Source organism: Barbus barbus, assembly GCF_936440315.1.
Source record: "Barbus barbus genome assembly, chromosome: 12".
In the NCBI taxonomy this organism is placed as follows: domain Eukaryota; kingdom Metazoa; phylum Chordata; class Actinopteri; order Cypriniformes; family Cyprinidae; genus Barbus; species Barbus barbus.
In genome coordinates, this window is record NC_136740.1 from 7,574,712 (window position 1) to 7,646,800 (window position 72,089).

Here is a 72,089-nt window from a genome sequence, read left to right on the forward strand (position 1 = left end):
TTCCAGTAATACATTATCTTATCAATTAATCTTTATGAATTTGTGATCTATGATTAGGTCTCACATGTTCCACTTAAAACGGTCTAATCTATTTTCTGATATATCATAGATGCAAATTCAGTTCATGCACAGCTCTTTGTTAAGGTCATTTGACTTCTCAGTGGTAAATATCAGTGAAACTGAAAGCAATGACAGCCATAACACGTGAGTACCATGTGAGAATGAAGAAAAAAAGTCTAACTTTCATTAATTGGCTTATTAATTGACTTTTTAAAATAATGTCTTACACGTAAAGGAACAGAAGTAAACAGTTAACCTAAAATCTACAACAGACCACCAAACTTCAATCTAAATTTGGAATCAGTATAATGTTGCACAGGAAGGTAGAAGCCTGTTATGTAGTTGTTTTTAAGCAAAAAGGGAGGAATGACAAAGTGAAATGGAAATAAAGAACTAAGAATTGATATTGACAAGTTTTCACAAGCTGGGATGTTAAGTACATCTTGACAAACTTAGGTTTCTAAGGCAGGAGGCAGGATCTTGGGAGATGTTCAAACTTTAGTATTTTAATGGGAATTAATTGTGCTGTTAATACCATTTGTAAATATCTGATGAACATTCTCTCATTCATAACTCATCAGTCATCACTCATCTTTGATTTCCAAAGGATTTGGAAAGATGAAGTAAGATCTAAAGTAAATACTAAACCTGTAAAACAGAAACAAGCCCTTTTATTCTGTACACCATGCACCTTCTCTCATGTATCTTACTATTCTCAGTTGTTTTATTTAGTCATTTCCTCCTCTAATGGATTGGGTGTGTTTATACATAGATGCTTGTTGGATTCTTATTTTTCCAGTGGTCACACTAACTGCTTCCTACTATATTTGAATATTTTTCTGTATGATACCTTCATATTCTCAATGAATATAATACAACCAGAATAGTGAAGAGTCAAATAACGTACAAACGCAAAGAGTGATTGATACGAGAAATTCATTTTTAAAGAAAAAACAAGCAAATTTACACTGGCAGTAAAAAAAAAAAAGTATTAGTATGAGAAATGGACATCAAACAATAAGCACATCTAAGGGTGTCTGAGAGACCAAATTATACTTGCGATTACGTTATTAGCTCCCTTGATTATCCAGCGCAAACAGTTTTAAAGAGTTCACAAACTTGTCATGGTTACAGGGTCACAACATGGTCCTGCAAGGTCCCTACGCACTTGTCTGTCGAGGCCCCCACCATCGCTAGTGACAGATGCCTTATACTACATTAAGTGACAAGGGAAATGTACAAGTTTCGGTAGGCTTACAATAGATGACTAAATGGTAACTGGGGGCCTTAAACTATAGTGGTCCCTGTATGGACAAATTGTCTTCAGCATCCACAATAAAACACAACAAAGTGTATAAAAATGTTTTCTTACATCGTGGCAGACCTTATAAATTTGAGAATACTTTAATTATGAAAATACGTGGTGATAAACATCAATATCTATCAAAACAGTCACAACTACACTTATATCCTTAAATAAAAACAAAAACAAATGCATATACTGCATTTCTAGAGTCCAGTTTTCTGACAGATTGATAAATAATATTTTCCTTTTTAAAAAGTTATAAACAAAACAAAATATGACAACATATAATTACAGTTAAATATAACATAACTGCTCTCCATTGCATGATACATTCATGACCAAATTCCATTATTTACAACTTTATTAAAGCATATAGGTTTATTTTCATAGACTTGGCAGGTCAAGCAATATTCTAAATTAAAGTTGACTTTCCTGTAGAACTTGGCTTATATTTCCATTTTAGAATCAAATTCTTAGTTTCAGTCCAATATAAAAACAAAAATAACAGGCCACAAGAAAAGAAGGAAAAAAAAGTCTACATTTCCACACAAAAATCAGTTACTTAACCCTTTCCCCTTTTAGCCCACAATTGTCAAAAACTATAAATCGCTTCTCTTCATTTAAATAACTTGTTTCAATTGTCCTTCGATAAAGTATAATTAGTCATTGTACAGTTTGGTTTTGAAACATGTATTGTCCTGGATCATGTTAACAATCATCTTCTCATACATACGGTATAGGGTTGACGCACTAATAATCCGAATGATCCTCTTCAGACTTTTGAGAAGAGGTCGGCGAGCACCTTTCAAATTTAGTTTGTGGAGACTGTAAGATAAAGCTTTGGCCAGGTCCTGACCTCCATTCTGAATCTTCCACAGGTGTAGGAGCTGCAAGATGTAACGTTGTGAGGGACAGGAGCGGACCAGGGCTCGAACATCCTCCTCGTTCACTTTCTCCCCAGGTAAACTCTCCATCAAGGTCAACAGGTCTTCCAGAGTAAGGCTTTTAACACTGGCACAGCGAGATACCTTCCTCTCACAGTGGTTTACACCTAGGAGTACATTGGACATTGCATTTGAGTTCATATTTAATATCTATTAAAAATAATTCTGTAGACATATACTCTAAAAAATGCTGGGTTGTTTCAACCCAACTTTGGGTCAAATATGAACTAACCCAGCTGTTGGCTTAAATTTGTACATAAAATTTTTAACCCAAAATCTGGGTTAGTCCATATTTAGTCTCACGTAGCCAGACCTTCAGACTGACGGCTGAAGGTCTGGAATAGCTGGCAGGTTTCATTGGCCAAGGCCTACCCATGAGGCCATTTGACCATTGAAGACAAGATGGTGCCGCTGATGGCAGCCTCAGTACTGTTGTCCGCAGTTGTTTTTATGTCTTTGTTAGTTTGTCCTGTCTTTAGTTATATCCCTGCAATCACCAGAGACGAATTGCTGGACATTCGGCAGTACACACCACCCGATATTTCACCAGTTTTCAATTATTCAGATGTTTTGCTGGCATATGACATAGTAGTTGGCGGAGCAGCGGCGCTGATCAAACGCAGGATGCGCAGATGGGGGAAGCGAGCCAGCACGCTTGTGAAGCTCAGACAGCGCAGATTTCGAATGCTGTTGCCTAGCATCCATCTGGCAAATCTCCGCTCTCTACCCAACAAAACGGACAAACTCCTTCTGCTCTCCCGGACAAATAAGGATTTTTTAAACTCGGCTGCTCTGTGCTTCACGGAAACCTGGCTGAACGACGCCATTCCCGACACCGCGCTTCATCTGCCGAGCTTTCAGCTGTTTAGAGCAGATCACGACGCAGAATCAACGGGGAAATCGCGTGGCGGATGGACATGCTTTTACATCAATGAAAGTTGGTGTACAGATGTAACTGTAAAAAGAATATGTGCTGTTCTGATCTAGAAGTGCTATTCGTTAACTGTAGGCCTTTCTACTCGCCGTGGGAGTTTTGGTAATTCATTCTCGTGAGTGTTTAAATTCCTCAGCAAGCACACGTGAGCCTGGCTTTAGAGAAACTCGCTGATCTGATCACAGAGACTGAATAACAACACCCAGACTCTGTTTTAATCATTCCCGGGGACTTTAATAAAGCAAATCTCTCCCGTGAACTGCCAAAATACAGACAGCATGTTACATGTCCCACCAGAGACAGTAATATATTGGGTCACTGTTACACCACAATAAAGAATGCATATCACCCTGTTCCACGGGCAGCTTTGGGGCTCTCTGATCACCGCCTGGTTCATCTTATACCAACCTACAGGCAAAAACTTAAATCTGCTAAACCTGTAGTAAAGACTATAAAGAAATGGACCAACGAGAAAGAGTGGGGTTTACAAGCCTGTCTCGACCTTACTGATTGGAGTGTTTTTGAAGCTGCTGCCACCAATCTGGACGAGCTCACAGAGACTGTAATATCTTATATCAGTTTCTGTGAGGATATGTGCATTCCTACCACGACTCATTTAACCTACAACAATGACAAACCGTGGTCCACTGCAAAACTCAGACAGCTCCGTCAGGCCAAAGAAGATGCCTACAGGAAGGGGGACAAAGTCTTGTATAAACAGGCCAAATACACACTGGAAAAGGAGATCAGAGTGGCAAAGAGGAATTATTCTGAAGAACCAAGGATTCAGTTCACTTCCAGCGACTCAGCATCAGTGTGGAAAGGTCTGAAAGAGATCAAGACACTAGACTACAAGACCTACAAGAACTACAAGACACCATCCCCCAGCACTGTGGAGAATCAACAACTGGCCGACGATCTGAATTAATTCTACTGCAGGTTTGAAAAAACATCCCACACCCGCCCTCAACACCTCTCCACACAACCATTAACACCTCCAGCAACCACCCTCTCCCCCACACCTGCAATTCAGATCAGTGAAGACAATGTGCGCCAGGTCTTCCGGAAGCAGAAGAGAAAGAAAGCACCAGGCCCAGACGGTGTCACACCAGCCTGTCTGAAAACCTGTGCTGACCAGATGGCCCCATCTTCACACAGATCTTCAACAGATCACTGGACTTGGGCGAAGTCCCCTCATGCTTCAAATGCTCCACCACCATCCCCATCCCAAAGAAATCCAAAATTACAGGACTAAATGACTACAGACCTGTGGCTCTAACGTCTGTGGTCATGAAGTCATTTGAAAAACTGGTGCTGGCCCACCTGAAGGACATTACCGGACCCTTGCTGGATCCTAATCTGTGGATGACTGCATTATGTGGAAGGTATGGAAGGTACTTAAGCTTTTTGCACTGTAGATGGATGTGTACTAATGTGTACTTTTGTGTGTGTATTGCATTGTGTAATGCGTACTGCTGTGAATTAATGTTAGACCGTATACGCTATGGGATGCGAGACAATTTTTGGAAGAAATTCCAACAATAAAGTGAAAATTGAATTGCATTAATGACAGAATTTTCATTTTTTGGGTGAACTAACCCTTCAAGTTTTTGTTAAAACTATATAAGCCAAACAGAGATGATGACCTTGGATGATGCTGAGGAGTTTGTCTTGGTCCTTATTTTGTTCTCTCCAGAGACGAAGCAGATGTAATGCCTGCTGCTGAGGACTGCAGCTTTTCTTCAGTCTCTCAACACTCTTCCAGTCCACCTTGCGTCCTGGAAGGCTCTCAGAAAGACGCTCCACAGGAAAAGAAGCCAAAGGAGGTGATGCAAGATTTTGAAATATTACTTCCTCACATAATGTAATGCCTAGAAGACATTGAAAGAGATGTGTGGGGATGGTTATAGACATGGAAGCATGAAAAGCACACAAAACAAGTCATAAAGTTTTGCAGAAATAAAACAAAACAATGAAAGACAATGAAACATATTAGTATATCAACTTGTTTGTCCTATTTTAGCCCTTAGGTTTTCATGTCCTAATACAGAAAGTTCTCACATGCTGAAAGAAGCTTTGACCTTCCACATCTTTAAACTGTACTTCACCCTATCTGTGCAATGAACTGATCAAGTGTTTTCTGTCCCTGCTTTAATTCGAGTCATGTATATTGAGTATCTGGGATCTGCAATCCCGATTCAGTACTTGTATTCTCCTAGTGCTTGATTGACAATTTAAGTACATTTAACTACAAGTTCATCTCTCTCTCTCTCTCTCCCCACTTTATAAAAACATTGGTAGACGTAAACATCTGTTACACTCAAAGTCTGCACTCGAAGACCGATTGCATCACCACAGTGAATATTTGAAGGCTCCTTCAAATGTGGCCTCAAAATGCGTCCTTCATTTCCTGGGCAATAAACGATACAACAGATGGTTCCTTTGTGACCTATCCTACTCCAGTAATGACAGTATTTATTTATTTTTTGGTAACACTTTATAATAACGTTCAGTTAAAAAGTAATTTATAAGTGATTAGTTAATGATGAACTAATCATTTACAAAACATTCATAAGCGATTAATAAGTGATATGCTAAAAATTTGTGTTTTGTTAATTCATTTACAAGTCATTTGCAAGTAATTAGCTAATTAACTAATCATTTACAAAACATGACTATGCGTTCATAGATGATTAATTAGTGATATGTTAATATTTTTAACTATGTTTTGTAGATTAAGTTATAAATTATTTACAAGTGATTAGTTGATGATAAACTAATCATTTACAAAACATGACTATACATTCACAAATGATTAAGTAATATGCTAACGATTTATAAATCTGTCATAAATTATCTTTAAAATCTGAATCTGAAGTTATCTTTTAATCTGAACTCTGCCTTGCGAATTGCAATTATCTCAGTTGACCTAGAATTTTTAGTCGGGGTGAGGGGGTTGCTGTGATTTTTAAGAATGTGTTTTCATGCAGGCCTCTTCCTATAGATGTTTATTCCAGTTTTGAGGCTTTAGTTTGTGAAGTGGATTTATCAGAACCTTTGCTTTGTGCCTTGATTTACAGAGCGCCAAAATCCAATAAGGATTTTTTAACAGAGTTCTCAGATTTTTTATCTATCTTGGCCAAAAAAGCTGATAATTTTCTGCTTCTAGGTGATTTCAATGTACATGTGCGCTGTTCGCAAAAGCCACTTGTAAGAGAATTCACTTAACTTTTAGATTTTTTCAGTTTTACGCAATTTATTTCTGGTCCTACACAGAGGCAGGGCCACACACTTGACCTTGTTATGTCATCAGGTTTTCCTATAACAAACATTGAGGTCCGTGATGCTGGTTTGTCTGATCACCTGCCAATAATATAATATAAATATAAACTAATATAATAACTAATATAAACTCTTCTACTGCTGTACAGTTTACAAAGGTCTTTGCGGAACTCTCAGCAGGTGTCACAACACCGTTTTCTGATGTGGATGGGTTGGTCGATAGTTTTAATACATCATGTACTGGGATTTTAATAAAAATTTCCCCCATCAAGGTCAGGAAGCTAAAATCTAGGAAACAGCCTTGGATTAATAGAGAAGTTTGTGTTCTAAGGAAGGAGTGTAGAAGAGCAGAAAGAAAATGGAGAAAAGACAAATTACAAATCTCTTATCAATTATTTCAAAATTATCTGGTCAAATTTCAAGAGACAGCTGCCTTGCAAAGGTCAAAATATTTTTCTAATCTGATTTCTCAAAATTCTCATTGTCCAAAGCTTTTGTTTTCTACCATTAATTCCATATTAAATCCTCCTCCTGGGATCGGTATTGGTCATAGCCCAGAGCTGTGTGAGAAGTTTTGCAGCTTTTTCATAAACAAAATAGCTTGTATTAAATAACAGATTGTTATGAATCCATCTCAGAAGGTTTGGTATTTACCTACGAGTTCTGCTAAATTTTCACATTTTTATCCTCTCTCGCACTCTGAGTTGTTGAACATAGTGTCCAGTTTAAGATCAACCACTTGCTCTCTTGACGTTATACCAACTTCACTATTAAAGGAAGTGTTGGATACAGTTGCACCAAATATTATTTCCGTTATCAACAGTTCCTTACAGACAAGTTTAGTTCCATCTTATTTTAAACATGCAGTGGTTCATCCACTGCTTAAGAAAGCAAATCTGGATCCGCATGATTTGAACAATTATAGACCTATTTCGAAATTGCCATTCTTATCAAAAGTATTGGAGAAAGCTGTTTTAAATCAGTTATCACCTTACTTAATTGAGAATAATATATTGGATCCCTTTCAGTCAGGTAAGGTCAGGTTTCATCTAAGCATTGCACTGAATCGGCCTTGTTAAGAGTGGTAAACGACTTGTTATTATTTGTGGATTCTGGAAATTGTGCAATTTTGGTACTGTTGGATTTAAGTGCGGCATTCGAGATAGTAGATCACTGTATTCTTTTAAACATGTCTTGAAAACCTTTGACTCTTCTCTTTAAGTGTGGTACCACTATAACCAGTCACATTATTTAAAATGCTATTAGCAGTCTTTATTAGCAGGCTATATTTGCCATCGTTTTTTGTATGTGGACTTGCTTGAATGTAGACCTTTACTGCTTTGGACTTTGCCTACTTTCTCTTTATTTTTCTTGTTCCCCATTGTTGTTCCTCATGTTTTTGTTTAGCATTACACTCTGCTTTTGAGTTCTACTTCTGTCTCACCCTGAGAGTCTGTACAAAATGGCAGACCAAGTAATTTACTCAGCAGGGTTTTTCACACTCACCACCATCCTACAGATTGGCCGTAGATCTGGTTACCATAGATTAGCTCATTGAACAAGATCCTTTGAAACCAGTTATGGCAGAGTGGCTGATCAACCTGAACGACATCAAGTTCCCAGCCTTTTCCATGCCATGAAGCCTCTCAGTCCTGTCCGGAGTCCTTCCTCTCACACTTGCCCCATCCAGCTTCCAAGCTTCTTTGTCTCCACTGTTCCTGTCCAGCCACCAAGCTCCTTCAACTATGCTGGTTCCATCCAGACTCCAAGCTCCCTTGTCTCCACTGGCTCCATCCAGTTCCTACACTCTCTCATCTTCACCCAGAGAATCTGTTAGTCCCCAGTCATTTTTTTTGGTCCTGCCAGCACCCCGGCTCCTCTTTCCCACTGGCTTGGTCAAGCTCCTCCTCTGACACCCATCTGCCACAGACTGCCTGGTTCACAGCCCAACCAAGGTGCTCAGATCCCCCTGATCCACCTCAGGGCTCTAAGCCAAGGACTCCACCTCAACCTGCCCTCCACCTCCGCCTTGGTTAGGTGTCACATTGTTCTCATTACAGGCGCCTTAGTCCTCCACCATTTCAGCTCCACTGGGCTCTCCATTCCCTCCAGCTCCTCCTTTGTCCTTGCTCGGTCTGGCTACACCACTGTCCTCCAAGCTTGTGGCTCCGCCTTAGCCATCCAGACCAGCAGTGTCACCCTGGGTCTTTGGCTCTGCCTGGGTCTCTACCTCTCCTGGCTCTACCTCAGTCGGTTGGTTACATAACATTAAGGTTGAAAAATAGATTGGTCTTATTTGAAGCCGAAAAATAAGACTCAGTGTTCCTTGGCTAAATGTTAGTTGGTCTTATTAGTTCTTAAGGTATGTCTTAACATAGTGTTATAGTGTACAGAATCTCAGCCATCTTTGTCTGCCATTTTTTGTTGTATGTGGTCTTACTTGGAGTTAGATCTTTAGTGCTTTGGATTTTGTATGCTATTTCTCTTTTTTGTTCCTTGGTGTTGTTCATTGTGTTTTGGTGTTATTTATTTGAGAAGATCTTGTTTTGCATTAAACCCTGCTTTTTAGGTGTACTCCTGTCTCACTTTGAGAGCCTGTTATAGTTATACATTTGAAATAATGAACTAACAATGAAAATAACAGCATTTACAGCATTTATTAATTAGGTTAGTTTTGTAAATGTACTATTGTCCATAGTAAATACATATTCAATAATACATAAACTAATGTATGTCATGTGCCAACTGGATGGGCTCTCAGTCCACATTAAGAGGTGCTGAATGCAAGCAGATGCCTGCAGCGAGAGCCATTTAATTATTTCCTGAATGAATCAGTCATTGAACAAATAAGTGACTCAATAGCACATTAATCGAGATAAATATAATCGGTATAAACGGAGGTCGGAGCCCGCTCCGAATGGGCGGGTCAGCTCCAAATGGTTTGGGCCTTGTTAATATGCCCTACTCCAAACCCAACCCTAAACCTACCCTCCGTCTTGGAGATGTCCCAACCTACTTGCGGCATACGTCCCTCCCACTTGGAGGTCTCCGAGCTGCAGCAATATATACTTGCATTAATAAAGACATTTAGCGCCACCTACCGGCAGTTTTTCGTTTCTTATTTAGAGTATCATTTCATTAAACATATATTTAAAATTTCCATATTAATAAGAGAGAGCGAGAGAGAGGGAGAGAGAGAGAATTCTGTAATTTACTCACCCTCATGTCGTTTCTAGCCTGTATGACTTTCTCTCTTTTGTGGAACATAAAGAAGATATTTTGAAGAATACCAAACTGTTTTTTTCACCATTGACTTCCACTGTATGAACAAAAATAAATAAAATAAAATAAAAATAAATACTGAGACAATTCTCAAATTATCTTCTTTTATGTTCCACAGAAGAAAGTCAGTAATACAGTTTGAATATCGTTTAAACTGACACGAGAGTGAGTAAATGATGGCAGAATTTTCATTTTGGGTGAAATATCCCATTATTGGGATAGTTAAGGTGAACTATTAAATACCCATTTAAAAATCATTAATCTCATGTTATTATTTGTGTAATTGTAATTGCAGTGTAAATGCATACATGCCACATCTGAGCTGCAATAAATGCCTGTATCTAAATATTAATGCAGATGCATCTTCTAAGGGGGGAAATAAAATGGCCATTGTAGCCTAACATTTTATGTTTAATACATTCTATGTTGAATGAAATAATATATGTATTTTGTAATGTCTATTTGCTTTTTTCATTTAACAAAATTGAACACAATAATAACTGAAGTTTCCTTTTGGGGATAATTTCTTAGTCAAATTTATTGTGTGATTAGTTTAGGATTAATTAATCACTACATCATGTTATTATATTAACCCTTGTGCAACCTTATGAACATTTTTGTCCATTTAATATTTTTATTTATTTTACTTGTATAATTATGCCTGTGTTTGCATAAATTTTGGCTCAGGTGTGTATTTTTATTGGAATTTTAATATTCCACCATTTCCTTTATATCTATTTTACACTAGGTACAAAAAAGTGAAGCACTCAGTACCTTTTGGACAAAAATGTCCCCATTGAAACCCCTTAAAACTGCTATTTTTAATCGCAGTGCCGTTTAACTGTAAAATTATGCAATTTTTGTTAATAGGCTTTCATTCTGTTGGCAAGGCTTCACAATTTAGTTTGTTACAATTTTTTTTACCAGATGGTGCCATTTTTTTCAGGTTTGGTCTATAAAGGGTCTATAAAGCAAATACTCGCTTTATTCCTGTTCCTGCTTCCTCATATTTTGAGCCAATTGGATAAATAACGCAGCTATAATTGTGTGGGTGTGTTGGTATAGATGTCAGAGTGTGGTTTGTATGTGTGTCATAAAAAAATGTGTGTGTGTGCTTGTAATATTTGAGAAAGAAAAACTGTACCGTAAATCACAAATCCAAGCACTGTGTGCACCAGCAGAGTTTTGCAGATACAGTGCCCAAACAAAATCTTACTGAAAGCTAATTTTTTGAGATATCAACCTCAAATTTGGTATCAAACCTCAAAAAAACTTGTTTAGATTTATGGCTTTGATTTTCTATCAGGTTGAGAGTTCAACATGTAACATAAAATATATATTTTATATAAAATATTGTTCATAAAGCATTTTCATAAACTTAAAGTTCTATAACTAACTTTTTTTTAAATTTCATTTTTTTAACTTTTTTTTTTACTTCAATATTAATCTGCCATGGGTCTTCTTTAACATGAGACCAAATTTAACTCTGTGCTCCCAAGCTTAAAAGTTTTATGCATTACACACAATTGTTCCTCTCAGCGCCTTTTGGACAAATATGTCCCCACTGAAACTCATTAAAACCGCTATTTTTAATCGCAGTGCCGTTTAACTGTAAAATTATGCAATTTTTGTTAATAGGCTTTCATTGTGTTGGCAAGGCTTCAAATTAAAAAAATTTTTACCAGATGGTGACATTTTTTCAGGTTTGGTCTATAAAGGGTCTATAAAGCAAATACTTGCTTTATTCCTGTTTTCTGCTTCTGCATATTATAGAGCCAATTGGATAAATAATGCAGCTATAATTGTGTTGGTATAGATGTCAGAGTGTGGTTTGTATGTGTGTCATAAAAATAAAATTGTGTGTGTGTACGTGTGTGTTCTTGTAAAAATTGAGAGAGAGAAACTCTACTGCAAATCACAAATCCAACCACTGTGTGCACCAGCGGAGTTTTGCTGGCATCTAATGGGGAAAATTTGGTACTAATCCCAAACAAAATTTTACTGAAAGTTCATTTTTTTAAGATATCAACCTCAAATTTAGAACACAACTTGTTTAGATTTATGGCTTTGATTTTCTAGCAGGTTTACAGTTCAACATGTTTCATATATAAAATATTCATAAAATAAAATATAAAATATTGTTCATAAATCATTTTCATTAACTTAAACCTGTATAACTTTTTTTGGTTTCACTTTTTAAACGTTTTTTACTTCAACAATAATTTGCCATGGGTCTTCTTTAAAATGAGACCAAACTTAAGACTGTGCTCCCAAGCTTCCAATTTTTATGACCGTTTTCTGACACGGACATTTTTGTCCACTATGGATCTAAGTGTAAATTTTTTTATTGATGCACAAGGGTTAAAAAATGTAATCGCTTGACAGCGCTAGTAATTTCATGTCCTAGTTATACTTAATGCTGTCACATTTTCCAGGTAAAAAACAAAAAATACAAAGCAAGAAATACAGTTCTATTTTCTATTTGAATATTACATTTACAACTAAGTAAAAATCTCATCAAGTTATATTTTATTTGTGAACAGATGTTCAGCTGTTATTTTTAATAGGCAGCGAGGCAGAGAGAAACTGGAAGTTTGGCCGAGTAGTCTGTGATTGTAGTTTTATGTAGCTTTGTTTTTAGAATCTAAAAGAAATTTTAGAATCTAGAGTCTTACTCATTGTTAGCTCATTACTAGCTCCTTGTTGTTTAAATGGCTAAATAACTTTATCACCATATATCTGATATAACCCTGTACTGCCTATCAAATTAATTTGACCAATAGCTTTTTCATCTAAACCACTAGTGCAGCACATTTGCATTTCATTAGCCTGTTAATTTGTAATTTGTGCTTTGCCTTCTTTTTTCTCTGTCTTGCTCCATCTTTCACGAGTCCATTAAAACAACAATGAACACTAACAATAACTGTGATTCATGGCTTCTTTTCTGGTTGTTGTCACTTGCACTGCTTGCCACAAGTTTAGTGTAGCCTTCTCTGTCAATGGTGAGGGATTTACAAGTGATAAAAGCAGATTTCAAGACTAGAGACACGCATCTGAACTTTAATCGAGAATAGTAAGAATGCAAGGGCTTTAGATATGGCTTCAGCTGCAACTAGCTTAGCGAGTCCTACAGCAATAAAATGAATTTTATTTACAAATTTATTCTTATTATTGTGTAAAATGTATTTAAAAATACTTATGTAAAGTATTCTTATTATTCCAAGCATATTTTATAATATGTAATCCTATTTATTATTTGATTATTTAAATCTCCTGTTTAAAAATAGGAAAATAGACGCACTATAGTTGTATATAATTATACACGATATAGTAATATATATATCTGTTTATAATACACATTTTAAAATTGTATTGAATACCTGCTGCTGCCATAATAAAGACCCATTTCGAATGTTTACGTGCTTTTCTTTTCTTTCTGCTCCCAGTCTCTGTGGTGGAGCAGTTATGAAGTATTGTTCTTTTAAATACTTGACAGCATTTCAGAAATAAATATGTATGCAAATTACACCAAAATACAACAGTTATCGTACAGTGTTTGGGAGTGCTCAAAAAGGGTTTAAACTGAATTTTGAATTGATTTCTTCTGAGAATCTGACAAGGTTTTGGGAAAACCTGACCTGTTAAAAAGATCTTCATCCATCCTGGGGTGATACTACCCTTCACTCTAGAAATATAGCATATAGTCTTAGAACTTGGAACTTAGTGTTAGAACTTGACTTACTAGGGCCCAGGTCAGGAAACAGACAGACTGGCTTAACTAACCATCTGCTAGCCGCTTCATGTCACAGAAGTCAGATAAATCTCAGCATAGAGACCGAGGCCCGTAGCCAGCTATGAGGTCACCAAGGTCTGGACCTCAGTAAATTTTTCATGTTCAAAAATACAATTTGTTCTCTGAATGACTGATTTGTGAAGAAGAGTTTTATTAATCAAAATATAAATCAAGTTTAATCAATGTAAATAAGCCATTTATGTATCAAGTTATCCAACTATTATAATCTTGTATCTGCCTGTGTGTAGAGGCCTGCATGAATGGAACGTGCAGACATATGGTGATGCTGTGTGTCCTGTTTTGACATTACACAAAATATATAATGGGGCCCTTACTTTCACGGAGCATAAAATTAAGGTCTCCTGTCTGCATCTTGGTGGTAGACTAGAGACAGCCAAAAAAGGTCAACTATATGTATGAAATGTATTGTACACGCCTAGAGGAAAAACTGTATAAAAGAGGGTACAGAAAAAGATTCTGAAGTTTTCTCGGCTTCATTGTCTCTGATAATAAAGCTTATATAATTAGTTTGTGTTGTTTGCTGGTCTGCCCTTGGTGGTAAGGACACTTAAAATTTCTCTTCCAAATTTAAAGAAGAAAAATAAAAAAATAGCTAATTGCATGCAATGGTCTGTGTTTATTGTTTAGTGGGCCTTGAAGGATAACAATAAACGTTAAGCAGATTTTTTTACTGTGTTGAGGAAGTGTATCAGTGAAAGAGCAGGTAAAACTGACAGGTCACTCAGGAAGAGTGTAGTGTAGTCTATTTTAATGAATGTGTCAGTGTCTGTGTGAATGACTGTGGTTGTATGAGAAAATAAATAAATTCCGTATCGGTTGGGTAAAAGCTGCACACCCCTCCTGGACCGTCCCATAAATGGGACCTGGCCGAGACGGACACAGGTACTGCCGCACCTGAGAGGGATGAGTGTATGAGCCCTATAAATAAAGGGACAAAGGATGAGTGTATGAGCCCTGTGAATAAAGGGACTTTTTTTTGGTCCCTAAAACTGACAGAAAAGGATAAGGCCTAAGAAATTTCTTAATCTGTAAAGCAAAAATAAATAAATAAATACATTCATACATACTAATTGATTTTTTTTCTAGTGATTAAAGAGATGTTCAAAAGTCTCTCAACACACACCCTCACCCCCGCCCCCACACACAGAGGCATAGTGACATCAGATGTCTAATAGTTTTTTTTTATTTTCTGCTATCCATAGTATATTGCATACTCATGAAATTAATCATATTTCCTCAGAATTACTTGCTTTCTGTATGTAATTTTTTGTGTGTTTGGAAGCTGCACTTTAAAGATACAAGAAAATTAGACATTTTGCTATCTTGACACGTTGCCATGGCAACAGCCCTGTGGAGAAGGGTGGACCAACTGCTAGTATGCTATGGTCCCCCTAAGAGAGGTCTGCCTGCTACTAAATAGAATCTCAGTCGGTGGATTGTGGATGCCATTTGCATTGCCTACAAGTCCTCTGATCTCCCCTCGCCTCTGAGCGTCAAGGCTCACTCGACCCGAAGTGTGGCGGCCTCCAAGGCCTTTTTGGCAGGTGTCTCTATGCAGGACATCTGCAATGCTGCGGGATGGTCTACGCCCCTAACCTCTGTCAGGTTCTATGGCCTAGAAATACGAGCGACCCCTGGCTCTTCTGTTCTCTCGCCCTAGCTGTGCTCCATCCACACTAGGCAGGGATTTTGAAAGTCTGGCGGCGTGGGCACCTCGTTCCCAAAGCGTTTCAACACAGCTCGAGTTCCTGAAGGGGAATGTCTCAGGTTACGCATGTAACCATGGTTCCCCGAAGGGAACAAGATGCTGCGTCTCGAGGCCATACTTCCGGCATCCTTGTGAGCGCTTTCTTCACTCCTGGAAGCTGACACCGGTTCCACCGCACATGCCTTTAAGCTTCCTGGTCAATTACGTCACCTGGCTGTGACGTCTTGCCCATCCATTCGACAGATTACACACGTAGTTCAGAGCGCGGTCACACTGGAACATTTAGAATGTAAAGGGCTTAAATCATTTGGTGAAGAGAAACAGAGTTCTTGCTCATCTTCGACAGCTCAAAGCAGAGGTTGCCTTCTAGCAAGAAACCCATTTACGTAGTACTGACAATCTCGCCTCATTTGTAGGTGGAACGGGCAGATTTTTCATTCTTCATTTCAGGCAAAGTCAAGAGGTGTAGCTTTTTTGAAAGATAAGGATGTACCCTTTGTTCCAAATGATATATCTGATAAGAATGGACGTTATACAATGTCTCGGGCACTTTATGCAATAAGAATTTAATTTTAGGAAATTTGTATGCCCTCAATATTCCTTTTTATTTAAATGTCCATCATTCTTACTCTCAGATTGATCATTTCATCTTGGATAACGCCCTAATTTCTAGAGTTCAATCCGGTGCGTACCAAAGTATTATAATATCGGACCATGTTCCTCTTATTCTTGACCTGACTTTTTTTTATTTGTCTTCCCCTTGGAGGAACTGGCGTTTCAATACTTCACTTTTGGTGGATGAGAATTTTATTTCCTTTGTTGCTGACCAGATTTCTTTTTTTCTAAGCGTTAATAAATCACTAGATGTTTCAGACTCCATAGTGTGGGAGGCTCTTAAGAGGCCAAATTATTTTGTATGCCACTACTAAAATAAAAAATTCCAAAGAAAAGCAAATATCTCTTGCTAATGAGATTTCTAGGTTGGATGAACAATATGCTAGGTCTCCCATACCAGATCTGTATAAAAAGCGTCTTAAATTGAAGTCGGAGCTCGAATTACTTTTGACCAATAAGATAGAGGGCCTTTTGAGTAGAACTAGGAGTGTTTTTTATGAAAGTGGGGCGAAATCTGGGATAGTATTGGCTAATCAGTTGTGCGGGTTCCGGGCAAAACAAATTATAAGTGTTCTTCGTTTAGATAATGGAGAGATAACAACTAATCAAAGTACTCTTAATGAAAAGCCTAGAGATTTTTACTCTACTTTGTATGCTGCTGACTTTTTTCTGTGGGGGGGATGTTGAAGATTTTCTTGGTCGATTAAATGTCCCCACCTTATCATCTGATGCCTGTAACCTTTTAGAATAACCAATCTCACAGGAGGAGGTGATAGCTGCCATTGCTTTCTTACAATCTGGGAAATCCCCAGCACCTGACAGTTTTCCATCAGAATTTTATAAAACATTCTCTGTACAGCTTGCTCCTTTTCTGAGTCTTTTAAGACTGGAACTCTTCCCCCAACATTAAATCAAGCATGTATCTCTTTATTGCTTAAGGCGAGACACTACAGGTGAATAGGGTAAAATTTTTAACTAGCAGATATCACCATGAAACTTTCCCAGTTGATTACCTACATTAAGATGAGAAAAAAATGTATTACAAAGTTTCTGTAATTTTATGTTTAAATATGCAAATTAGGCATTATCTAATTAAATATGCACTAATTTGCATATATTTTAAAAAACGAAATCTCAGAATTGGATAAAGCCAGGTTCAAAATTCGGTCCCACTTTATATTAGGTGGCCTTAACTACTATGTACTTACATTTCAATTAATCATTTGGTACAATGCACTTATTGTGTACATGCGTGTTTTTACATTGTACTTATATTTTTTAAAATACCTATATGTAATTACATCTGTAATTAATTTCTGTAATTACATTTATATTTACACTGTTGTCCAATCCCTTACACCGTAACCCACCCTTAAACCTACCCATACCACCTAACCTTACCCGTATCCCACCACAATAGCAGCAAATGTGTTTTGCAATACAATATGACCACAATAAGTACATTGTACTTATTTTTTGATGTAAGTACATAGTAGTTAAGGCCACCTAATATAAAGTGGGACCCAAAATTCTTTTTTCATTGTGTTCACATATTAGATGGGAAAAAAATTACTGAAGGATTTATGGATATCTACTTTTGTTATCCTGTAAATCAGAATATACTGTCAATAGCCTTAAAAAATGTATTTTCGCCATGTTTTTTGGAATAAAATGTTATATAAATCAGGCTAGGAATAATATATTTACAAATCCCTCTGAAATTGTCTTCATAATATAACTAGGTACAAGACTGGAAAGTTTGGTGTATATAGGTGCTACTGAAGTGGAGATTTCGGACTTGGAGTATGAGAGAAAAGTCATTTTGAGAAAACGGGCTTTAAAGATTTATATTGTAAAAATCCACACATTTTTATATGAAAACATTGCTAACAAGCAAAACAACTGGCCAAGTAAATGTTTCGGGGAAGTCGTGGCCTAATGGTTAGAGAGTCGGACTTGTAACCCAAAGGTTGCGGGTTCGAGTCTCCGGCCGGCAGGAATTGTAGGTGGGGGGAGTGAATGTCCAGCGCTCTCTCCACCCTCAATACCATGACTGAGGTGCCCTTGAGCAAGGCACCGAACCCCCAACTGCTCCCCGGGCGCTGCAGCATAAAATGGCTGCCCACTGCTCCGGGTGTGTGTTCACGGTGTGTGTGTGTTCACTGCTGTGTGTGTGCACTTTGGATGGGTTAAATGCAGAGCACGAATTCCGAGTATGGGTCACCATACTTGGCTGTATCTCACGTCACGTCACGTCACGTCACTATAACAATGTAGACCATGAACAATGACAACTGAATAAAACAACATTGCCAAATAAGACCTTCAACTAACCACAGAGAACCACAAATACAGACACAAACTTATCATCAGAACTGCAACTCTAGTCATCTATGTCCATCGGAACACAAAGTTCACCCATGAGGGTTGAAAGCCTAGCTCTCCATGCCTGCACCATATGTAGGCCCCTCACCCCTCTCTTGCTGATGCCTTTTCAGCTTTTTAGCTGTGCTCAGAGTCTTAAAAGTTGAAATGGCCATACTTGCAGCTGCCTCAACTCTACTCTTACCTACAAACACTGTTTTTGGACAGCGGGCCCAAATGACGGAGTTGAGGCACTCATTCGCATTTTGAGTGCCACCATGCTGCATGCGCTGCAGCAGGCTGTCACTTGACATGCGGTGGTATACAGGTATCAGCTTCTGGCCCACCTCCCGAGACAAAAAGTTTCCTGCATGGAGCCTGTGGCTCTCTGGAGTTTCTCCATTTTCCTCCGCTCTCCTATACCAACACCAGGACAGGTAGCACCTGGTGTGCAAGGGGACTTCGTCACAGGACATGCTATGGAGGAGACCAGCCCAGATCTCATTTTTCATTTTCTCTATGGAACCCTGGTTATTTAAAATTGCCCTCCTGCAATAATTTTGTAATGTTTTACATTTTTTGGCCGTTAATTTTCCCAGACCCTTCCCCCCCAATTTGCGTTCAACACTTAATTTTCGTAGTGCTGTGCCCATACGCTTATGGGCATGGTTGATGCATTCTAATTTTACTACCTCATGCCCAGGGTATGGGTTGAGGGATACCACCTCCCTGAATGCAGCACTGTCCCCATCTGACAGCATCTGAATGTATCTCAGCTGGTGGCGACTCACAGACCTGGCCCACATCCTCTTCGCTGCCTCCTGCTCCATAGCCTTGCTTGAGCCCCTAAAATTTTGTGCACAGTCATGCGTTTCTCTCCAGCTGTCAATTTCCTCATCTGTAATCTTTCCCTCATGCCTGGCAGCTTCTTAAAGGGCACAAGCATGGCAATAGGAGGATAGAACCTCAAAGTCGATCACCAGTCCCGTAAAAATATCGATGCACACCCCGATCCCATAGTTTGATGTGAACCCTCTTTTCTGCCAAGTGCCATCAAAAGACACACTGATATCTATCACCGCATCTGCATCCTCTCTCAGCAACTCTGCCATATCTGCATCAATATCTGCATAGGCCTGCCTGACCTGCTCCCTGGTCCTGTGAAGTGACTCAAGACCTCTCTCAATTTCTGCCGCTAAAATGAAATGTGTATTGTATCAATAACTGTTCATTTGTTTTGTTTTTATAGATACAGCACACAGAAATCTGTACTGTAAAAGTAAAACTGACCACCGCAACACAACATAATGAATGAGATGGCACTTTATTCTATTCTTATAAATCTTATAAATAAATAAATAATTTAATCCATAAAAAACAAATATTGTTACAGTAATGTTATGCAACAAGGTGGTAACAGCCACACGTATTGGGCTATTTCTGACATTAGAAATTCTAAACCTCCCATCGACAGCTTACGTTCAGATGCGCTTCCCGAGGGCATTTCACTGGGTAATCCATCACTAATTTTCCTTTTCCCCCTTGCAAGTGACAACTGCTGTACTCTTTTCGATGATTGACGCGAAGTCATTTTAATTAATTCACTCAAAAGATCCCGCGGAAAGCTTAACCAAACAAGGAAGCGTCAAAGCATACCATGTCATGTGACGATTCTGAACGAATCACGTTGTCAGAAATTGTCTTCAGCCAATGAGATTGCGCATTTAGAGTTAAATCCCCTCTTTTACTTTCACGATTGGTTGCTGATAAAAAGGAAATGACCATATTTGGATCCGACAGCATTGTACAGAAGAGAGAGAGCTTTCCAGCAGTATACGTGATGACTGGGTACAGGCAGAGATCGCGGAGCAGTATGTTGATTTAGAACGCCAACTTTTGTTGAATTTATGAGAAATCTACAGACGCAAACAGACAAAGTGCAGTAAAATAAAGACCTAAATGTGTATTTCGGACTTTTTTTCACCACAAGTCTGAAAGAAGACATGTTATTGAAGACAAATATCCAAAAATCTCAAAATTGACCAATAAAAAAAAAACGATGTTTTTGCCTGCCGTGTCTCGCCTTAAAAAAAGATAAGGACCCTTTGGATTGTGTTTCATATAGGCCCATTTCTTTGCTTAACTGTGACGTAAAAAAATTAAATAGCAAAATTATGAAATCTATCTTTTTCACTTATTCAAAAGAAAAACACAATCCTAGGTGTTTATACAGTGGCAAAATAAATGAAAAATAAAGCATCAACAGCTGCAGACATTTCAGCACAGTATTAATCACTTAATGAATTTCTTTACTTACAAGATTGATCCTATCAGAGAGAAATAATATAACCTTGCAATAGGGGTGATCCCGAATAGTCGAAGATTCGATGCTTTGGTAGGAGGAACTTTGACTACCAATCTCACAGTCGAATCTTCGCCGAAGTGTTATGATCATGCCATTTTGGCTATATGGGGGTGCTCAATGTCTTATTTCACATAGAACTAGAGCTGTGTCTGAAAATGCTAGGGGAATGCCTTCAGCGATACCATGCTCTAAATCATATGAGTAAGCAATCCAAACGATGGGCAAGATGTCATGGGCGGGTGACTTAACGACCAGGAAGCTTAAAAGCACGTGAGGTTAGTTCGATCTATGTTTCACGAGTTCACACTTACATATAATAAACTGAGTAAAGGTTATGTGTATTTGGCGTGCTGTCCAGGGAGAGGGCTCCGAGCTTGGTAATTACTCCCGAGCCCAGGGTACTCCCCTTGTCAGGGGAGAGGGGTCTGAGTTCAGCATATAGCTTGGACCCAGAGCTTTCCCCCCCGAGTGCTCCTCCACGTCCTCTGGTAGGAGCGGGCTGAAGGTGAGGAGTCGGGATGTTGGAGGGATGCTGAATGACTAGAGATGATGAAGGTAAGACTGCTTTGATTATTTATAGGGGTTCTCTCTCGTGCTGGTTGGATAGACAGTGTGATTACTGATGATGAATTGGCCGTGTTAATTATCTGCACATGCTCCTCCCGAAACATTACCCTTATTTATTTAATGTTGTTTGTCAAGTTACAAGTCCAGTAACATATAAAGCTCCAGTATGTCTAAAGCCAAGGCAAAGGCTAAACATAAGGGTGAAAGCAGTTCACGTTACAGATTGTGTGCCCCTCCCTGCCCACGCTACATCACAAGCGGGGATACACACATTTTGTGCGTGGACTGCTTGGGAGCGAAGCATACAGAGTTGGCTCTCGAGGGGGCTGACTGCCCGCATTGTGAGCAGCTGGCCTCGTGTGAATCGTTGATGGATCAGGTGGAGGGAATGAAGAAGGGCAAGCCCCCATCTTCTTCCTTTCCCATCAGATCCAGCGCCTGCTCTCTGGGATCGGAAGCCTGCCCCGCGGGTTCTTCCCCTCGGAGAGAGGGCTCGATGCTCTGCCTGTCTTCCTGTCTTCTGGATCTGTGGATCGGTTGCCATCTCACGTGGCACATCAACTGCCTGGAGATGCTGGCCGTGTTTCGAGCAATGAAACACTTCCTCCCGGACCTAAGAGATAACCATATGTTGGTGCGCACCGACAACACAGCAGTGGTCTCTTACATCAACCACCAGGGAGGTCTGTTTTCGTTTCCCCTTTACAGTCTGGCGTACCAGATCCTTATGTAGTCCCAGGGCAAACTCCTCTCACTGAGAGTAGTTCACATTTCTGGGCATCTCAATATGGGAGCAGACATCCTGTTGAGACAGGGGCCGAGGCCAGGGGAATGGATGCTTCACCCCGAGGTGGTGAAGCAGATATGGAGAGTTTTTTGGCCAGACTCAGGTGGACCTGCTGCAACTCACATTGCACTGTCCCCTCTGTTTCTCTCTGACTCATCCAGCTCCACTGGGGCTGGAAGCCTTGGTACAGACTAGGCCGAGGCTTAGTCTGTACACCTTTTCTCAGATCGCTCTGCTCTCGGGAGTTCCGGAGAGAGTGCGCCGGGACGGGGTCCGTCCCTGCTAGTAGCCCCATTCTGGCCAGGCCGAGTATGGTTCTCAGACCTGATTTCTCTCCTCGATGGCTCTCCATGAGAGATTCCTGTCAGGAGGGATCTCCTCTCACAGGTGGAGGGTATGATCCTTCACCCCCGCCTGGAGTTGTGGAAGCTGTGGGTATGGCCCCTGCGGGGGCACAGCTCATAATTCCGGTCTCTCAACCGAGGTTGTTGAGACCATCCTCCAATCCAGAGCTCCCTCAACAAGGAAACTGTACACCCTGAAGTGGAAACTCTTCACTTCATGGTGTGGAGACCGCCAGCTCGAACCAGTTAACTGCCCGGTTGGTACAGTGCTGGAGTTCCTGCAGGCCCAATTCTCCACAGGGTTGACCCACTCCACCTTAAAGGTCTACGTGGCGGCCATTGTGACCTACCATGCCCCTCCTTGTGGCCAGTCAGTGGGCAGCCACCCCCTAGTTACACGTTTCCTCCAAGGTGCACTGAGACTGAGGCCTCCGGCCAGAGAAGCTTATTCTAAGTGGTGGATCAGGATGCTGTTCCATAGGCTCGAGTCCTCTGATCTCCCCTCACCATTGGGGGTCAAGGCTCACTCAACTAGAAGTGTGGCGGCCTCCAAGGCCTTTCTGGCAGGTGTGCCTATGCAGGACATCTGCAATGCTGAGGGATGGTCTACGCCCCTCACGTTCGTCAGGTTCTATGACCTAGATTTGCAAGCTCACTAGGCAGGGATTTGCAAGTCTGGCGGCATGGACATCTCATTCCCATAGCGTTTTCCGATGCAGCTCGAGTTCCTGAAGGGGAACTTCCCAGGTTACGTATGTAACCATGGTTCCCCGAGGGAACGAGATGCTGCGTCTCAGGGCCATACTTCCGGCATCCCTACTAGAGCTAGCTTCATTCCTAGAAGCTAATGCTGGTTGCACCTCACGTGCTTTTAAGCTTCCTGGTCGTTACGTCACCAACCAATGAAGTGGCCATGGCCTAATGGTTAGAGAGTGGGACCTGTAACCCAAAGGTCACCGCTTCCAGTACCAGCAGGGATTGTAGGTAGGGGTAGTGAATGTACAGAGCTCTCGTCCACCCTCAGTACCACGACTGAGGTGAGACCCTTGAGCAAGGCACTGCTGTGTGTGTGCGCTTGGATGGGATAAATGCAGAGCACAAATTCAGAGTATGGGACACCATACTTGGCTACACGTCACTCATGTCACTGAAACAGTCTGTATAGTATAAAGCACTATTCAGTGGTGACTAAAATGATTAGAACACTAGTATTTTCACCAGCTAAAAATGGTTCTAAATCAGTTATTTCTATCCTTTGCTGTCAGTAGGAAAAATCAGTTTACATTTCCAAACATTCATTTTGCCATTAATTGTAATAATCCTGTGAAATTTTTGTTTACACAAGGAGTCTGACAACAGCCAGTGCTTTTTAAAGAATTTTAGCCAGTTTAGCCATTTAGCCATTTTAGATAGAATTTTAGCCAGTGCTAAAATTCAAAAAGTGAAAAAGCATAATAGGACCCCTTTAAATCAACATTTGGTGTGACCATGCCCTATGTGCACTTGCGCATATAAGTCTCTTTAAGCATCTTAGAGACGTTGCCACAGCTCTTCTGGATTTAGTCTGTCTCAGTTTGTTCTGTTTCTTCATGTCATTCCAGACAGACTGGATGATGGTGAGATCTGATCTCTGTGTGGAGCCCTGGCTACTATGGATTATTTTCTTCTTTTTTTTTTTTTGACGAGGCACTGCCTCCCTTGCCTCCTCGAAGTAAACCTTTGGTCTAATGTAATTAAAGCAACCTGAGGATATGTTGTGTATTGACTATTTTTACTATTGTAAATATCACTACTTACATTATAGAGCTTCATTATTTAATGTTGCATTTATCCAGTGGTGTCAAAAGTATTCACATTCATTACTCAAGTAGAAGTATAGATACTAGGGTTTAAAAAGACTTCTGTAGAAGTTGAAGAGTTCTGTATCAACTCAAGTTTTTTACTCAAGTAAAAGTGTAAAAGTACTGGTTTCAAAACTACTTAAAGTATAAAAGTAAAAGTAATGGAAGGAAAAAAAATGCCATTAAGGACAAAAGCTTAGGCCGCGGCACAGGGGCCTATTGTGCACTACCCCACCTCCTCAAAAAAACATTTTTCTAAAGGCCATAATGACTATAATGTTATATTAAAATGTTAATGTTGAAAAATGTGGGATGCACTAGGCTACCTGTTTCAGCCGGATATGTGCCCACTGAAAATGAACGCATTTTAGTACAATGCAAATACATTAAAAAACCATATATGTGTACTACTGAGCATTAACGTGTTTCATGGAGCGGAAGATATGATGACTAGTTGCCTGTAAGTATTGTAATGGTGCAAAAAGTCAAACTTCAGAGGCATGTCATCAATAACCTTTATTGGAATGTAAATGTACATCCAAGCTTAGCTGCAGGAATCTGTGAGGGCAACGGACGAAGAGAAAGCACCCGTTTGATAAATGAGCCAGTAGTGGAGAAATAATAACTTTTAAGAAATAATATTTTTTGAGTGTGACGTGATTTGTGTCATGTGCTGGTGCGATGGATCGCGTACAAACCAATAGGGTGTCGGAATGGTATAGGTTTATATTCTTATCCAACCACAATTCACTCTATCTGGATGGCGCGATTTATCTGGATAGGTTTTTATTTTTTATTTTTATTTTTTTGAGCGATGAGCAAGGGCGATGCTAGGATTTTCATTTTAGGGGGGCTCAGCCCCCAATGATGGTATAATAATAAAAAATAAATAAATATTTACAAAAAAAATTATTAATAGGGTAGGATGGTATACTAAACTTATTGCAGTATTCCACTGTATTGCATAGATGGGTATAACATCCGAGTACAAGCCAAATACAAGTCTACCTGATCTCACACACACACACACACACACACACACACACACACACCTGTTTACTGTACGAACCAAAAATGTTACTGTTTGCATTACTAGTACATCTTTAAGTAGTAGTAATCTTTTTCTATGCTCAAGTACAAACAGAAAATTGTAAACATAAAACATCATATCACTTTAAACTTACACTGACTATCCATATTAGCAATATAAATAACACAGCTATAAGGCTGGACAATGGATTAAACTATGTAGGTGCTGAGATTAACTTTTAAAAGTAAAAAAAAAAAAAAAAAAAACCCAGCAAAACTGAAGCAGTCTGTGAGAAGGACACACAATGTTTCAATCTCTGTCAATCACTCTGATATGCAATTAAAATGAGTGCACTGACTGAGAGCTGTCTATCACTGTCTTTAATCACTTCTATGCATAACTGTATGTAGTTAATGCCACATGCACTGTAATAGTAAGTTCTATATTGAAAGCTAAATTTTCAAATGAAAATAGCCATAAAGTGATCGTTTTATAAAGTATGCGTATAATGTGTTAAGGGCTTTCGCTGAAGGATAGCTGTGGTGTGATGAGTGGTGAATGCAGCGAAAACTTTACAGAAGATTGGAAACCGATTGCTCTCCCATGACTTTTTGTAAACTGTATTTAAGACAAAGAACTGCACAGATGTAGATATTATAACAATCTATAGATAAACACACACCTTGTCCTCTCCTCTGCGCCACCGCAGTCTGTGGATTGAAGAACGCGCAGAAAGATGGGGAGGAGCCGAAGTCTGCTGCCGTTTCAAATTTAAAGGGGATGAATCGCAAGATTTTTAGGGGGAAATTTAGGGGTGCTAAAGCCCCCCTAAAAATGGCCTAGTAACGCCCATGACGATGACAAGCCGGAATGAAAACGAGCCGAAATGAAATAGGAGTAACGAGGCTATTTTTAAAATGTAAGGAGTAGAAAGTACAGATAATTGCGTGAAAATGTAAGGAGTGGAAGTAAAAAGTCGGCTGAAAAATAAATACTCCAGTAAAGTATAGATACCCAAAATTTCTACTTAAGTAAGGTAACAAAGTATTTGTACTTCGTTACTTGACACCTCTGCATTTATCACATATCACTGTTAAAATTATAATTCATGTGGTATGAATGAAATATTGCATTTGTGTGCTTTTAGTTTCTGTCTTAATTCTAAATTTAATTACTACTGTAGTGTGATGTCAATATGTTTGAGGCAAAAGTTTGAGTGTCCACATACTTTTGGCCATGTATGTATATGGTAAGCAACTGTGGTAAACTTAACTGGCATAATAATTCATTATATTTGATTATCGTCTTTCAAACATGTAATTATAATGTACTGTGCAGGGTGTTGAGGAACATTTCAGTGAGCCCAACCCCTTGGTTTGACAGAGATTGGATGACCCTCTGTCTGGTGTAATGGAGAACCGTAAGAGGTGCAAGGGGCCCAGAGCAATACACAGTCACAGGGCCCAACAAGGCCAATTCCTAGCAGTGTACCTAAATCTATCACAGCTATTCCTGTGACAAATTAAGTCCATTATTTATCTATTCTAAGCAATTATCTTCTAAGCAAACTACATTTTCAGTGAATAAAACAAAGGCTGGAATATTGCTTACCGGTGTGACACTCTGTGTGCTGATCGGAGCAGTCAAAGTTGAACTCTTCACTCTCTGTGTCACACAGAGTATCCTGGGTGGCTGTACCTGGTCTTACAGTCTTCAGGCCTAGTTGAGTGCAGTTGCTGTGGGGTATGCATGGCTCAGTGGATGAAGATGTGCTGGAGAAATAACCCGGGGAACACTTCTCACACACAGTGTTCCTCTCTGGTGTGCCTGCAGGACATATCCATACACTATCAATACACAATTGCAATGTGTCATTTTAGAATACACAATACTTTGAATAGCAAAGTCTAGGTATACGTCTATGCAAATCAGGCATATTCATGGTATTCGTCTGAATAAATAACATACTGTAGAAATAATCCTGACCTCTTATATTAGATTGTTCAAGGTCTATTTTGTGCTACTTTGTTTTTAGATTAAATTGAAAGGGTGTGTATATATATTGTATACTGTAGTGGAATTAATGAATGTTAGTATTTTAGAACATGACTCAGGATCTATTCAGTGAAACATAACTACTGGTCTATACTGACAAATGAAATGTCTAATGCAAAATTGAAAGTATGAGCATGAACAGCATACAATAAACAGTTAGAGCATCTTTAGTTTTTAAGAAAACAAATCTTTATTCAAAAATCTTTTTTTTCCCTTATACTCCTACATCTAAGTTTGAGAACATAAAATCGTATGAATGTACCCTCTGTGAAAATATTGTAATATCTGAAGAAAACAAATATATAAAATTATTTCAAGCTGAACACCCATGTAGTCTGGTATATGAAACCTAGGAAGTGAGAGTTTTATAACAAGAATTGGAGATGTCCATTTAAGGATTACTCACTCAGACAAATGCTATTCACACATGACCAACAGAAACCAGCCACTCACGTTTAAGTAAAAAATGAGTCAGATCTATAAATGACTAAACAAAATTTGACCTATAACAGTTTATCAATCTATCTGACACATTTCTCCAAACTAAGGTCACTGTTCTCAAAACAGTTAACACAGTGATCTGAATACTTTGTAATTGTCCTAAACAGATTGCAAGTTTTTGTTAATTTCATACAAATGTAACACTCCATGTAGTATGCCGTGGAGGCCACACAAATAAAAGAGGGGATCAACTATTCCAAGTAAGAATGGGAAACCAAAAACCAGGGTGCGGTAAAGTCGGTTTTATGTTGGACATTCGATCTTTACTTCAGCATTAGTTTATATGTAATCGCACAATATTCATGGATCATGCTGTTGTAACAGAAGTGGCTGGACACAGATGGTAAGTATACAGGTCCTTTTCAAAAAATTAGCATATTGTGATAAAGTTCATTATTTTCTGTAATGTACTGATAAACATTAGACTTTCATATATTTTAGATTCATTACAACACAACTGAAGTAGTTCAAGCCTTTTATTGTTTTAATATTGATGATTTTGGCATACAGCTCATGAAAACCCCAAATTCCTATCTCAAAAAATTAGCATATCATGAAAAGGTTCTCTAAACGAGCTATTAACCTAATCATCTGAATCAACTAATTAACTCTAAACACCTGCAAAAGATTCCTGAGGCTTTTAAAAACTCCCAGCCTGGTTCATTACTCAAAACCGCAATCATGGGTAAGACTGCCGACCTGACTGCTGTCCAGAAGGCCATCATTGACACCCTCAAGCAAGAGGGTAAGACACAGAAAGACATTTCTGAACGAATAGGCTGTTCCCAGAGTGCTGTATCAAGGCACCTCAGTGGGAAGTCTGTGGGAAGGAAAAAGTGTGGCAGAAAACGCAGCACAACGAGAAGAGGTGACCGGACCCTGAGGAAGATTGTGGAGAAGGACCGATTCCAGACCTTGGGGGACCTGCGGAAGCAGTGGACTGAGTCTGGAGTAGAAACATCCAGAGGCACCGTGTACAGGCGTGTGCAGGAAATGGGCTACAGGTGCCGCATTCCCCAGGTCAAGCCACTTTTGAACCAGAAACAGCGGCAGAAGCGCCTGACCTGGGCTACAGAGAAGCAGCACTGGACTGTTGCTCAGTGGTCCAAAGTACTTTTTTCGGATGAAAGCAAATTTTGCATGTCATTCGGAAATCAAGGTGCCAGAGTCTGGAGGAAGACTGGGGAGAGGGAAATGCCAAAATGCCTGAAGTCCAGTGTCAAGTACCCACAGTCAGTGATGCTGGTGTTGGTCCACTGTGTTTTATCAAGGGCAGGGTCAATGCAGCTAGCTATCAGGAGATTTTGGAGCACTTCATGCTTCCATCTGCTGAAAAGCTTTATGGAGATGAAGATTTCATTTTTCAGCACGACCTGGCACCTGCTCACAGTGCCAAAACCACTGGTAAATGGTTTACTGACCATGGTATTACTGTGCTCAATTGGCCTGCCAACTCTCCTGACCTGAACCCCATAGAGAATCTGTGGGATATTGTGAAGAGAAAGTTGAGAGACGCAAGACCCAACACTCTGGATGAGCTTAAGGCCGCTATCGAAGCATCCTGGGCCTCCATAACACCTCAGCAGTGCCACAGGCTGATTGCCTCCATGCCACGCTGCATTGAAGCAGTCATTTCTGCAAAAGGATTCCCGACCAAGTATTGAGTGCATAACTGAACATAATTATTTGAAGGTTGACCTTTTTTGTATTAAAAACACTTTTCTTTTATTGGTCGGATGAAATATGCTAATTTTTTGAGATAGGAATTTTGGGTTTTCATGAGCTGTATGCCAAAATCATCAATATTAAAACAATAAAAGGCTTGAACTACTTCAGTTGTGTTGGAATGAATCTAAAATATATGAAAGTCTAATGTTTATCAGTACATTACAGAAAATAATGAACTTTATCACAATATGCTAATTTTTTGAAAAGGACCTGTAATTAAAATGTCTTTATTGCACAGAAGAGTCAATGGAGAAACAGGTAGGAAGATCAACGGGTGAGTAATAGTCCTAAGAGATCTTTCTTGAGAATCGGAGCAGTGAAGTAACTGAGTGTCTTGTCTTACAGGGATCCAGGAGAACCGGAGACGATGGACTCTCTGTCTTAGTACAGCTCTATTATACTTACCAGTGTGACTTACCTCTTGTGTTCTTCCATAGTTCTCCTCATAGTTCTTTCCAGTTCTCCTTGACTCCAGTGTCATGAATTGTGACTCCCGGGAAAAACGGGATGTCTGGTCACCCACTCCCTAACCCTTCGGGTGCTGAGGCTATTGTTTCAGATCGCTAGTTCGCGTTTTGGTAGCCTATCTGTCCACCATGCAAACGCACCTTATCCAATGACAGAGAAGCACATTTTGAAAGACAAGACAGTTAACTTAGCCTATAGGATGTATTTTGAATGTCCGGTAGTCCTCAAATAACATTTTAGTCCCGTCTCGTCTTGTTAACGAAGATATGGCATAAATTTCGTCATAGTTTTTATCAGATATTAGTTTTAGCTCATCAACGTCTCGTCTTAGTCACAGAAAAAAGGTTCGTTGACGAATATTTTTCGTCGTCGTCTTCGTCAGCGAAATTAACACTGGCTCCCTCCAGCCAATGCCTCTATTTCTCCATTGCTAGCTTGATGGCTAACAGCTCCCGGTTGCCAATGTCATAGTTTACCTCTGCTGGGCTGAGCTTCCGAGAAAAGAAGGTGCATGGATGTAAGCAAGCTGGACTCCCCTGCTGCTGTGATAACACCGCCCCAACTTCCACGATGAAGGGTAGAATCGGGTCTGGGTGGACAAGGAGTGGGGCGCTGGTGAAAGCTTCCTTCAGTGTGGAGAAGGCTTCAGTGGCTGCAGGTGACCAGGATAGGGACTTGGGCTTACCTCATAGAAGGTCTGTTAATGGACTGACGATGCTACTGTAGTTCTGGATGAAGCGACGATAAAAGTTGGCAAATCCAAGGAATCGTTGGAGCTCCTTTATGGTTGAGGGTTCTGGCCAGGTGGTGATAGCTTCTACCTTCTTCTTGTCCATCTGAATTCTGCTGCTGTCAATGTTGTACCCCAGGAATTGGACGGATGGTTGGTAGAAAGAACATTTCTCGGCCTTGAGGTATAAATGGTAATCTCTGAGCCTCTGAAGGACCTCCGCAACATGGTAGCAATGTTCGGACAGGCTCTGGGAGTAGATCAAAATGTCATCTATGTAGACAATAACAGAGCGATGGAGAAACTCCCGGAGCACTTCGTACATAAAATCTTGGAAGACGGAGGGGGCGTTGACAAGTCTATATGGCATTACTAGGTATTCGTAGTGGCCAGTAGGTGTCACAAAGGCGGTCTTCCATTCGTCTCCCTCACGTATCCTGATGAGATTATATGCACTGCAGAGGTCCAACTTGAAGAAGATGGAGGCCCCACGGAGATGTTCCAGGGAAGATGGAATGAGAGGAAGTGGGTAGCAGAACTTGACGGTGATCTTGTTTAAGGAGCAGTAATCAATAGGCCTCAAGCCTCCATCCTTTTTGGCCACGAAGAAGAAGCTGGAAGCAGCAGGGGAAGTAGATGGTCGAATGTAACCTTGCTCCAGTGCCTCGTCGATGTATTCTTCCATGGCCTTCTGTTCTGGAAGTGAGAGTGGGTATACTTTTCCACGGAGCACTGGCTCTCCTGGAATGAGATCGATGGCGCAGTCCCATGCCGGTGTGGTGGTAATAGTGAGGCTTTCTTGGGGCAGAATAGGTCTCTGAAGGGGGCATAGCAGGATGGAATCTCGACAGACTGCTTCTCAACTGGACTTTCTATGGAGGTAGTATTCACAGGTAACACTTCCGCAGGAGGTCTTGCAGGTGATGGAGCTATGGGAAATCATCTGGGGAAGCAGTCCTTACCCCACTTCAGGACCTCTCCCCTCTTCCACGAGAGAGAGTTTGTGTCTTTCCAACCATGGGCGCCCCAAGATGACCTCAGCAGCGGACCCCTCCAGGACTAGCAGATGGATGTTTTCCGAATGAAGTTGTCCTATGCGCAAGGTGATGTTTAGATTCTCTCCGCACATTCTATAGCGCACGTTCCTTCTGCATAATGGTTTCCCTGTTACTGACTGTGCTTGGTAAATCTTTTAGATTGCAGTGGTTTGTAATTTGAGCTGGCGGCGGAGACTTTCGGAGATAAAGTTCCCAGGAGATCCGGAGTTGAGGAGGATTGATACTGAAACAGAGATATTAGAGGCAGTAAGTATTCCACAAGTGGTTCCATCTTTTCCACTGTTGGTTGAATAAAACTCACCACTGGTGGTGGAGGACGAAGGGGGCATGCCAGGATCATATGCCCACTAGCGCCACAATATAAGCACAGACCCCGGGTCAGCCTTCTCTGCCGCTCCTCCGCCGACCCGGGATCGGGTCGGCGGAGGAGTGCTGTTGAAACGGTAGGAGTTAATTCTGCTAAACAGGACTGCATGCGATTCGCACAACGAATGGACAGTTGAATAAATCGCATCATCATAAGCAGCAAGCTGCAGTCGGAGCTTTGTTTCCAGACCCTGTCAGGAGGTGGTTAGCAGGGATTTATCATTCCATCCGCTAGCGGCTGAAAGGGTTCTAAACTTAGAGTATTCATTAATAGTCATAGTGCCTTGTTGTAGGCGATAAAGTTGCTCACTTATCGAAGAATCACCAACAGTCCTTCCGAACACCTCCCGGAAATGATTAATGAAACTCTGGAGGCTTTGCTTTGCTGGACTAGCCTGAGCCCAGATTGTTTCGGCCCATTGTAGTGCAGTTGACAGTAGGTGAAGAAGTGCTGGCGGTGTTAGCGGAAGTGACAGGTGATGGCGGCACTGGCGGCACTGGTGGTGACGGAGAGAATCCACCAGCTCTTGAAATGGATCGTGGGTGCTCATTCTGTGCATACGGTATAGGTCCGGTCTTCTGTAACAGAAGTGGCTGGACACAGATGGTAAGTATAATTAAAATGTCTTTATTGCACAGAAGAGTCAATGGAGAAACAGGCAGGAAGATCAACGGGTGAGTTATAGTCCTAGGAGATCTTTCTTGAGAATCGGAGCAGAGAAGTAACTGAGTGTCTTGTCTTACAGGGATCCAGGAGAACCAGAGACGAGTCGAAGGAGCACACCCCTCAGCACACTGGAGTCAAGGAGAACTGGGAGACTAGGAGAACTATGGAAGAACACAAGAGGTAAGTCACACTGGTAAGTATAATAGAGCTGTACTAAGACAGAGAGTCCACTTCGTGAGTACGAGACCGGACGAATGTGCTGACTGAGGTGTGTGCCTTTGTACTGGCTGATGATGAGATGATTGGGTGCGTGACAGGTGCATGTGATCAAAACTCAGGTGATAGTGATCGTTGTGCTTGAGTGGCGGTGGAGCCTGACCATTCTGTGACAGCTGTATCTCGTTCAGATCACATTTAATATATAATATCAAAAATATACCCGCAAGCAGTGATGATGGGCCCAAGCCATCAGTACAAATGCCACCCCAGCATCAGGAAAACGGTGCACAGCGGGCACATGCATTTACAGTAAATCTCTGGCAATCTGTTTTTAAGGGTTACAGTTATGAATGGGTTACACTTTAACATGAAGAGTGTGAAACACACACACACACACACACACACACGCACACACATACAGAACAATATATAAAACTTTGTTAACCTTAATACGGTTTAATTTGTTAACATTAATTAACTAACATTAATTAACATGAACAATATTTAAATAGCATTTATGAATCAATTAAATAGCATTTATGAGTTAATATTAAGTTCAAAATTTACTATTACATTATTAATTAAAATGTAAAGTTGTATCTGTTAAAGATTCAAGATTCAAGATTTTTATTTGTCACATACACAATTATACAGAGTATAACCAGCAGTGAAATGTAAGTCAGGTCCGCTCCAAGGACAGTACAATTATATAGAATGCAAAACACCGAATGTACATAAATATTAAGAAAAAGAAAAGTAGAAAAAAATAAAAAGTATAAAAGAAAAGAAAAGAAAAGATAAAAATATAAATATAAATGTGCAGGTCAGTATGTTGCTACGGAAGCGCTTACCAGATGGTAGCAAAGTGAATAGATGGTTACCAGGGTGATTTGAGTTCTTGATGATTTTGACAGCTCTACTCTTGCAGCGTTTGAAGTAGATGTCCTGCGTAGAGGGGAGAGCATACCCTGAGATGCGCTCAGCTAAGCGCACAACTCTCTGTAGTGCTTTGCAGTCCTGATTGGAGCTGTTTCCATACCACACCACTGACATGAGTCAATACACTTTCTATGATCCCTGAATAGAAAGTTTTCAGGATTGCTGGAATGACCCTGAATTTCCTCAGCTGTCGCAGATGGTACAGTCTTTGCCTGGCTTTCTTAACCTGTGTTTGGATGTGTGTAGTCCATGTCAGGTTCTCGGAAGTGTTTTCACTGAGGTACTTGAAGCTACTCACCCTCTCCACAGGGGTCCCACTGATCATAAGAGGAGTGTAGGGCCGCTGCTGTCACTTCCTAAAGTCCATGATCAGCTCTTTGGTATTTCTCACATTCACTATAGTAGACTATAATATTGAAAGCTGAGCTATAGTCAATGAATAGCAGCCTTACATAATTCCCATTGTTGCTGTCTATGTGTGTGAGGGAAGAGTGGAGCACGTGAGAAAGGGCATCGTCAGTATTTGGGCGATAGGCAAACTGAAGAGGGTCCAAAGTAACCGGTATGGAGGAGCAAATGTGACTCTTTACAAGTCTCTCAAAAACCTTCATGACGATTGATGTGAGGGCAACTGGGCGATAGTCATTCAGGCAAGAGGGTTAGTTCACCCAAAAATGAAAATTAGTCCATGTTTTACTCACCTTCAAGGCATTCTAGAGTATATAGTATATGACTAAAAAGTATGACTAAAGTATATGACTTTATTCTTTCAGACGAATCCAATCAGAGTTATATAAAAAATTGTCCTGGCTCTTTCAAGCTTTATAATGGCATGGGTGTGTGTTTTTGTTCAATAGTCCAAAAGTAGTCAAATAAAAGCACATACATCCATATTTAAAATTATATAAACAGTTTTGTGTAACTTCCGCTAACTGTGGTATGCTCATTCACGAGAGACTGTTTTTCCGGCAGATGACGTAAGGCGTACAGTAGGCGCAGCACTCATGCGTGTGAGTCTCGCGAAAACCAATATTTGTTTACAGGAGCAAAGGAAGCAAAGTTTCCTTAGGGTGCTTTCACACCTGGCCCATTGTTTCAGAACCTGGCACGTTTCCCCCCTTAGCTCAGTTCGTTTGGGCATATATGAATGCAGCAATTGCGCACAGATCCGCACCAAAGCAATCAGTCCGAGATTGCCTGAACGAGGTGGTCTCGGGTCGATTGAAAACAAACTCTGGAGCGGTTCAGTTGTAGTGAGAAAGCAATCCGATCCAACGGACCAATGAACCAGGCTATATCACAGTGCATAATAGGTAATTACATAAGTTCCGTGAAAAGCAGTAGATGATGTCTGTGTGTGAGCACGTCTTCGCCATTCAAAATCAAAGCGTGCCTTTTAATTTTATAATGCCGTCTTATTGCCCTTTGTAGTAGGTGCATTTTAACAATGTTTTCCTGATGAATCCTGGACTCCTGCTCAAAATTATAATTTAATAAATTGATACAACGACAGCTACAAAAAACCCAACAATAAGCCCTCGAAGCTGTAGTAGTTCCATCCTGACGGATGACAGCTATGAGCGGAATTCCTGAAAATAAACTGTGGAACTTTGACCAATGAGAGGACAGTTTACTCGCACGTGACTTGTATTAACAATTTTGGTCCATTTAGAAACTTTGCCATGTGAAAGCTAACCGAACCAAGAATAAAAAGCAACATTGTAATTATTTTAATCCCTGTTTCGGAACAAAGCAATTGATCTACAGGTGTGAAAGCAGCCTTACTTTACCAAAGGAAAACCAGTCTCCTCTTGGCTTATGTCGAAATCCTCCTACATTTTTCTTTATAAATCCTAATTTTGTGCTTCTAATTCATGACCTGCGTTTTGTTTTGTTCTCTCTCTGTCGCGCTTCCGCGTTCGTCACTAGTCACCAGCGTGTGTGCCTATGTTATCCGCCTATGACAGTTAGCAGAAGAGAGAAAAAGGTGTTTATACCATTTTAAATATGGATATTTGTCTTACCAAAATGCATCGATTCACTACAGGAGGCCTTTATTAACCCCCCGAAGCCATGTGATGCACATTTCAATATGGATGTGCGCTTTATTTGACTACTTTTGGACTGTTGAACAAAAACAACCGCCCATGTCATTATAAAGCTTGGAAGAGCCAGGACAATTTTTAATATAACACCGACTGGATTCTTCTGAAAGAAGAAAGTCATATACACCTAGGATCAGGGGTGCCGTAAGGGGCGGGGGGATGGGGTTAGGAGGATTCTAAAGGCCCAGCGTTAGAGGGGGCGTCAAACACGGAACACGATTTTTACCGAGGGGGACCCCCACTCCCTCACCTATGAAACGGGTTTTCTACCGACGGGTTTTCTACCATAGCGGCGCCCCTGTCTAGGATGCCTTGAGGGTGAGTAAAACATGGGCTAATTTATTTATTTATTTATTTTTCATTTCATTTTATTAACACTATTAAATATATAAAAAATACTGTAAAAATATATTGTTCTTTTTTAGTTCATGTTAGTTAATGTATTTACCAGGGTTAACAAATGAGACCTTATTGTAAGGTGTTACTAAAACCTTTAATTATCTATAAGCATTTTTTAAACTGATTTTAATGATCTATAAGCATTTGTGAAATAATTTTGCCTCCATTTCAGCTTAATATTGCAGAAACAAAATCACAGATATAAATGAAGAGACTTTTAAACAATCAATTGCCAGTTTTACTAACAGTTTAGTTTAGTTGTAAATATGAAATAACTATGTTAGCTAACATGAACAATGTTTATATAGCATTTATGAATCTTAGTTAATGTTATGTTCAAAATGTACTACTACAGTATTAATTAAAATGTTTAGTTAATGTACATTAGTTAATGTACAATGAACATTTTTATTAACTAACACTAATAATTTAATAATTTGCTAATACAAAATGTTATGTTGTGTCTGTTAACATTATTTAATGTACCATGAACTAAGATGAACATTTTTATTAACTAACATTAACAAATATAAAAAAAAATACTGTAAAAAAAAAAAAATAAATAAATATATATATATTTATATATATATATATATATATATGGTTAATTGTTAGTTCATGTTAGTTAATTAATTAACTGATGTTAAAAAATGAGACCTTATTGTAAAGTGTTACCAAAACCTTTAATGATCTATACATTTTTTAAATGATCTTAATGATCTATAACCATTTGTGAAATAGTTGTATAAAACTATGTTACCAGCACAGTACATATTAATTTATTCTATGTACTAATTTATCATTTAAAAAAAGATCTTATCTAGTGGACAACCTTAGTATTACAGCCTGAAATGTCAGCTAAAAGTCTGATAGTTTTTAAGTTTCTGTTAGCCTTTAGAACATTATAAATTAATGAAACTAAGCATGTTTCCTCAGAATGATGTGTCCTTCATATATTAAAAAATTTGAAGAGTTTGGATAATGAACTTAAAGATAAAGATAAGAAAATTACTGTTTCCTTTTCTTCTTACTACTTTTCGGGCTGAACACAAACTATTAGCACGTAAGTTGTTCAGCCTGATGAGGTCTATATGTGCATGAATTTTGGTAACTGTAGGTCAAACGGTGTGCGCTACAGAGCCCCTCAAAAGTTGCCTGTGCCACGCCTTAGTGGCTTGGGCCCTACTTAATAATAATATTATTCAATGATGTAATTGTTTTAAGCATCTGAAGTGAAAAGGTTCTCACAATGATCCCCACTTAAGCACATCAAGTTAGGGAGTGTCTCAAAAGTGCAAAATCCACAATAAAATTTGGTTAAATATTCCATAAAAACATTAAAACCGTGTGGTTTATGTTAGCAAAATAGATTAACAATGCTTTTTCAAAATCTTTTAAATGATTAATGTATCTATTATAAATATGTATATAAGTAAACGGAAATGTCTTAATTAAATATTTAACTTTGTGGTATTTTATTAAAAGAGCTCAAATCACCTATCGTGTGCTTGCTTGGCCCTTTGTTGTTATAAACAGTAAAGTGTGTTCAAGCGCTAGCAAAATAGTGTAAAGAAATTGTCTTTGAAAGAAGCAGTCAATTTGCGGAAGTTAAAAGCAGCTTGTAAGTGTATTTATTTCTTGCTTCATTAGTGTTTATCGCAGTTGTCGTAGCTAGGAAATGCTTGTTTGGTTACTGTTTTGAGACGTGCTGAAGTCACGTTTGGTCTTGTACTGTATCGCATACCTTGTCAGTGTCGTGTGCTTGCTTGGCCCTTTGTTGTGATAAACAGTAAAGTGTGTCCAGTTGAATTCAATTTCCATTTTTTCAAATGGTATAAAAAGGTTAGTATACCGCGGCAGTGGTCAAAGCAGCTATTGCGTGAAGCCCTTCTCGTGTGAAGAGCGAAGAGTGTAAAGACCATCGACTCTACCGTGCGACTCCAACTTGCAGGGACACCAGCAAGGGACGTAAGTATCGCTTTTGATTCATCATCTTTTCTACACCTTGCTTCACTTCTGTTTCAGTTTTTATAACCAACTCTTACTGTGTTTCCATATCCCTACTATTACTACCACTCACAAACCACACATCACACACTATAGGCAGCGCAATCCTAACAACCTGCGCATTTTGCCTATGTCTGCTAGTACACTACTTTCTTTTTCTATTAGTCTCTGGAATTGTCAGTCTGCAGTAAACAAAGCAGATTTCATTACATCTATTTCTAGTCATTCAAGACTAAACCTCATGGCCCTAAAATAGATGTGGATGAAACCAGAGGGCAATACGTGACTTTGGGTTACTTTTTTTTTGTAAAGTTGCGTGAAAAAATCCCAGATCGCGGGTTGCGTTTTTTCCATCTTATTTTAAAAACTATGGTTTCTTGTAAGGAAAATCTGACACATCTATCTGAGGTAGTGCTGGCTGCACATAAAGTCCTAATTGCTGGTGATTTTAATATCCATGTTGATAATGAAAGAGATTAGTTGGGATCAGCATTTATAGACATTCTAAACTCCATTGGAGTTAAACAACACATTTCAGGACCTACTCATTGTCGAAATTATACTCTAGATTTAATACTGTCATATGGAATTGATGTCAGTGGCCTTGAAATATTGCAGCAGAGCAATGATATCTCAGATCATTATCTGGTTTCATGTATATTCCATATAGCTAGAGCTGTAAAGCCAACTCCTTGTTACAAATATGGTAGAACCATCACTTCTACCACAAAAGACTACTTTATAAATGATCTTCCTGACTTATCTCAATTCCTCAGCATATCCAATAGCTCAGAACAACTTGATGATGTAATAGAAACTATTGACTCTCACTTTTCTAGCACTTTAGATAGGGTTGCTCATTTACGCTTAAGGAAGATTAAGGAAAAGCGTCCAACACCGTGGTATAATGAGCACACTCGGGCCCAGTGGCGGACTGGCCATCTGGACATTCTGGAGAAGTCCAGAACAACGTGTGATTGGGCCTGGCTGGTTCATCATCAAAAAAAAAAGTGTCTGATTATGTGACGTGGACTGTCTATTTACACTAACTCCGCCCACCAACATGTGATTGGGCCAGTGAATATGACTAAGGATGGCAGGTAAATATCAGCTCCAGTGGCGCAGATGGTAAAGCGTGTGTCATTTATTCTTTCATAAAAATTAAGGAAATAATCAAACAGTTGAAAATAAAGTATCGTTAGGGTTAGGGTAGGTGTAGGGAGGGCTTTTTTGTCTCAATAAGGTGGCATCCATTTAATAATTTGAATTAAAATTAAAATTTACACTCATTCAATAAGTTATCATTGCATACTGTTTTATAATGTATTGCAATACTGAGGTGCAGATAATTGCAACTATTTGCAATAAGTAGTATAAATAGCATAAAATCCTGCTATTTTAACAGTGTAAATAGAATCTATAGCTATTTGCACTTAGTGTAAATAGCATCTATCGAAAAGAAAATGTTATTTTCACTTAGTACAAATATCTGCTGCCTTAAGTGATTCTACAACGGGTTACATTTGAGAGATATTGAGTTAGAAAATACAGGAAATGAAGTCACCTATAAGGTGATTAGTCTGATTAACATGACACACAAAGAGACATACTCAAATTGAAGAATTCTGTTGTTTCAGGTTTCTAGATTCTAGGTTTATGCTTATCATTGTCATATTATACATTTTGCGTTCTGCCCTTTTTATGTAGTTTTCAAGTAATTTAGTTCATATAATAATATATATTTATTTCAATCCCATGCTGAAAAAATAAAAAAAATAAAAACCAGCACATAATTTGTAATGGTTTTACTGATTTATAATGAGAATTGTATTGGTTAATGGAAACTGTAATGGTGCCCGTTGGTCTCTACTGGTAATTGGTCGTTGATAGTTTGTAATGTTTGTAATGGTATTTGAAGTGGAAATCATTAGAATTTCTGTGATGGTTTCTATTGTTTTTGTCAGCAGGGTCACCATGGGTTTTGTGATGTTATTTGCCATAAATGCAACAGGATTGCTGCAATATTGTGAGATATAGCAACTGTTTGTACTGTAGTTGTGGTGGGCCTATTTGGGAGAAAATTCAGGGCCGTTTTTTTACTCCCAGTCCGTCCCTGCTCGGGCCCTAAAGAGAGCAGCCAGGAAAATGGAGCGCAGCTGGAGAAAAACAAAATTAGAGATATTTTGTATTGCTTGGTGGGAAAGTACCCTATCCTACAGAAAAGCATTAAAAACTGCTAGATCTGCTTACTTTACGTCTCTTTTAGAAGAAAACAAACACAACCCCAAGTATTTATTTAATACAGTGGCTAAATTAACAAAAAATATAACATCAGCAGCAGAGGCGTCATGTCCATTCAAAGTGAGGGAGCACGTGCCCCCTCAGATTTTTGAGCCAAGTGGATTTTGAATGCAGCTTCCAAAAGACAAAAAAATAGCAGATTAATATTTTCTATATTTAATACAATCACACCAGCATGATTAGATCGTTCAGCGCGTCAAATCATCAGCTGCTAAATTAAAATCTGTGTTTGCTGGCTGGCGCTGAGCCAGAGACAGATGCGTTTTTACAGCACTGCGCATTATAACCAGTCACACACGATGCTGTTGAGCTTATGAGTGCAATGACCAATCAGAGGTGTTCAGATGAGTCATCGCTAAAATGTCGATCTTTTCTTCACTCGCTCGCTGACTGAATACATTTTTTCGGGCGAATTCTCTCGTTAGAAACAATAAAGTGCAGATGTGTGTACGAATCTGTGAGATATTAATTTCATAGTGTATACAGCTTCAGTTATTTTAATGGGAGTTTTTGAGAGTGCTTGAACTCTAGACTGTCAGTGAAAATGTTCTTTGATAATGTAAATGTTATTTGCTCTCTTTCTGTACAATGAAACTGTTATGATAAGTAGCCTAACTTACAATGTTTTTATTCATATTAACTTTCAGTGTTAAATTCACATTAAATATAAAGTCAGTTATGGCATGACGCCCATACAGTCAGGTCCATAAATATTGGGACATCGACACAATTCTAAAATGTTTGGCTCTATACACCACCACAATGGATTTCAAATGAAATGAACAAGTTGTGCTTTAACTGCAGACTGTCAGCTTTAATTTGAGGGTATTTACATCCAAATCAGATGAACGGTGTAGGAATTACACCAGTTTGCGTATGTGCCTCCCACTTGTTAAGGGACCAAAAGTAATGGGACAGAATAATAATCATAAATCAAACTTTCATTTTTTTAATACTTGGTTGCAAATCCTTTGCAGTCAATTACAGCCTGAAGTCTGGAACGCATAGACATCACCAGACGCTGGGTTTCATCCCTGGTGATGCTCTGCCAGGCCTCTACTGCAACCGTCTTCAGTTCCTGCTTGTTCTTGAGGCATTTTCCCTTCAGTTTTGTCTTCAGCAAGTGAAATGCATGCTCAATCGGATTCAGGTCAGGTGATTGACTTGGCCATTGCATAACAGTCCACTTCTTTCCCTTCAAAAACTCTTTGGTTGCTTTTGCAGTATGCTTTGGGTCATTGTCCATCTGCACTGTGAAGAGCCGTCCAGTGAGTTCTGAAGCATTTAGCTGAATATGAGCAGATAATATTGCCCGAAACACTTCAGAATTCATACTGCTGCTTTTGTCAGCAGTCACATCATCAATAAATACAAGAGAACCAGTTCCACTGGCAGCCATACATGCCCACGCCATGACACTACCACCACCATGCTTCACTGATGAGGTGGTATGCTTAGGATCATGAGCAGTTCCTTTCCTTCTCCATACTCTTCTCTTCCCATCACTCTGGTACAAGTTGATCTTGGTCTCATCTGTCCATAGGATGTTGTTCCAGAACTGTGAAGGCTTTTTTTAGATGTCGTATGGCAAACTCTAATCTGGCCTTCCTGTTTTTGAGGCTCACCAATGTTTACATCTTGTGGTGAACCCTCTGTATTCACTCTGGTGAAGTCTTCTCTTGATTGTTGACTTTGACACACATACACCTACCTCCTGGAGAGTGTTCTTGATCTGGCCAACTGTTGTGAAGGGTGTTTTCTTCACCAGGGAAAGAATTCTTCGGTCATCCACCACAGTTGTTTTCCGTGGTCTTCCGGGTCTTTTGGTGTTGCTGAGCTCACCGGTGCATTCCTTCTTTTTAAGAATGTTCCAAACAGTTGTTTTGGCCACGCCTAATGTTTTTGCTATCTCTCTGATGGGTTTGTTTTGTTTTTTCAGCCTAATGATGGTTTGCTTCACTGATAGTGACAGTTCTTTGGATCTCATCTTGACAGTTGACAGCAACAGATTCCAAATGCAAATATCACACTTGAAATGAACTCTGGACCTTTTATCTGCTCATTGTAATTGGGATAATGAGGGAATAACACACACCTGGCCATGGAACAGCTGAGAAGCCAATTGTCCCATTACTTTTGGTCCCTTAACAAGTGGGAGGCACATATGCAAACTGTTGTAATTCCTACACCGTTCACCTGATTTGGATGTAAATACCCTCAAATTAAAGCTGACAGTCTGCAGTTAAAGCACATCTTGTTAGTTTAATTTGAAATCCATTGTGGTGGTTTATAGAGCCAAAAAATTTAGAATTGTATCGATATCCCAATATTTATGGACCTGACTGTATGTGTTACTTAAGTTAACAGACAGGTTTTTATACACAGTTAATAGATTACATTATTAGACTAACTTAACCATCCTCCACTATAGATCAACTAACATATAAAGGTGAGAATCGAGATATTTCATGATATAGTTAATGTGTTTGGGAATGTTTCGAATAAAAAGGGAAAAAAAATCATAAGAACATAAGTGCTATTGTGGCTGCTGTGTGTCACATGATGCCCCCCCCACTCGTGCTCCCCCAAAAATAATGAGTGCATGACGCCCCTGATCAGCAGGTGCAGACATTACCCAGCAGCACAGTAGTAATGACTTTATGAACTACTTTACTTCCAAGATCGAAATTATTAGAGATAAAATTGTAACCACGCAGCTGTCAGCCACAGTATCGCATCAGATAGTGCACCATAGAGCCCCTGAGAAACAATTCCACTCATTCTCTTCTATTTGAAATGAAGAATTGTATAAACTTGTAACTTGTAACAACCTGTATTTTAGACCCTGTTCCATCTAAGCTCCTAAAAGAGGTGCTTCCAGAAGTAATAGATTCTCTTCTGAATATTATTAACTCATCATTGTCATTAGGATATGTCCCAAAAACTTTCAAACTGGCTGTTATTAAGCCTCTCATTAAAAAACCACAACTTGACCCCAAAGAATTCATTAATTACAGACCGATCTCGAATCTCCCTGTCAAAGATATTAGAAAAGGTAGTATCATCACAACTATGTTCCGTCTTAAAGAAGAAATATATATGTGAGTATTTCCAGTCAGGTTTTAGACCATATCATAATACTGAGACTGCTCTCGTTAGAGTTACAAACGACCTGCTTTTATCATCTGATCGTGGTTGTGTCTCTCTATTAGTGCTACTGGATGTTAGCGCCGCGTTTGACACTATCGACCACAACATTCTTTTAAATAGACTAGAAAATTATGTTGGCATTAGAGGAAGTGCACTGGCATGGTTCAAATCGTACTTATCTGACCGCCATCAATTTGTGGCAGTAAATGAAGAGCTATCATACCAATCACAAGTACAGTATGGAGTACCTCGAGGCTCAGTACTTGGCCCCTTACTTTTCACGCTTTACATGTTACCCATGGGAGATATCATTAGGAAACACGGTGTTAGCTTTCACTGTTATGCTGATGATACACAGCTCTGTATTTCTTCGCGACCTGATGAACCTTACCAATTTGTAAAACTAACGGAATGTATAGTTGATATAAAAAACTGGATGACTAGCAATTTCTTACAGCTAAATTCTGAAAAAACAGAGGTGTTAATTATTGGACCAAAAACTTTTGCATGTAATAACCTAGATCACTGTCTAATACTTGATGACTGTTCTGCATTTTCTTCGTCATCAGCTAGGAACCTAGGCATACTTTTTGATAGCAATCTTTCCTTTGAAAAACATGTTTCTAGCATTTGTAAAACTGCATTTTTCCATCTTAAAAATATATCTAAATTACGACCTATGCTCTCAATGTCAAATGCAGAAACATTAATTCATGCGTTCATGACCTCGAGGCTAGATTATTGTAATGCTTTATTGGGTGGTTGCTCTGCACGTTTAATAAACAAACTCCAGCTGGTTCAAAATGCAGCTACTAGAGTTCTTACTCGAACCAGGAAGTATGACCACAGTAGCCCGGTTCTGTCAACACTGCACTGGCTCCCAATTAAACATTGTATACATTTTAAGATCTTGCTAAGTACCTATAAGGCCCTGAATGGTTTGGCACCTCAATATTTGAGTGAGCTCTTATCGCATTATAGTCCTTCACGTCCGTTGCGACGTTTTCCTATTTAGCACCCAAACTCTGGAACAATCTACCTAACACTGTTCGGGAAGCAGACACTCTCTGTCATCTAGATTAAAGACCCATCTCTTTAACCTGGCTTACACATAATACACTATCGCATTTCTATAATTCAAATCCGTTAAAGGATTGTTAGGCTGCATTAAATAGGTCAACCGGAACTGGGAACACTTCCCAAAACACCCGATGTACTTGTTACATCGTTAGAAGAATGGGATCTAAGCTAATATTAGTCTGCTTCTTTCTTATTCCGAGGTCACCGAAGCCACCCAGATCCAGACTATATCCAGATCAGATGGTCACTGCAGCCACCCGGATCTAGTCCGTATCCAGATCAGATGGTGAATCTGCACCTAGAGACGACCTCTACAGTCCTGAACGTCAGCGGAGACCATGACAACTAGATGAGCCCCAGAGACTGATCCCCAGTGAAGACCCTGTCTCCAAGACAGCCATCGGGACAAGACCACAGGAACCAGATGAGTCCTTTGCACAATCTGACTCTGCTTTAGCCTAGATTTAAACTGCTGATTTTGTCTGGCCAGAGGAGAATGACACTATTTCGACAAACTATTTCCCCGTCTAAATACTGTAAAGCTGATATAAAGCCACCCAGCTAGCACACGTACCTCTGCAAGATTGAGACTATTGTCCTTTTGCAATACCAACACACTATTTTCCTATTTGATTCTGTAAAGCTGCTTTGACACAATCTGTATTGTTAAAAGCGCTATATAAATAAAGGTGACTTGACTAAGAAAAAATTCCTTTATTCATATTTTTATGAAAATCTCACAAATAATGGAACATATTCCAAACTGTATTTGGAAATTAATAAGAGCTAAACATAAACCATCTTCACTAGTTACTATAATAATATACACTAACTGTAAGGGAACTGTTGTGTGTCTGTCATGTGTTCCTGCCTCTTGTGCCCATATTTGGTTTGTTTCCTGTCCTTGTTAAATGTAATCATTAGTTTAATTCTTGTCCAGCCATGTTCGTCTCATTATCTATGATTTACCTGAGTATATTAGTCCTGTCTGTTCAGTTGGTTTTCGTCTGGTCTACTCGTTACTCCCCGGTGTTCCTGTCTGTGTCTTGCTCTGCCTTGTCTTGCCCTGCCTTGATGTTTTAAGTAAAGACATATTTGAGTTTACATCCTCGTCTGCGTGTTCCTGTGTCCTCCCTCGTGTGTGCACCGTGACAGAAGACCAGACCAAAACAGTAAGCGGCGCCCCTTCACCTTGTTTTGTTTTCCGTTTTTGAAAAGTTTTTTGTTTGTTCCTGTTCTGTCTGTCCCTCGCGGCATGGAAGTCGCCACTCGTCCTTCTGCCCTAGCCCGCGTCAAGTGGGCGTGGGAGTTCGGCAGGATTGCCGCGAGTGCTGCGAGTCCGCTGGCCGCGAGCCCTCAAGTCTGCCGATCGCGGGAGAAGTTCGCCGCCGCCCGCGGCTTCCAACCTCGCCGCTCACACCGAGCCCGCCGTTCGCGGGAGTTCACGCCGCCGTCCGCGGCACACCGAGCCCGCCGTTCGCGGGAGAATCACGCCGCTTTCTGCGGCTCACCGACCCCGCCGTTCGCGGGAGATCACGCCGCCGTCCGCGGCACACTGAGCCCGCCGTTCGCGGGAGTTCACGCCGCCGTTCGCGGGGAAAGCCAACCCGCCGTCGGCGGCTCCCCCTATTCACGCCGCTACCCGCGGCTCACCGACCCCGCCGTTTGCGGGAGATCACGTCGCCGTCCGTGGGGAAAGCCCACCCACCGTCGGCGGCTCCCCTGTTCACGTCGCCGTCCGCGGCTCCCCGGTGCACCCGCCATGGCTTCCTGAGCTCCCAGCTCCGCCGGGGCCTCCGTCTGTTCTGCTCTGGAGGTCCCCGTCCTGTGTTTCTGTGGATGTCTGTCCTGAGGGGCCTCCAGAGCGCCCACCCCCCCCTCCCTGATGGAACTGTTAAGGCTCGGGACGAGCCTTTCGGGAGGGGGGAGTAATGTAAGGGAACTGTTGTGTGTCTGTCATGTGTTCCTGCCTCTTGTGCCCATATTTGGTTTGTTTCCTGTCCTTGTTAAATGTAATCATTAGTTTAATTCTTGTCCAGCCATGTTCGTCTCATTATCTATGATTTACCTGAGTATATTAGTCCTGTCTGTTCAGTTGATTTTCGTCTGGTCTACTCGTTACTCCCCGGTGTTCCTGTCTGTGTCTTGCTCTGCCTTGTCTTGCCCTGCCTTGATGTTTTAAGTAAAGACATATTTGAGTTTACATCCTCGTCTGCGTGTTCCTGTGTCCTCCCTCGTGTGTGCACCGTGACACTAACATTGGTGCAGTAATAATAAAAAATAAAAAAACAGAATTAAACATAATTTTTGAGAATGTGACAGTTAATCCCCATTAGATTCAAGATGGAGTCTGGGTGGGGTGGCCAATGTGATTACAACCAGCAATGTTATTCTCTTTAAGGAATGCCTACGTCACTCACACTCCCCATTACTAACAGGGAACGGTTTACTTCCGCTTGTTCTGCTGGAATTCAGCTACTGTGATATTTTTCACAGACACAACCAGCTACCTTGGAAAGCTTAAGGGAGGTACTGACCAACTGATAATGTATGCTTTTTCATGTGTTTTCTTTACCTTGAACTTGTTATAGTACATGAAGAATACTGGATTAAAAATGATAAAACAAGAAAAAAAATAATGGGTGCATTATGGGTTTAAATCAGGGTCAACTAACTGGCTGAGTCTCAAGTTTATTATTTATTTTTATTATTAATTATTATTAATTCGTAACAAGATGGCGCCGCTGATGCAGCTATTGTGCGTTGCTCTCCAGTGTTTGTACTGTTTTTGTTTGTTTGTCCTGTTTTTTGTTTTTCAAATAAGATCAGTTTTACTAGGGATGACCTGCTGAACATTCGGCAGAACACACCACAAAATCTTTTACCGGATTTGGATTTTTCGGGCATTTTGCTGGACATTGTAGTTGGCGGAGCCATAGCTCTGGTCAAACGCTACAGGAGGCGCAGGCGGCAGGGGAAGAGAGCCGGAGCGCTCGTGAAGCTTTGTCAGTGCGGATTTCGAACGGCGTTGCCTAGCATCTATCTGGCGAATCTCCGCTCTCTACCCAAAAAAACAGATGAACTCCTTCTGCTCTCCCGGACAAACAAGGATTTCTCTACCTCTGCTGCCCTGTGTTTCATGGAAACCTGGCTGAATGGTGACATACCGGACAACGCGATTCATCTGCCTAATTTCACGCTGATCAGAGCAGATCGCGACGCAGAATCGGCGGGGAAATCGCGCGGTAGCGGGACGTGCTTTTACATCAGTGAGAGGTGGTGTACAGATGTAACTGTGTTAAAGAAGATGTGCTGTTCAGATCTAGAAACGCTCTTCATTAACTGCAAGCTGTTCTATTCGCTGCAGGAGTTCTGCTCGTTCATTCTCGTGAGTGTCTACATTCCAACAACACCCGGACTCTGTTTTAATCATTCTCGGGGACTTTAATAATGCAAATCTCTCCCGAAAACTGCCAAAATACAGACAGCACATCACACGTCCCACCAGAGACAGTAATATATTGGATCACGGTTACACAACAATAAAGGACGCATATCACTCGGTTCCACGAGTAGCTTTAGGACTCTCTGATCACTGTTTGGTTCAGCTTATTCCATCCTACAGGCAGAAACGTAAATCTGCAAAGCCTGTGTTAAGATCTGTTAAAAGATGGACTAACGAAACAGAGCGGGATCTACAAGCCTGTTTCTCTCTCACTGATTGGACTGTTTTTGAAGCCGCTGCCATCGATCTGGACGAGCTCACAGAGACTGTAATATCTTATATCAGTTTCTGTGAGGATATGTGTATTCCTAACAGGTCTCATCTAATCTACAACAACGACAAACCATGGTTCACTGCAAAACTCAGACAGCTCCGTCAGGCTAAAGAAGATGTTTACAGAAAGGGGGATAAAGTCTTGTACAAACAGGCCAAATACACACTGGAAAAGGAGATCAGAGTGGCAAAGGGGAATTATTCTGACAAGCTAAGGAAAAAATCTTCCAGTGATCCTGATTCTGTGTGGAAAGGCATAAAGGATATCAGTTACAAGTCACCATTCCCCCAGCACTGTGGAGAATCAACACCTGGCAGACGACTTGAACGAGTTTATTGTCGTTTTGAGAAATCACCCCACACCCGCCCTGAACACCTCTCCACACAACCATTAACACCTCCAGCAACCCTCCTCTCCCCCTCACCTACAATTCAAATCAGCGAAGATGATGTATGCCAGGTCTTCAGGAAGAACAAAAGAAGGAAAGCACCAGGCCCAGACGGTGTGTCACCAGCCTGCCTAAAAACATGTGCTGACCAGCTGGCCCCCATCTTCACACAGATCTTCAACAGATCACTGGAGCTGTGTGAAGTCCCCTCATGCTTCAAACGCTCCACCATCATCCCCGTCCCAAAGAAACCCAAAATTACTGGTCTTAATGACTACAGACCTGTGGCTCTAACGTCTGTAGCCATGAAATCATTTGAAAGACTGGTTTTGGCTTATCTGAAGGACATCACTGGTCCCTTACTGGACCCCCTGCAGTTTGCCTACAGAGCAAACAGGTCTGTGGATGATGCAGTCAACATGGGTCTGCACTTCATCCTGCAGCATCTGGACAGACCAGGGACTTATGTGAGGATCCTGTTTGTGGACTTCAGCTCTGCTTTTAACACCATCATCACAGAAACCCTTCAAAATAAACTAACCCAGCTCTCCGTCCCCACCTCTGTCTGTCAGTGGATCAACAGCTTCCTGACAGGCAGACAGCAGTTAGTAAAGCTTAGTAAATTCACATCTGGCACTCGTACCATCAGCACTGGAGCTCCTCAGGGCTGCGTACTCTCCCCACTGCTCTTCTCCCTCTACAGCAATGACTGCACCTTTAAAGACCCCTCTGTCAAGCTCCTGAAGTTTGCAGACGACACCACACTGATCGGCCTCATCCAGGATGGTGACAAGTCTGCTTACAGACAGGAGGTTAAGGAGCTGGCTGTCTGGTGCAGTCTTAACAACCTGGAGTTTAATACGCTCAAAACTGTGGAGATGATCGTGGACTTCCAGAGAAACCCCCCCCCTGCTCTACCCCCACTCACCATCATGAACAGCACTGTGACTGCAGTGGAGTCATTCAGATTCCTGGGCATCACCATCTCCCAGGACCTAAAGTGGAATATTCACATAAACTCCATTGTCAGAAAGGCCCAGCAGAGGTTGTACTTTCTTCGCCAGCTGAGGAAGTTCAATCTGCCACAGGAGCTGCTGAAACAGTTCTACTCCGCCATCATTGAACCCATCCTCTGCACTTCAATAACTGTCTGGTTCAGCTCAGCTACCAAATCTGACCTCAGAAGACTACAGAGGGTAGTCCGGACTGCTGAGCGAATCATTGGTACAACCTGCCCCACTCTCCAAGAACTGTACTCATCCAGAATGAGCAAAAGGTCTGGAAAAATCACTCTGGACCCCTCACATCCAGCACAATCCCTCTTTGAACTGTTACCATCTGGTCGACGCTACAGAGCTCTGAGCACCAGAAAGACCAGACACAGAAACAGTTTCTTCCCTCAGGCAATCCATCTCATGAACACTCAACAATAAACGTGGAACACATAACTATAATCAGGGCTGGACTGGGACAAAAAAATCGGCCCTGGCATTTTGGCCCAGACCGGCCCACTACATACGATCAAAATACTACACATCTTTGCATGCCCTTGAATATGTATACCAGCTCCTATTCCATAAAAGCACTAAAGCCATATAATAATAAGTAGGAAACAGTGAGAGTTGACACATTAAAAACTTCTAAAAAGTGTAATTTATTAATATAATAAAACTATAATCCACACTGATGAATCCTAAAACTATAGGCCTATTAAGTTATGACTTCCATCTTGTGTGTGCCTGTGTGTTTGAGGGAGAAAGGGAAGAGACATGATAAATAGTTGATCAGATGATTACTGTTTCCCATAGTATAGCATTAAATAAACTGTAAACTTAGTCAAATTTGTAAACTCCTTGGATGAACCTTTAAAAGCATAAGAAGGCATCCTGTGTGTTTGTGTGTGCAGTGGTGTATAAAGTACCCGAAAGCCATACACAAGTAAAAGTACAGGTATCTTACCAAAAAATTACTTTGGTAGAAGTTGAAGTCTTCGTTTAGAATATTACTTGAGTAAAAGTCCTAAAGTATATGATATTTATTGATATCTAAATGTACTTAAGTATTGAAAGTAAAAGTACAAGTAAATGCAAAATGGAAAAGAAGCAAATAAATATATATATAAAAAAATATTCATCCAGCTTTAGTAGCAAGATGTGTTCAGTTTAACTCTTTCTTCCATTTTGTATTTTTGGGTAAGAATAGGAAGCACTTCATCCAGTACTTGGTGTCTTTCATTCCAACATAAGAAAACATTTCTGGAATCTGCATCTAAAATAGCATTTAGATGTATTTACACAGTTTAATGTATCTCAGAGGGGACATGGATGCATTTAAACTGCAGTTACAGATGCATAAATAGGCCTAACGTTGTATTTTTAACATAAAAAGTTGAATACTGGTATTTGAAATTATTTAAAACATGAAAAAAAATGTGAAATTAAAACCGCTAGTAGCTGACAGCAAAGACTTTGGTGACAGAAAGTGACCATTAATGAGTGAGTCATTGAGATTTAACCGATTCATTCAAACGGCTGATTCATTCAGGAACTGAGCATTTTTGACTGTGTTAATGAGTGAATCACTGAATCATTTATTCAACTGATTCGTTCAAAAAGCGGATTCATTCAATAAGTACACCGTCCATTGCTCAGAGACGCAAAACAGTGCTGTGATCTTTGTTTGGAACTATCTTCGTTGGCAAAATTTAGCAAAAACAAGCAATAAGTCTAAAATGTAAATTCTAAAAAGTCACTTATTGCTTTACTGAACTTGTATGAAATGATTAAATATGTTCATGCTGATATCTGCTGAAAAATTGTACTCTTTGTGTGATATTAATATAAAAAACATACAGAAGCATTTTTGCCGTCTATAATTTAGAATGCCTGGAATTTTGAGTTTTAATACATTAATAAATCAACGTGCGTGCAATCTGTGTGTGATTTGATGATATAGCCTACTTGATAATGTCAGATCGCACATCATTACAGCAACACTTACCCTATTATTGCAGAAGATATACTGTATATCACACACCCCAGACTCGACTTTGAGTGGAAAATGCCCCAGACTCGACTTTGAGTGGAAAATTAATCATCCGTGATTGTGCGCGCACTTGTTTGCATGTATCAGAGTAAAAGTATACGTTTTAATTAGGATATGTAGTGGAGTAAAAGTAAAAGTTGGCTGAAATATAAAAACTCAAGTAGGGCTACAGATACTCCCAAAAAATACTTAAGTACTGTAAGGAAGTACTGTATTATTACTTCGTTACAATATACCACTATGTGTCTATATTATATATTGTGTTTTTGCTGCTTCGTACATTGCCTATTTGGATTTGTATATATTCTTTTATATTCTTTTATTATCTGTGTCCTGTCCTGTTGCTGTCTTTCTGTTGTACTGTGGAGCTTCTGTCACTAAAACAAATTCCTTGTATGTGTAAACATACTTGGCCAATAAAGCTCATTCTGATTCTGATTAAGCTCATTAGGGGCCAAGCACCGAAGGTGCGTAGGCACCTATTATGTTTGTTAGGATTCTTATTATTCTACTTCTTCTGCCGGAAAATGAATGGCAGCCCATAGAAGCGATTGCGGGAAAGTTGTAAAATTTGGCACACCGATAGATGATGCTGTCAATAGTAACCACAGCAAATTTGGAGTCTCTAACTCAAACTCTCTAGCACCACCACTTCAGCATCAATTTTGAAATGCTAGTAACTTTTGAACCATAAGCCACAAAATGAAAATTCTTTTTTTTTCTCTGAATCCTTGGCTCAAACCGAGTCGAATTAAGTCCAAAATTAAAAAATCGTAAGGTTTAGTTTTTTCGCTATTTTCTATTGTTCGTAAAACATACTTTGTCGAACTCGTCCTAGACGATTCGTCCGATTCTCACCAAAATTGGCTCAGATCATCTACAGACCATGGAGGCAAAATGTTATGGAATTCACATCGATTCATCCCAGCGTTCTCGAATACCACACTAACGAATTCGCCGAAAAGCACGCAAAAATGGATCTGAGGCTATATCTCTGCAAGGGTTTGGCGTATGTTATAACAAGCATGACCTGAGGCTCTGTGCCACCTAGTGCATATTTTTGCTTATAACTTGTGAATGTTTTGCCAAAAATCACAAAATTGGTCTCATTGTATTCGGAGCATCATGCTGAGTCCAACCATATCCAATTTTCCCATGTTAGCCATTTTGGGTATCGGCCATGTTGAAATTTGTAGTGAAATGCTATATTTTACGAACGAATTAACGTATCGTTACGAAACTTGGTATGGGCCATCAGCATGATGCCCTGAAGGAGCCTGAGAAGTGTCAAAGCAGCGCCACCTAGTGGTAAAATCAAATTTTCACATGCTTATAACTTTGGGTGGAGTTGACTTATTTTCACAGGCGTCACCTTTTTAGACCCCAGAATCGTTCCCGAATCCATCGATACCAAACTTCCCAGGTTTAGCCTTATGGTTTGTGCTACGTTGCATTGTAGCGCTTAAAAAACATCTGGCAATATCTTAGAAACTGTTTCTCCGATCGTCACGAAACCACCGTAGGAAGTTTGGAAACTTAGCATCCCAGTAAAATTCTTAACCCAATTGCCAAAATTTTGATAGTAAGTGGCACAAAAATGCAAATAAACTCAACAGTCAGTCATTTTTCATCTACTTACACACGTATATGTCTATAACTCCAAATCAAAATGAGATATTTTCACCAAATTTGACACGCATATGTATGGGCACACTCTAAGGACACATACAAAATTTGGTGGGATTGTGCCTCTTGGTGGCGCTATAATTGAACAAAACATGAAATTGCCATTGACTATAATGGAGTTTTGTGATATAAAATGCTATATTTTACGAATACATTGGTGTACCATTCCAAAACTTTATATGTACCATGGAGACCATGACCTGAAAGTACTCAAAATGTTTTCAGACAGTGCCACCTTGTGGTCAAAAGTTATAATGAAATGGCAAATAAATGCTTATATCTTTATGTGAATTTTGCCTATTGTGATGAGACTGATATTTATAGATTCCTTGGGTCATGCTCAGAACAGTGATACCAATGTTGCCGTAGTCAGCCAAACTTCTTCTCTGCCCTTTTGCTTTTCTTTAAAAACCTACTTTTTCGAGCTCCTCGTAGACTGTTGGTCCGATTTTCACAAAAATCGAATCATATCATCTTCAGACCATGCTGACAAAAAGTTATGGATTTTGTGTTGATAGACAAAACAGTTTTCACATACCACAACAACGAATTTGAGTTATGATGCCAATATGACACTTGAGGCCGTATCTCTGTAATGCTTTGGCATATTGACACCAATTTTTGTGTGTGCCATTGTCAACTCACACAGAACACATTATATTGACTTGATAACAGCGCCACCTATTGGTCAAACTTTATAAGCCAATAAATCCTATTACTAGAGGTTTTTATATGATTTTTCAGCTGTTTTGACTAAATTAATCATAAAATGGCTTCAATTATTAATTTCTGCAGTTGGTCTGATGTTCCAGCCAAACTTTCTCTCTGCCCTTTTGATTTTCTTTAAAAACCAACTTTTTCGAACTCCTCCTAGACTGTTGGTCCGATTTTCACAAAAATCGAATCATATCATCTTCAGACCATGCTGACAAAAAGTTATGGATTTCGTGTTGATAGCCTAAACAGTTTTCACATACCACAACAACGTATTTGAGTTATGATGCCAAAATGACACTTGAAGCCGTATCTCTGCAATGCTTTGGCATATTGACACCAATCTTTGTGTGTGCCATTGTCAACTCACACAGAACACACCACATCGATTTGATGACGGTGCCACCTGTTGGTCAAAGGTGAAAAGTCATTCCATCATATTACTGGTAATTTTAAATGATTTTTCAGCGAGTTGGACTATAATAATCTTAAAATGGCTTCAATTACTCATTGCTGCAGTTGGTCTCATGCTTTCTTCCATAGTGCTTGGCCCTGTAATTGCTGCTTGCAGCTATATTTCTAATTATAATTATTAGCTCCCTAATAATTATATGTAAAATGGACTGAGGTGATCTGAGAAAGTAAGCTATTTCAGTGTAAAGTATTTCAGTTTTGAAGGATTTCAGTGTAATCTGCTAGCACATTGTTGACAAAGAATAAGTGTACTTACCCTGCACAATGACACCAAAGCCAGGCGAGCAGTCAGTGTGACGGACACAAAACTCCACCACTAGGTGATATCCAGGTATACACTCACAGAGCCTGTCATGAGTACTGTTACATTCCCTTTGTACAATCTGCCTTTCCTTGCAGACAGATGTACAATGTTGACAGCTGTCTCCCCAATGCCACTGCTCTGCAAAGCGTTTTTCTGGGCAGGGGGCACAAACAGTTGGTTCCTCAGTGCTGCAGTGGCGTTTCACAGCTGTGCCGGGTGGACACTGGTCACAAAGCACCACCTTACAGGTCACAGGGTCTCTGTGCTGGTACTTATGTATCTCTTGGTAGGCCCGTGCAAAACACATGGCAAACAACTAAGAAAAAAAACAAATAGAAATACAATTTAGAGATGCAGCTTGCAATCTGGCATGTATGTACACTCTAAAAAATGCTGGGTTAAATACAGAACTGCGTTGACAGAACACATGCTGGGTTGTTTTCAACCAACAGTTGGGTTAAATGTGATGTGTGTTTATCATGTTATGCTTAGTAATGCATTGACAGAGTCAATAACAGGCAATGTCTGGACATAGCTTAGATATCCTCCTCAAAGCATCAGTAGGCAGTACTTTTCCCTGGGGACTTTACTACCGTAAATATATCAAAACTTTATTTATGATTAGTAATATGCATTGCTAAGAACTTATTTTGGTCAACTTTAAAGGCAATTTTCTCAAAATTTAGATTTTTTTGCGCCTCAGATTCCAGATTTTTAATAGTTGTATCTCGGCCAAATATTGTCCGATCCTAACAAACCATACATCAATGGAAAGGTTATTTATTCAGCTTTCAGATGATGTAGAAATCTCAATTTCGAAAAATTGACACTTAAGACCAGGGTCCAAGGTCCAGGGTCACATGTGCTCTGGATATCGCACAGGCCATGGTGTGACTGCTCTTGGCTCATGTCAAATTAAGGAGCATTGAAAGAGAGAGAGAGAGAGACAAAATCCGATTGAAGCCCTGCATACTGAGTTCTGTAAGAGTATCCTTGGAGTACAGAGGAACACACCGAACAACGCATGCAATTAGGCCAATACCCTCTACTAATGCGCACTGAGAAACGAGCCATCAAATTTTGGAAAAACTTAAAAATGAGTGACTCCAACTATTATTTTAAAGCCCTTAAAAACCATGAAGTGAACCCTGAAAAAGTCCTGATTCAGATGGTACTGAAGCTGCAAACACAAACTAACATGACTAACAACATCCGGCATCAGGACACTAAAACATCCATCCACAAAATTCGGCCCAACCAAATTATAAAAGCACAAAAAGAAAATTATCTAACTTATTCGAAAGAAACAATAGAAAAACAACTTGAATGTTATTTGGCCCTAAATAGAGATTACACAACTGCAGAATATCTGATATCGACAGCACTAGCTGCCCATACTGTACCCATGGGGAAGTGGAGACAGAGCAACACTGCCTCACCAGCTGCCCTAACTATGAAGAAATTAGAAAGACATTTTATCCCAAATTTGAAACACTTTGCCCTGACATCAAAATGTTAAACAACTTCAATATTTATTAGGTGAAAAACAAGATTGTATCTTACTAGCAGCAAGATACATTGACGCCTGTCACAAAAAGAGGGAGGAGTCAACAAATCAGTGATGCGCCCACAAACACACACACACAAAATTTTCAATTGTTTATAGAATTCTAGAATTCATATAATTTATTTGTTCTATTTTTTTAATTATATATGAATGCATGTATTTATTTGTTTATTTTTTAAATACATATTTGTTCTATATTTAATGTAAACACTATGCTTTGGCAATACAGTAACAATTGTCATGCCAATATAGCACATATTGAATTGTATTGTATTGAGAGAGAGAGAGAGAGAGAGAGAGAGAGAGAGAGGGAGAGAGAGAGAGGGAGAGAGAGAAAGGATGCCACCCATAAATCTCTCTGCTGAGTTTCCAAACCAAAAATTGTGTTCTCCACAGCAGGTGGTGGAACTCAGTGAAGAAATCATTAAGTCATTATTTAGCATGGCGAATGCCACATATATAGAGTCAAACTGTGGAAAACCGGGTGAACTTTTTAGCCTTTTGGCACTCTGAGCAAGGTTGCCATTTGACAAAGATGTGTACAGTACTCTAACCCAAATTGCATACTACTATGGAGTCTCTGACAGTTGTAATTACACCGTTCAAATGATCTAAAGGAAACTCACAAAGAAACCAGTGACCTTGAGTCAGTGCTGAATAAAAATGGTTGATTTCAAGGTAAGCTACATTTATCTCAGGCAGACAGAAGGCTCTTAGAGAAATCTCTTTGTTCTATGACAGTAAGAGTGGAAGCCTAAAACAAGATCCTAAAAGATCCAAGTGTAATACAATATATTGGTTAACACAATTTTGATGGAAGACCCAACATGCACATACATAGCTAAAGGATGAGAGTGTGTGTGTACAATACACCATGACTAATTCTCAAATTATCACCATTTATTTCTGATTACCAAGCTTGTTAAAAGTTAGCTGTGGAAACTTTTCAGGATTTGCAGGTGGTCTCCTATATTGCAAAGCTCTCTAATACAAGTTACGGAGTTACATCATTCAGACCTACAAGACAGTTGAACCCTTCCTAAAAATCTCCCCAGCTCTTTCTCTGGGCCCTGTGGGCTATCCATTCACTTTCTGGGACACCAAGCATCAAACAAGGCTGTGGTTCTCCTTACATCCTCATCATTAAGCCATCACCCTGTCATATAAAGCACAGAAGGAAAAGAGTTCCCACTGGATTTTAATTTAAACAAGCCACAAAAACATGTCATTTTAAACTTTGTGATGTTTAAAGGAATAGCTAAGTTATCCATTCATTATAAAATTCATTGGCGTATATAAATAAATATAAATTAATACAAAATCATTAATTAATATACACAAATATTACCTCAATTATTATCTTCATCCTGGAAATTGTAAATGAATATATAAATGCAAAGAAAAATACCCTGCAAATCTAGTATTAAAATCATGTTGTTGTTGGTTTTACTTTGAAAGGCAAACATTCTATCAATGTACTGTATGTCAATGGGATATTAAGTTTTAATTGAGTATAAAGTTTGTTGGTATAACTGACAGTGTTAACAAAAGCAAACATGAGATAAAAATATTTGCTAGGCCATTTTAGTTTGTTTGTACAGAGCTTTGAGCCTTTTTTTTTACTGGGCGTCGTGACTTGTGTTTCACAGATTTGTACTCAAGTGCTCCTTGCAAGCTCTAAAAATGGCCTTAAGCTGGACTGGCACTACTAGCCCTAAATGAAAGAGGAAGATTTCACTTTCTACTTCCTTTCACTGTTATTTGGGTCTGACATTGTGTTCATAACTTATTTAATGTAGTCATGACCTCTGCAAACAGGTGAAAACAAATTGTGCTTATTTTAAGAACTACCTCTTTATACATCCTCAAGGTGATACTGTGGCAACAGCCAAGAGATATCATTTAGGGAAGTTCAGACTCTTTCACACTCTCTCAATAACGGATAACCTCTCTTGGATAACAACCCACTGTTTCCATACTAAACCCCAGCTCAACCATCATTATTCTAGTGCCTCCATGGGATTCCACATTATATAGTCATATATAGTCTTCCTAAAAAAAGACACACGAAAAGTCCATTGATGTTTGATAATTTTGATAATTATCTCCAAAACATGGATTCATGCAAATAATGTTGCAGAACCACAAAGAGCTACACATGCAAAGCACATCACAGGAAACTACAGATCCTACAAGTCACAAACTGTATAGAGTTGTACAAAAACAAAACACAGACACAACCTGAAAGAGACAAAACCATACATATCAAACTTTGTATCAGGTATCTGAATATGCACCTATATTATAAAATATAAAGCATATAGTCAATTTACTCATTGTGATCACACTTGATGCTTTGCAAGTCTAATAAGGGATTTGTATTTGCAACTATAATGATTAGGGTTTGCATTATGGGTATGGGCAAAGGTAGGGTTTAGGTTTAAGGGAGGGCTCATAGCGAGAATCCAAAGAGTATCACAAGACTTCACATAGTACTTATCACACTGCTCTCCAATGTTTCCTGTCTTCGCTAACACCGTCTTTATGATTAAAACAAAAATGGCAAAACTCTGTTTTGCAATAAATGTTACTCTTTACACCAGGCTGCAAATTAGATGCATATTTTAAATACTTTCAACTCATTTATAACACCCTTATAAAAAAATAAAAATACATGAACATAATAAAAAGAATACAAATTTCAAGGTTCTTTATTATGTTAATTAGTATGCCTAATAATAAGCTTAATGTACTTGTGTAAATATTATTACACTACTTAATTGAGTGTAACATACAAACTGTAATATCAAGTGCAATGCAAACAATAGATCTAGATAGATAGCTCTAATATTACTGTTAATATAAACCTAGTGTTGCAACATTTCCTATCAAAGAGATGTTCCACTGAAAGCAGAGCCATGCAAATACTCAAGGGACACTCGACACACAATAACCTCACTGTGAAGCCTAGGCTTATTCTGCGTAAATAAAGCAAGGTAAATGATATCTCTATCTCAAAACCAATGTAACCAGACAGCATATGGGACATCTCAAAAATTATGTTTCATTTTTCGCGCGTTCTGACTCCGAACAAACCAGTACGATTCACCAAATGCTAAAGTTTTTATACACTTCGAACGAAAAGACTAATTGATCAGCTGATGCATTCACTTACGCTTCTGGACTGAGCATTACATGTCCCTGAAGATTAAAGCATCAGCACACAACGTGCTTTAAAGTGGTTTTGTCCTCATTTATAATATTTTCATATTATGTAAAACAGCATGATAAAATTACAAAAAGAAAAGAAAAGAAAAGAAAAGAAAAGACAAACTGAGCAAAAGTTCGCGTTAAGTGTCGCAGGCAGACCATCATCATACTCACCATCTGTAATTTCATTGCTGTCAGAGGAGGCATATTCAGCACACTCATAAGTCTCGCAAAGTCCACATGGACAAGACCGTTTCCACACTTATAGCAAAGGGATAACGTCAGAATGTGCCCACCCACTTTATGGCACTGCAGTCCATCCTCTGGCTGTTTCTCCGGCTTTAAAAATCATTACTACTCTTTTGATGAAGCAACTATGAAATAAATGAGTCATTTTACATTATTCGGGAAATGTGGTAACGGGCATCATGAATCAAATTACGACGTGAATATTTAAGGCAATTTATGTCAGTAACAAGACACATGCGCTGGAAAGATGTTCACACTTTAAAGTTGTTCATAAATGAGGTTGTTTGTTAAATCTTTTGAAAACTAAGTTTTGGGCAAACGTTTTAAGGAGCAAACATTTATTTTTGGTAGGACAAATCAGACATGATAGGAGAGAAAGGGGGGCGGGATCGGGAAAGGTCCTCGAGTCGGGATTCGAACACGCACTCGATGCACAATGGCACTGCATGTCGGCATGCTGCCAACAATGCCTTCGTGCCGACCAAACTAATTTATTTTTATTAAATATTATGACATCTACTATCCTCTCATCATCAATCCTACCCAGCCCAATTTTTAATTAAAGCATTTTTTTTTAAACAAAAGGAACATTTTACGATGTTTAAATTAGTTAACATCTGTTCATGCAACAGATACCAAGAATGAACAACCTCCTATACAGCATTAAGTTTGTTTTAATTCATAAATATACTATATTCATTCAATATATATATATATATTTATATATATATATATATATATATATTTACTGTTTATTTGTGTTCAGTTGTAGTACATTATTATATGTAGAAATTAACATTATATATATTATAATATAACATTATATATTATTTCATTGTTAAATTATAACAGATTAATAAATTCTGTATAAATATATTGTTCAGTGTTAATTATTAATTCATAATGTATTAGCTAATGTCATCAAATGCAACTATTAACTATTACTAAAAAGTTTTACCAATATAACACAGTGTGTGTATGTGTGCAGATTTATCCGCTACTGTGGGGACCAAATTGTAAAAATGCAGAAAGTTGTCTGCTTGAGAGTGTGGGTTCGGGTTATAGTATTTATAACTAGCTATTTTTAAACATGTAGATGAAAAGCATGCAACAACTTTACTCTCTGAACTTTGCTAAGCAGCATAAATAACATTCTTCTATGGGTGCATCCATGATTTTACCCATAGCTCATATGTTGAACACATTTTGTGTTCCTGTAATAGCTATGGATTTTACCATGGCTTGAACACTGCATTTTTAAATCAGAGAAAACAAGAGAACATTTCAGTAAATATATATATATATATATAAAAATCCAATTACAAATCAATATAAAGAACACATTTGACTTTATTACCACATAATTGTTTCTTCTACTGTCCTTTATCATTTTGCACAGTGATGGTGTTACAACACATGTTCCTCTCTTTGATAAGTTTTATCATATACTTTTCAGGAAGGATTATCATAACCAGAATCAATCATTGTTTTATCAGGAAATGCAGATTGTTTTTTAGTGTTGGAAAGTGATTTTTATATATTTTTTTAAATCCTAAACGTATTGTTCATTAATACCACTTGAAACTCCTTGAAATCTGTAAAATCTTTTAAACCATGACCTTAACAGTAAACTGCTTTGGTGGCTTGACTGAGTAAAAGAAATAGGCCAGTTGTAAATTTACTTTGACAAGCACTTCTCAATTATACGCTTTCCAATTCTTTTAGGGTACTTTTGCCAGGATCCTCTTTCACTGTGGTCTTTGGCTAAGAACAGCCAAACTGCACCCTCGATACAAGTCAGATTAGAGATTAAAGATTCCTTCCAAGCGATGTGCTTCAGGTCACAGGGGACAACAGGGACACCAGCTGCATGTAAAGTACTTTAACAGTCCTGAATTTATGACATGGCCACAAAGTATGTTTGCAATTTTGTGTGGTCATGCAATCAGTACAGACTGTGTTCTGGGAGATTCTACCCCAAGATAGCACACCCATGATGTCTTCACTGCAATATCCCCTTCCCAGTTTATACCTTCATCTGACTGAGAAGCTTGGCTTTTGAATTTCACCCTGATTAGATATATGTGAGTTCATATTTGTAGACATTAAAGTGTATTTATTATATATGATGATATTTTTAAAGTTGTTTTAAATTAAGTTTTTTTTTAAATGCTTCATATCAAAATATTTTACTGTTTTATTTCAGTATCCAAATATTTTAAACCGTTTTGAGAACCACAATGTCTTCTCCAGGATTAGAGAATTGTAGTGAATTTGTATTGTATGTTGTCACGATTATCTCAAGATCATTTCCGGAAAAAAATTATGTTTGGGTTTTATCTTTAGACAGACGCTGTTTTATGCAATAAACTTTGGCTCACATAAGACCCTAGGAACTTTTGGTGGTCTTTTTTGCATATTTTACTGACGTACTGGGTGGGTCATTACTTCAACAGTGGGAGCAATACAGGCCACACTTCGTAAGGTTGTGGGATAAGACACACCACAACATGTAGGTAGTCAAAGATAGACGTAGCTCTCAACGCCATCAGTGACGCATGGATTGGCTTCCCGACCTGTGGTGAGGCATTGTGGATTTCTTCACCGATATATACGCAGACATGATGTGGGTGTTAAGAGGTCAACCATCAGTGCTTCTATGTGGCCAGTTTACAAACCATTTCAAAGCCCTTACCCACACACTCATCATGACAATCATAAAAAATGACAATGCTTTGGAATCACTGAAGGCTACTGTATTTTCCATTTTTATACTGCTTACCGCACAAGCTACAGTAAAAGGTCAGTAAATCAAACAAACACTCTAAAAAAGAATGGTGCTAAGTAGCACTAAAAGTGGTTCTTTGGCTCGTAATCATAGGGCAACCACTTTTAGTTCTATTTAGCACTGATTTTAAAGGTGCTATATAGAGGTGCCATGTAGCACTTTATTGCAGTGGTTATTTGGCTTGTTATCATAGGGGAACCTCTTTTGGTACTATATGGCACATATTCTTAAAGATAAGAAGCTTAATAGCACATTTGTCAAAATGTGTTGCACAGAACCATTAGAGGTGCCATATATAACTACCACAGATAAGCAAATATGCTTCTAAATCACACTTTTACTTAAGATGAATGATAACTAATAATTGAAAAAAAAAACATCCCACTTTCAAAACCTTTTAATTTATTTCTTTTAGCAGCAAATAAAATGAGTGCTGACAAGCCAGGTAATATACATATACAACATCACAATATACGGGGATTTGTTGTTTTATACACATACAAAATAATGCAACAAGCTTGAAATATGTACATTTTTGAAGAAGAAAGAGTCCCGGTTTACATATATATACTGTAGCCCTGTAATCAGGTAACTTTTTTGAGAAGGGTCTGGCTGCAGACATGCACTTGCATTTTCAGACTTGCACTCTCAGACACCGGCACTTTCACAAGTGATGTCACTTGCCGTCTTTTTTTATTTTTTATTTATTAAGTATTTTTTAAATTGAATCTCTCAACATTTTATACAAGTAGTCAGGTGTTGAAGACAAGATAAAAGAAACTCAATTACAATGTCACTTGCAATCCCTATTTGCACTCTTCGCTGCCTGCGACGCCACTTGCAATCCACACAAATCGTGCGTTATGCCAATGGAGACGCTGTGGTGGTTAAACGATTAAAACTAATTTAATATCATAACATACAGGGTCATACAGCAAGTCATCTGTAAGAGAAAAAGACAAGACTTGCAAATCCATAGCCACAGAACAGCAGAATATGAACGCAATGCTCTCACTTTTAAACCTCCCGTAGAAAATCATAAACACTTAATATGGCTTAATGTGTTAAGATAGTGCTATTAAAGATCAAATTCGTTATATAGTTTATTAATTTAATGTACTACAAGGCAAGCATATGGTCATGGACACAATGAGCAAACTTTCACCTTTGCTCCTATACAGCAAAACGCTTAAGGTGGCAATAACGGACTAAGATAATAAAGACCAAATTCAGTATTTCTTATTGTTAAGGTCTCTGCACACTGAGTCCGAAATTTTCGCATGCGTTTTATCGCATTCGCAATCTTAAAAATTCGTCACGCACAGAGACCTTGCACACTGAGTCCGATGCGTTTTAATTAATCCGTTGGGAAAAAAATCACAAAACTATACAAAATGTCTTCAAGCAGTGAGGATGATTTTGTTGTCCTCTCTCTTTTTTAAAAAAGAAAAAGGAAATATTGGGTCCATCCAATCCATAGATTGCGCAGAGAGGAAGGAGAGTTCCACCTCCTTATCAAAGAGCTGTGGGATTATCTCGAGAGATTCAAAGTTTATTTCAGGATGTCAGTGCCTCAGTTTGATACTTTGCTAGCGATACTGAATCCACATAATAAAAAGAAGACCACCAATTTCCGTGAACCAATTGATCCTGAACAGAGACTGTCTGAGGTATGGATACGCCCACAGACACACACAACAAACTGCTGCATCGGAAAGGTGCGCGCCAGGCATAAAAAAATAGGCTACAGCAGTTCTTTATATTCTGTATCTTTGTATTCCGCAATTTGTTTGTCATAAAGTGCTCTGTGCTGCAAGACGAAGTGTATTAATTTGTCTGACACTATTTTGGATTTTGGCTTTCGCTTGTACGGTGGCTCTGAATTGTCAAAACACCTTCTCAACGCATCTCAAAATGCTTTATACGGATGCGAAAAACGCAAAAAATTGAACCCGATCCGAATTTTTTTTTGACGGACGAAAATTTCGGAGGCAGTGTGCAAACGTGATTGACAAAACGTGAGGTCGTATTTATTTTTCAACGTGCGAAAATTTCGGACGAAAAATTCGGACTCAGTGTGCAATGGCCTTACTGCAAACAATACAGACCATATGAACACACATTAAGAAATGCATTAAGTGATATTAAAAGGACCAACTCCGGGCAAGCAGACGAGCCCAGAACGCAATGTCTTAAGTTGCACATTAAAAGTTTTCCTCCCGCAGAAAATCATTATAAATAAAACACGTAATAATGGACAAAGACAATGATACATACAAAAGGGCTGTAGACATTTATTCAAAATGGGAAAACGCAAAACTTTGCACGTTGTGTTAATTCTGGGATCACCTGATTATCTGTAAATATTAATTAGGTTTTAATAATGAAGAGGAGTATTGAGTTTGGTCTTTATAATCTCAGTCCGTTATGTCACATTATGCCACGTTTTGCGGTATGGGAGGAAAACACTATACACATTATATTAATAAACTGTAGGCCTATATTGAATTAGATTTTTTAATAGCACTATCTTAACACATTAAGCCATATTAAGTGTTTATGATTTTCTACGGGAGGTTTAAAAGCGCTTCATGAGAGCATTGCTGTCATTCTGCTGTTCTGTGGCCACGGATTTGTGGGTCTTGTCTTTTTCTTACAGATGACTTGCAGAACCCTGAATGTTATGATATTAAATTAGTTTTAATCATTTAACCACCACAGCGTCTTGTCTCCATTGGCAACACTCAGGATTTGTGTGGATTGCAACTGACGTTGCAGGCAGCGAAGAGTGCAAGCAGCGATTGCAAGTTACATTGTAATTTAGTTTCTTGTCTCTTGTCTTCACCACCTGGCTACTAAATGGTGAGAGATTGAATAAAAAAAAAAAAAAAGACTGCAAGTGACGTCACTTGTGGAAGTGCAGGGGCATGTTCAGGCTCACACGCACAACGTTTTGCTACGGTTTCCGGGTTGAACGGCATGTTTCCTGGAAACAGGGTTTGTGATACGTTTTCTCTTGTTTGGTGGGTGTGTCAAAAATGTCAGCCCAATCAGCAGCAACGTGTATATAAACCACGAGGTATTAAAGAGACAGCCCGCGCAATGGGTCCAAGTGAAGTCATTTACAAATGTGTCCACTGCAGCTCGGTAAGAGTTAAGAGTAAGAGTTTTATAGTAAAATCGCATATCAACATGATGATGATGAATTAGTAAGTAAATGTAATTAACATCAAAATAAATTCACAAGAGCAAGTATATTGTTTTCACATGTTTATTTACATTAAAGGCAAAATAACTGAAACAAAAAGAACAAGTATATATCTGGAACTTCTTTAAGTCTATCTAAATATCATGTAGTAATTGCAATGTCTTCTGGTCCATATCCTTTAGGAAGGTGTGCTAGACACTGATTAATGTAACATAAAAATACTATAAATATTTATATATTTTACTATTGTATTGTGGAGTGACACTTTCATAAACCTTTCTATGCTACTTTTATTATATAATGGTAAATATTACAGTATCATACCATAACAACAGTGATCAGCAATAATGATAAGCCTAATACTCACAATAAAAATAACAAGATCATATAGATCGTAACACAGTCTCGGAGGTAAGAAGTGGATTGTCCTTCACCTGAAATGTTAGTCTTTTCATCCTGAAATGCAAGGTAAATGTTGGATCACAATAATTAGGAACCACAGTTTCCACAAATCCCTTCACTCTATTGGGATATTCTCTTTTATTCTGGACGGCAAGGGCAGTGACTGTAACATCGAACTTATTGTGCAGTATTAAACACAGATTTCATCAGGCTCTGAAAATTCTTCAAAAAGAACACAAAGAATGGCCTTCTCAGCTGCCATAGTTGCAACTCTTGCGTCATCAGAACAGGGTGTTCAACACATCACCGTTTCCGTTTAATAAATGTTTTGCACCGTTTTGTCGGGGCTGAATGCAGCCCAGGTGTCTGAGAGTGCAAGTGCCTGTCTGCAGCCAGACCCTACTGACTTTTTCGCCTACGGTCTTAGATCTACATGAGTTATTTTCTTTATTTGGAAAATATAGTCTTTTTAACATTAATAGTGAGTGAGTGAAATTACTGAAAATGAATAATACACAACCACTTGCAAACTAAGTGGTACACTCTGAAGTACTGTAGTATCTTTCACTTTTTTTCACTGTCAACAGCATACTAACATTTTAAACTTACTAACAAGTCCTTTGGGATTTAAAAAACAATAGAAACTGCAACTAGACCTGGAAGAGGCCCAGAAATAGAGAATATTGACTTACAGTGACAGGAAGTAGTGTAAATCTGTGAGTGAATGTTCTGTGTAGGGACATTGTGTAGGGATCATGTCAGTCAGAGCACAGTTCATTCATGGAGCTCTTTTCTAACGAGCTCATGATCTATATCAGGTGTATTAAATAAGTGAGACATGTACAACATGTGGGGGCAGGTCGCCAGGACTGGAATTGAGAACCACTGTTACAGGAGGCGTTCCAGTGCCGTCGAGATGTTCTCGCTCTCCTCTGTGATTAACTGTCCATCAAACGTGAGCACAATGTGGTCATACTGCATGAGATGTTACTTAGGTGTTAACAAAATTTTCTCTTCAATTTGATAGCATAGTTTGTGTAGACCAACAAACAAAAAACGTACTCGGTTACTAACGTAACCTCGGTTCCCTTAGATATGGGAACGAGTACTGTGTCGCTAGACGCTATGGGGAAAACTCCTTTTTCTCAGAGGACTGAAGATTTTTTCAATCACGCAGAGTGACTGCACGGTCATTGGTTCGTGCAGTCATTGGTATTAGCACAAATACAATCCCGCCATGCCATGAAGAGAAACGACAAACATAAACTGGCCTTAAGCAATAAGACTCAGAGGGACCAATTATGAGCAGGAAGAATCCTGCAGGAGGCATGAGGACCGAACTCTTAGAGGTGAGTCGTGCAGCTGCATGGCATGGCATAGTACGCAGTACTCGTTCCCGTATCTAAGGGAACCGGGGTTACGTTATTAACCGAGTACGTTCCCTGTCGATACTTCACTCGTACTGCGTCGCTAGACGCTATGGGGAAAACTCCTTTTTCTCCGAGGACTGAAGACTTTTTCAATCACGCAGTGTGACTGCACGGTCATTGGTTCGTGCAGTAAATAAAAACGAACCAATGGCTCATCAGCGGCACTGCACGAGCCTATGGCGGCAAAGGCATAAAGGCATAAACTGGCCTTAAGCAATAAGACTCAGAGGGACCAATTATGAGCAGGAAGAATCCTGCAGGAGGCATGAGGACCGAACTCTTAGAGGTCAGTCCAGCCTAGAAATCGTTTTAATGGTCATAAGTACAGCCTCAGCACCAGGAATGGGGCCAAGAGCGTTCTTGGAGAATCAGGCAATGCCTGAGAGGACCGCTTAAGACAGGCTTGTGCCCTCTAAGCAGAAAGAACATCCAAGTTATAGAACCTGGCAAATTTGGACGGCAAGGCCCAGCTGGCCGCCTCACAAATGTCTGCCATGGACACACCCCAAGACCACGCCCAAGAAGAGGCCACGCATCTAGTGGAATGGGTTCTCACTTCAATGGGGCTCTGGAGGCCCAGGGAGGAGTATGCTAGTGCAATAGCGTCAACTAACCATCGAGATATCCTGTGCTTTGTGTAGGGCTGGATATCGAGTTTGATACTTTTTAGGCACCGACCGAATTGCCTCGATACCACCGAGTATCGAAAAACGTCTTGTCGTTCGGTACCAAATTTCGATACCTAAGGGGTTAATCTCATTAACGTCAGTGAGCCAATAATCCTCCAGCACTAGGTGTGTTTGACTAGAAGTGACGCGGTGCTGATTGATCAGTGTTTGACATCCGCGAGAGCAATTCGAAAACGCACGGAGCAGTCTGCTCTCTATATCGCGCAGTTTCGCTTACTTGACACAGACTGAAGCTCGCGTGACATTTCAGCGTCTGCCGTCTCACTAAATGAGGACATAAACACATGAACAACAGCTCTAGAACTGATCTGAGAGTCACTTCATGAGCATTTTACCGTTTGATTTGAGTAAAACTTGCGTCATATCATATACACACAGAACTGTAAAGGTATTCCCGGAAACCCGTCAAAATAAAAGTTCGGATTAACTTGGAAGACACTGCGGCAGAAATAAATTAATATTGTTCAGCAGAGTGTACATACTGCTACTACTAGGCTACTATTAAAATTATTAAAACTCTTATTTTTTAATTAATGATCACACAATTTCTTCACATGTTTTAATTTTAATAGTAAAAATTTGTTTGCCAAAATAAATAAATAGTTTTATTTTCAATAATTTAAAAGAAAAATGAAATTAATGTTTTATGCCTTCATTTGAAAACCAGATACAGAACACAGAATTTCTGAGGAAAAAGAAAACATTTCATAAGGCTGTTTTAAGAATAAATTTGAATAAACTAAGTAGTTCTTATGCATTCAAATAATTAGACATACTACAACATAGAATTTAATAACAATAAAACATATTGTGAAAGAAAATAAAACATCCACTTATGAAAGTGGATAAAGATTTTAAATTTCTTGAAGTCTTTAACAACCTAGAATAAATGAATAGAAATGATGATTCTGTCTGAGCTATTCGTTTTAAAACGAGCACGCACTAGTGTAAACTGAAAACTATTTGAGCTTTATTAAAATTATTTGTACTGATTTATTGTGTTGGCTATATTTTGTTCCTTTGTGCAGTGTCTCAGGAGATGAGTCTTTGAGTCTGTATACATGTCAACAAGCTGAAAAAAATAAAACCAAAGTTTTTTGAGATAATGTAATCTTGTTAATACGGTTTTCCTAAAATTGGTATCGAAGAAAGTATCGGTCAGGAACCGGTATCGAACTCAAGGTATCGGTATCGATATCAAACATTTTTGAACGATACCCAGCCCTAGCTTTGTGACCGGAGACCCCTTGGTGCAGCCGCCAAAGCAGACAAAGAGTTGTTCCGTCTGCCTAAAGGGTGCGGAAACGCTCGATGTAAGTTTTCAATGCCCTGACCGGGCAGAGAAGGTTGAACTCTCGGTCCTCCTCAGAAGAGGGGAGCGCAGAGAGCGTAATAACCTGGGCCCTAAACGGAGTGTAGAGCGCCTTAGGGACATAACCGTGTCTTGGCTTTAGGACGACCTTAGCGTCGTTAGGCCCAAACTCAAGACAGGCAGGGTTTACAGAGAGAGCCTGCAAGTCACCTACTCGCTTCACCGATGCTAGCGCTAGTAGCAGAGTGGTCTTGAGCGACAGTGTTTTTAAGCTTGCAGATTGTAGTGGCTCAAAAGGAGGGCCCTTAAGGGCTCTCAGGACTGTGGGCAGGTCCCATGCAGGGACTGTGAGGGGTCGGGGCGGATGGAGCCTCCTAGAACCCCTCAGAAAACGGACAACCAGGTTGTTCCGGCCCACCGACTGTCCGGCTAAAGGAGCGTGAGAAGCTGCTATAGCTGCCACGTAGACTCTGAGCGTGGAAGGGGCGCGGCCCTTATCCAACAGCTCTTGTAGATATGACAATATCACTGTCTGATATGTCACATATTGTCATTTTTTGAACCGTCTGTGGGTGGATCATCCACTCCTCTGAGGGGACGTTGTTCGGAGAGAGCATATCTGCTCCTTGGTTCAGCATGCCGGGCACATGATCTGCTCTCAGTGAACGCAGGTTGAGATGTGCCCATACTAAGTGGTGCTCTGTCATCTCGAAAAGGCGTTTTGAGGTGAGCCCGCCCTGGCGATTTATGTATGACACCACCGTCATGTTGTCCGAGCAGACTAGCACGTGGTGTCCCTTCAGGACTGGCAGGAAGAGCTCGACATACTACCATCATTTCGAGGCAGTTGATCTGCGTTCGTCCAGGAGCCGAAGGTCGGTTTGCCATTGCACAGAGCCCCCCAACCTGTGTTGGAGGCATCTGTCGTAACAACCTTCCTTCTATAAACCAAACCCATGGTCACGCCTTGTTCGAACCATCGCAGGTCCAGGGGGCCAGGGCTGACACGCAGGCCTGGTCCACCCTGATGCGGATGCGTCCATGACGCCACGCATGAGGCAGAGTACTGGTTTCAGTACTGGTTTCAGCCAGTACTGAAGAGGTCTCATCCTGAGAAGGCCCAACCAAAGAACTGGCGATGCGAAGGCCATGAGGCCCAGCATCCTCGGAAACGATTTGAGTGGGTAAAGGGCTCCAATTTTGAAGGAAGCCGTGAGCTGCCGTGTGGCCAGAACGCGATCTGGTGCGACTTTCACTGTCATGCGGGCTGAGTCGAGAACTGTCCCCAGGAACGAAGTTCGTTGGCTGGGGGACAGGGAGCTCCTGGCCAAATTGATCCTGAGTCCCAGGTCCAAGTGACTGAGGAGGAGGGACCTGTGGGCTACCAGCTCTGCCTTCGACTGCGCTAGAATGAGCCAGTCGTCGAGGTAATTCAGGACACGGATTCCCATCTGTCTCAGAGGGGAAAGAGCCGCATCTATGCACTTCGAAAATAGAATAGCGGGGAAATAGAGCCAGCCCAAAGGGCAAGGACCATGTATTGATAAGCCACTCCCTCGAAGGCGAATCTCAAGAATCGTCTGTGACGGGGGGGGGGGGGGGGGGGGGGGGGCTATCTGGATGTGAAAGTAAGCGTCTTTCAGATCCAGCGAAAAGAACCAGTCCTCTGGGCGAATTTGTAAGAGGATCTGCTTCAGTGTAATCATTCTGAACGGCCGTCTCATGAGGGCGCGGTTCAGATGTCTGAGATCGAGGATGGGCCGGAGGCTGCCACCCTTTTGGGGACGAGGAAATAACGGCTGTAAAAGCCTGACTCGCTCTGAGCTGG

General features: G+C 39.8%; 1 protein-coding gene across 2 annotated transcripts; it reads right to left on the bottom strand.

Annotated features, from left to right (window-relative positions):
- Window positions 1-980: 980 nt before the first annotated feature.
- LOC306878411 (tumor necrosis factor receptor superfamily member 11B-like) lies at window positions 981-60,415 on the bottom strand. Of its 2 annotated transcripts, XM_079430759.1 has the most exons (5): window positions 60,358-60,415; window positions 55,359-55,722; window positions 26,855-27,070; window positions 4,891-5,115; window positions 981-2,417 (listed from the first exon to the last, which is right to left on the bottom strand). In XM_079430759.1, exons 1-5 carry the CDS (start codon window positions 60,403-60,405, stop codon window positions 2,026-2,028), a joined length of 1,245 nt encoding a protein of 414 aa, XP_079286885.1. In that variant the 5' UTR covers window positions 60,406-60,415; the 3' UTR covers window positions 981-2,025. The 2 variants fall into 2 exon arrangements, with proteins under 2 accessions (XP_079286885.1, XP_079286886.1); XM_079430760.1 differs by lacking the exon at window positions 4,891-5,115.
- Between the last annotated feature and the right edge of the window lie 11,674 nt (window positions 60,416-72,089).

Bases quoted from the DNA above. Each gene is read 5' to 3' on its own strand.
- LOC306878411 (XM_079430759.1), bottom strand. From the start codon at position 60,405: ATGAGTGTGCTGAATATGCCTCCTCTGACAGCAATGAAATTACAGATG. The intron at 27,071-55,358 runs GTAAGTACACTT...TATGTCCTGCAG, and splicing joins CTTTGGTGTCATTGTGCAGG to GCACACCAGAGAGGAACACT. The intron at 2,418-4,890 runs GTCATCATCTCT...ATGTACTCCTAG, and splicing joins ACTCCTCAGCATCATCCAAG to GTGTAAACCACTGTGAGAGG.